This window comes from Pristis pectinata, chromosome X, assembly GCF_009764475.1.
Source record: "Pristis pectinata isolate sPriPec2 chromosome X, sPriPec2.1.pri, whole genome shotgun sequence".
NCBI lineage: Eukaryota > Metazoa > Chordata > Chondrichthyes > Rhinopristiformes > Pristidae > Pristis > Pristis pectinata.
The window spans coordinates 11,270,437-11,331,553 of NC_067450.1; the positions used below are offsets into that span (position 1 = coordinate 11,270,437).

The 61,117-nt window shown below is 42.4% G+C and overlaps 1 protein-coding gene across 2 annotated transcripts; it reads left to right on the forward strand.

The window, feature by feature from the left end:
* Positions 1-30,868: 30,868 nt before the first annotated feature.
* On the forward strand, positions 30,869-60,712 carry dazap2 (DAZ associated protein 2). Of its 2 annotated transcripts, XM_052009357.1 has the most exons (5): positions 30,874-31,006; positions 31,342-31,457; positions 36,925-37,046; positions 55,232-55,462; positions 59,271-60,712. In XM_052009357.1, exons 2-5 carry the CDS (start codon positions 31,409-31,411, stop codon positions 59,397-59,399), a joined length of 531 nt encoding a protein of 176 aa, XP_051865317.1. In that variant the 5' UTR covers positions 30,874-31,006; positions 31,342-31,408; the 3' UTR covers positions 59,400-60,712. The 2 variants fall into 2 exon arrangements, with proteins under 2 accessions (XP_051865318.1, XP_051865317.1); XM_052009358.1 differs by lacking the exon at positions 31,342-31,457 and having other exon boundaries at positions 30,869-31,006.
* The last annotated feature ends 405 nt before the right edge of the window (positions 60,713-61,117 follow it).

Below are 61,117 nucleotides of genomic sequence, written 5' to 3' on the forward strand. Positions count from 1 at the left end.
CTCTGTGTCAGCACTAAAAATACAGAATTTATACTTTCATTCGTTTTTCTTCAAGGTGCATATACAGACGACTGACTGATCCCATTTGTTTGTGGGATGAATTGGTTAATGGTGTTGTAACACTGATGAGAAATGCCAGAAGTGTAAACGTGCAGGTGTAAATGGGGTATCTGTTTTTGGGGTATAGGCAACACTGCTGGGGAAGTATTTTTTTGAGACGTGTCTTGAGGCATTTTAAGAAACAACTACGTAATGTGGGACTGGTGTTGCCCGCAGACCAAAACCAGTCAAGGTATCAGTTTTGTTCCCTGAAGGCAGTAGCAAACCAGTTAGATAATTTATTGCATCTGTTTTATTGTCACAAATGATCATTTTTAGTTAATTTAGTTTCATAACTTTGCATGGGAGGCGAATAAACTCAGCTGCTGAATTGCTAGTCCAGTACCATGACCACTCAAGTACTATTAGATCCCTAAGTCACCATGTAATTGGACAGGAATAGGATTTTTTTTGGAATGGATGAGCCACAGTATATTAACTAACTACCCTCATCTGGAACAATATTGCAAGATATTGGTGTATTGATTAGTGATTTGATATCTCTTAATCTGTTTCAGAAGCAAAGAGGCACTAATTGCAGGTTTAAATACATTTAAAGGGCAATACGAATAGTCAGGTTGAGAAATCTCTTTTTGGGTGAGAATGGACTGGAATACTTAAAGTTTAAATTGAAGGCTTAATCCAGAACCAAATACATGTATTGTTATAGCTAGTGTTGGATTTAGTTCTGTAACCCAATATTAGCTTTATGTTGTAAAATTATTAATTTTAAAGAAGTTTACCATATCCTGCTAAATACAATTGGTGCAGCCTCTGACAGCAATTTTATTGCTGCTCTTTCAAAAATGTGAAAATTAGGTTTTAAAGTGTTAATGTGATCATTTATTTTGTATTACTGTCAGTCTTTTCGTGTAACTTTCCATGACATTCAATAAGGTAAAAACCTATTTGACTACTTTTAGGGGATATAGTTCAACATTTCCTTAATACGAATTAAGAGTAGGTGTAGGCCACTTTGCCCCTCAAGCCCTGTTCTGCCATTTAGTAAAATCATAGCTCATCTGATTAAAACCTTATTGAAGGACCAAGTCCATTCCTTTCATTAGACATTTAAATTCTCTCTGAAATGTGAACACTGAAAAAAGCAGTAATAAGATTGCTTTCAGAGACTGCATCAATTGCATTTGGAAGGAAATGCTAATATTTTTTGAAAATAATGATTTTACAATTTAAAGCCAATATTGGATTACAGACCATGCAGCTGGAACCTTATCAGCCATTTCCTAAAGCTATGCATAAAGGATCACCAACAGTCCCCCATTTGATGGACTTTGCTCGTTATTTCTACATGGTTGTAGCAGTTCTGCACCAAGTTTAGTGAGAGGCACCTGGAGAGACTGGTGGACCGCATAATCTTCAGTACTGATGCCCTGTGTTCAAGGGAGCACAGGAGATCCTCTATGGTTAATTGCTGGTGATGCTGGCAGAAGGTTACCAGGGAGATGTCAGTTAGAAGCAACACTTGCTACAGTGCTGATCAGTGTAGCAAAATAAATACCATGTTCTCATTATATTAATCAAGGTGAATCCTCACAATTTAAGACATCTGCAGCTTCTGTCTTACCTGAATTCACACTCAGCTAACACCTCTCCTTACAACACAAACCTGACCCTCTGTGGCAAATCCTGCTCCTGGAACTCATTCCTGCTCACACTTGCACTCATAGCCTTTTCCTGTCTCCCTTCTGCCTGCTCTCCCTCTAGCACTGCCACACTCCCTTTCCATGTCCCTGCTGTTCTGCATTTTTCTCTCCCTCTCTCTCTATCCCTGCTGTTCTCCATGTGCCTCTGACCCTCCCTCCCTCCCTCTGGCTGCTTCGTGTGCCTTTCTGCCTTTGCCCCAGCCCCGCCTGTACCTTTTCTTCTCCAAATTTTTCTCCCACCTACTCAGTCTGTGCTCCTTTGCTTTCTTTGCTCTTGGATTTGCTGCTAAATCTCATGACCTGACCCTCACACAGCACTAGCGTTTCTTAAAGGTGGCAGTGATCAGCCAGGAGCAGGACTAAAAATAAGTTCTCATTCTCTTGCTTGCCTCCACCCCTTTCTCTAACGCATGCATGCTTGCACAGCTCACTTTATCCCTTGCTCCACTGATGTCTATAAGTCCTCACTCACTCCCACAATATCTTCTCTATTCAGTCATCTCTCGCAATTGTGCTCTATTGCAGGCAAAGGTCATCAGGAAGGAGTAGACCCAAGTGGGCCCAACACTAGGAAAAGTGGAACATGTCTGGATCTGCTGGGTGTGAATTAATTGCACCTTAGCACAAGCTAAGTATAGGTATCATAACCTAAAAGGAGTGCAAGATATGATCAAGAGGAAATATTTTCCAGCACTCTGAATGATTGGAGTTTACTGACATCAGCAGGACTTAATCTGTTCATTGGGCAGATGTAAATGATGGCCCATAGCACACGCCTGAGCTGCACCTGGCCAAATGCGTGCCCCAATAGGATCAAAGCTTTTTGCACTGTAGCATGTCCACATATCCATGCTTTATTATGTAGGCACACCATGTTAAAGGGGCAAGTTCAAGTTTATTGTTGTCATAGGCATTCACGCACAGGGTGTAAATGCCGTGAAAGTTAGCTTTTTTGCAGCAGCAGCACAGTACATTAAAAGATGAGGACAAACATAAGTTAACAGAAACTTAAATTAACCTAAATTATACATAACTTGCATAAGTAGCAGACTCCTGGGTCCTATATCAACACATATCTTCACATGCATATAATCTAAGGTAACCACATTTAATCAGACATCACCACTGCACATGCACTCAGATACCATTTGCAGATGAATATGACAGGGAAGCAAAAGCTGAAGGTGCTTGTGGCATGTCGTACAGAAATCAGGGAACATCACACTCTTACATTGTAAGAAGTCTTGCCACAACTGTATCACTGGTGCACGTTCAAAGCTGGTAATTGAACGTCCACTCAGTCTCAGGTGATACTGGAAACACTTGCAAACATGTCCAGTACTAGTAGCCAGACCTAGGTTCAGCTTGAGTTCATCACTCTGATTCAAATATCAATACTTGCAGAAAAGATGCAGGTTCCAGAACTCTGTAAATGTTCTCTTTGCAGCAATGAGGCATACTCAGTGATGAAACATAACACCTTCAGATCACCATAGCTGCAAGGGCACATAACATGTATTCCTTGTTCTTTTCAGGGTTACTGCAAAGGTAGTGAAGGGAGCCCCGAGCCACAGCCTGTCAGCCAAGAGTAGCTGCCATGGATGAGGTTGAGGCAGTGAGGAGAGGGAAACATGACCTTCAGGCTCCAGTTCTTCTTGCTGCTCTTCCTCTGACACTGCATGTAGATCAGGTCTGTAGAAGATGGTGGCACCGACTGCTGCAGTAGTAGAGCACCCCACTGCACCAGTGAGTATGTCCTCACAGAGCACTACCTCAGATACTAGCATCACAAGGGAAGGACATGGGCTACCCACTATTTCTCTGGCCTCTCAGATCAATGGGGCCACTATGGGTGTCCAACCATAGATGCTGGACACAGGTTCAATGAGAGTCATGCAAATACCAGGATAGTAGAGGAGAATACGATTGGCTTTCTGAAAATATGATTTTGTTACCTGCAGATGCAGAAACTTTGTCATTGTGTACTGTATGGTGCACAAACTTGCAAATTGCAAACTACATGCAGTGTCAGAGGAAGAGCAGCAAGAAGAACTGGAGCCTGAAGGTCATGTTTCCCTCTCCTTGCTGCCTCAACCTCATCCATGGCAGCCAAAATGTGTGTTGTTACTGTGTGACCTTTAAGCAATGAGACCCTTTTCTGAATGCTGCACAGAGTGTTGGAAGATGTATGAACTTAGTTGAAGTTTTGTAAGGAATTGTGTTGGTCTTGTTTTAATGCTTGTTTCCAGGTATAAACCACTTGAAAGCTATTTTAAACTGGATTTTGGCCAATTTCATGACTTTCTTGCAATGGACCCAATTGAGTATTAGTGCTAAATGTGCTTTCGTGCACCAAAATGGTAAACACAGAGGAGAAATATTAGTTAAAAATCCCACCCATCTCCTGCAGCTCAAGACATAGCCGGCTCTGCTGATCTCTAGGGGGACCTACTCTCTCCCTAGCAACTCTTTTACTCTTAATATATCTACAGAACCTCTTGGGATTTTCCTTAACTTTGCCTGCCAGATCCATCTCATACCCTCTCTTTGCCTCTTAAGTGTATTCTTGTTCTTTTTATACTCATCAAGGGACTCACTCGTCCCCGATCTCCTAAACCCAATGTATGCTTCCTTTTTTTTTGACAAGACCCTCAATATTTCTTGTTAGCCAGGATTCCCTAAACTTGCCAGGTTTATCCTTCACCCTAACAGAAACATGCTACCTCGGACTCTTGATATCACACTCGTAAAAGCCTCCCACTTGCCATTTGTTCCTTTCCATTCAAACAGGCTCCCCCAATCGACCTCTGCTAGATCTGACCTAATTTCCCCAAAATTCGCCCTGCTCCAGTTTAAGACCCTAACCTGTGGAACTGTCCTATCCTTTCCCATCACTATCTTAAAACTAATAGACTTATGGTCACTACAGCCAAAGTGCTCCCTGACTGCCACCTCAGTTACTTGCCCTACCTCATTCCCTAAGTGGAGGTCCAGTATTGCACCCTCCCGAGTAGGGTCCTCTGTATATTGACTCAGGAAACCTACCTGGACACATATCACACATTCCACCCTGTCCAAGCCCTTAACATTCTGCGTGGCCCAGTTAATACTGGGGAAATTAAAATCTCCCATTAATACAATCCTATTATTAAGAACATAGAACAGCACAGCACAGCACTGGACAAGCCATTGGGCCCATGATGTTGTGCCGATCTTGATGCCAATTTATACTAAATATCCTCCTGTGTATCATCCATATCCCTCCATTCCCTTCATATTCATGTGTCTATCTAAAAGCCTATTAAACTCCACCAAACTGTCTGCTTCCACTACTACCCCTGGTAACCCATTCCAGGCACCTACCACTCTCTGTGTAAAAAAATCTTGCCCCTCACTTTGCCTTTAAATTTCCCCCCTCTATTCTTAAAAGCATGTTCTCTGATATTTGACATTTCTACCCTGGGGAACAGATTCTGATTGTCTACCTTATCTATGCCTCTCATAATCTTAAAAACCTCTTTCAGGTCTCCCCTCAGCTTCCGACGCTGTAGGGAAAACAACCCAAGTTTGTCCAACCTCTCCTTACAACTCATACTGTCTAATCCAAGCAGCATCCTGGTGAACCTCTTCTGCACCCTTTCCACAGTCTCCACATCCTTCCTATAATAGGGTGACCAGAACTGCACACAATACTCCAAGTGTGGTCTGACTAAAGTTTTATATAGCTGCAGCGTGACTTCCTTACCCTTATACTCAACACCCCTACCAATGAAGGCAAGCATGCCATACATCTTCTTTACCACCTTATCCACTTATGCCACTTTCAGTGAACTATGGACTTGGACACACAAAAACTTCTGCAGATGCTGAAATCTGGAGCAATAAACAAAAAGTGCTGGAGGAACTCAGCAGGTCAGGCAGCATCCATGGAGGGAAATAAACAGTCGATGTTTTGGGCCGAGACTCTTCATCAAGACCTCAAGATCCCTCTGTACTTCAGTGCTATTAAGGGGCCTACCATTAATGGTATACTTTCTCCTTTCATTTGACCTCCGAAAGTGCAACACCTCATACTTGCCTGGATAAAACTCCATCTGTCACTTCTCTGCCCATATCTGTAACTGATCTATGCCCCGCTGTATTCTTTGATAGTCCTTTACACTGTCCACAACTCCACCAATCTTGGCGTCATCTGCAAACTTGGGCAAGCCAGTTCCGAATCCAAACTTGCATTCAGCCTAGATCCCATGCACCTTTATCTTCTAATTCAACCTACCATGAGGGACCTTATCAAATGCTTTACTAAAGTCCATGTAGATAACATCCACTGCCTTACCCTCATCAAGCACCTTTGTCACATCCTCAAAAAACTCAAATCAAGTTTGTAAGGCATGACCTGCCCTGCACAAAGCCATGCTGACCATCCCTAAGCAGGCCATGCCTTTCCAAATGCTCATAAATCCTATCCCTAAGTATCCTCTCCAATAGCTTCCTTACCACTGATGTGAGGCTCACTCACCTATAGTTACCTGGATTATCCATATTTCCCTTCTTGAACAAAGGCACAACATTTGCTACTCTCCAGTCCTCTGGAACCTCGCCTGTTGCTAGTGAGGACACAAAGATCCTTGTCAAAGCCCCAGCAATCTCTTCACTTGCTTCTTTCAATATTCTGGGATATATGCTATCAAGCCCTGAAGACTTATCCACCTTAATGCTTTTCAGAAGACCCAGCACTACCTCCTCCTTAATCTCAAAATGTCCCAGCACATTGGCGTGCCCCACTCTGTTTTCACTATCTGCCAAATCCTTCTCCTCAGTAAATACTGACACAAAGTACTCATTTGGTACCTCAGCCACTTGCTCTGACTCCAAGCACAAACTCCCTCCTTTATCCTTGAGTGGACCTACCCTCTCCTTAGTTATCATCCTTAGTTACGCTTACAACTATGAGTGATTTCTCTACACACCTGCTCCTCAAGTTCCCGCTGACTATTGGGGGGGTCTATAATACAGCCCCACTAGAGTGACCCTCCCCTTCTTGTTTCTAAGTTCTACCCATATGGCATCACTGGATGATCTCCCAAGAATGTCGCCACTAAGCACTGCTTTTACATCCTCCCTTGTCAAAAACCCTCTCCTCACTTACCTGTACATCTATCACGCCTGTAGCATCTGTATCCTGGAACAATCCTGCCAGTCCTGCCCTTCTCTCAGCCGTGTTTCTGTTATGGGTATAACGCCCCAGTCCTCAGGGCCAATCCACACTCTGAGTTTGTCCACCTTACCCGTTAAACCTCGTGCATTAAAATAAATGCAGTTTGACTGAGTATTCCTTTCCCTCCCTTTACTGTGCCCCTGGCTATGCTGATTACTAAACTTGCGCTCGCTGGCTACTTTTATATCCCTTGTCTTGCTCCTGTCAGTCCCACCCTCCTGCCAAGCTAGCCAATCTAGTGCTCCAGAAGTGCTCCAGTTTCTTATCACATCCCAAAGAGATGCAGGTTGATAGGCTAATTGGTTACTGTAAGTTGCCCCTAGTGTGTAGGTAGGTGGTAGGATCTAGGGGCAATTGATGGGAATGTGGGGAGAATAAAATGATATTAGTATAGGATTAGTGTAAATAGCTGCTTGATGCTCAAAACGGATTCTGTGGGCTGAAGGACCTGTTTCTGTGCTGTCCAACTCTATGACTCATTAGTTCTGAGTATAAACTCTTCTATACCTCCTGTGATGTGGTCTCTCTGAGTGTATATGGTGCATCCCCATGTCATCCATTACGGAGAGTATTTAGGTCTAGACAAACCTAAATGGTTAGTTAGGTCTAGTTAGTTTTGCTCACAGTAAAGCAGCTCAAGACGCAAGGAAGGTCCAGTTTTCTGGTGATGTTTTGACATCCTGTTGAAAGCATTTTCAATTGTTTCTAAATATACTATAAACAATTGAAATAGGTTTAAATTCAAAATTACTAAAAGAATTAAACATAATAAATTTGCTTAAGCGCACATTTAATGATGTAAATTAATTAAAATCATTCATATTAAATAATTTTTTTTAAATTTCAATCTTAGTCAGTGATCCTATTCAAATGAATGGGGTCGCACTACATAGGCCAGCCATGGATGATGTAAAAATGAGGGGCCATACGTAAAGTGTGTCTGGCCCCTCAGCTCAGCAGAACTGAACTCTGTCCCCAGTCTCCGTGCTGAGCCCAGTGGCAGAGTAGGGAGTCAAATGAAATGTGCAGACGTAGAAGTAATGCTGTTCACCAGCAGTTTTCTACAAAATCATTGGTTGCAGTTCACTATGATCCAGTCCAAAAATTTTCAATATTTTGGTATGTTTCTTCAATTAGCAGTTCTGTCATTTGATATAAAAATATAAGTTCACCTATTTTATGAATAACACCACACTAAGAATGTATTTGTTTATTTTCCCCTTCTGACTCAACAATTCTAACAGCAGTTCCCATAGGCAGAGTTCATATCATGTAATCCAGAACCTGTACCTTTCTCTACACTGTTCTCATAATCATCTGTGCCCTAGGGGACAGGTATGACTCCACTTAAAGCAAGTGATTAACTGAATTTAACATAATGGTGCACTACATTACCAAAATCACTTTGAAATGGCAGGTATTATCAAACAAATTTTACATGGCTTAAAGTAACTAATATTCTCATTTGTAGTCAGGCAATAGTGTGCACTACAATAATTTGGAAATAATAACAGTACAACATGCAAGAAAGTCCTCAATGTGCCAATTGACCTTTATCTTCTGATTAAGTTCAAAAGATATTGTTAATTCTAAGTCCTGTTTTTGAATGACATTCAGTCTTTTCCATCTTCTCATAAATCCTCTGTGCTAGCTTCTCCCTCATGTAGCTGGTGAAACTCTGCTCGTGCAGTACTATATAATTAGTTATTAATTCACTAGAGTAGTTAAAGCTGAAAGCAGTGTGGTCCAAATTCTGACCAGGCATTGGCCCACAGCACAAAATTGGTCATTACTGTGCACCATAGTGTCAAGAACTAAGGAAAAGATAGGTCTAAATCCTGGAACTCTCTAACCAACAGCACTGTGGGGATTCCTTCATCTAAATGAATGCAGCTATGCAAGAAGGCAACTCACCGCCACCTTCTCTAGGGCAATTAGGGATAAGTGATACTTCCATTTGTTAAGTGAATTATAAAAAAAGAGAAAATCAAAATGTTTTACTGATAAAATAGGCACTGTCCTATTAGGTTCTTCTGGAAATGCTTTGTGTAAACAGTGATTTATGTGGAAAAATGTTCCTTAACACTGCCTTCACTCAGAAATGCTTACTAAAAATATAAAGGAAATTTTAAAACAAAATCAAATTTCCATTTCAACCCTCCTACAATTTTGTTCAGAATCAGATTTATTATCACTGACTTATATGACATAAAATTAGTTGTTTTGCGGCAGCAGTACAGTGCGAAGACATAAAAATCTATAAATTACAAAAATAAATAAATAGTGCAAAAAAATGGAATAATGAGGTAGTGTTCATGGATCGTTCAGGAATCTGATGGCGGAGGGGAAGAAGATGTTCCTGAATCATTAAGTTTGGGTCTTCAGGCTCCTGTACCTCCTCTCTGATAGTAGTAACAAGAAGAGGGCATGTCCTGAATGGTGAGGGTCCTTAATGATGGATGCTGCCTTCTTGAGGTACTGCCTCTTGAAGATGTCCTCGATGGTGGGGAGGATTGTGCCATGGTGGAGCTGGCTGAGTCTCTGCAGCCTCTTGCGATCCTGTGTATTGGAGGCTCCATATCAGGCTGTGATGCAACCAGTCAGAATGCTCTCCACTGTACATCTATAGAAATTTGTAAGAGTCTTTGGTGACATACCAAATCTCCTCAAACTCCTAACAATGGTGTGCCTTCTTCGTGATTGCATCAATGTATTGGGCCCAGGATAGATCCTCTGAGATGTTGACACCCAGGAACTTGAAGCTGCTCCATGTTCGTGTTACAAATGTTACATGTTACATGGAACATGTTATATGTTCATGTTACAAATACAAACCTGAGCTCAATCAGTATCAAACTTGGGTTGTGTAGAACTCATGCATCCCTAATATTCTTGTGGATGTTGATTTAATCATATGTAGTTCTTCCGATATTGCCATTTTAAGCTTTAAATATTAAGAGACACAGTAACTTGTTCACATATCTGTAAAAAATAATTTCATTGTTCTGTTCAAGATCAGTTTAATCTGGATTAGAACAATTTGGCTTACATTTCTTGGTGTTTTAGCCCCATCAGAAAATTTGTTGCAACAAACACGAAGTGCTGGAGGAACTCAGCAGGTCAGGCAGCATCTATGGAGGGAAATGAACAGTTGATGTTTCAGGCTGAGACCCTTCATCAGGACTGGAAAGGAAGAGGGGCAGAAGCCAGAATAAAAGGGTAGGGGGGAGGGTGAAGAAGCATGAGATGGCAGGGTGAGTCCAGGTGAGAGGGGGGTGGTCAGTAGGTGGGAGGAGGGTAAAAGGGAATGAGGGGAGAAGCGGGGAGGTGATAGGTAAAAGAGGCAAAGGGCTGAAGAAGAAGGAATCTGATAGGAGAGGGCAGTAGACCATGGAATAAAGGGAAGGAGGTGGGCAGGTGGTGAGGGCAGGGGAGGGGACAGAGAAGGGGTGAGGGGGCCACGGGAATGAGGTAAAACAAAAGTGGGGGAGGAAAACAGAGGGAAGTGCTCACCGGAAGTTAGAGAAATCGATGTTGAGGCCATCGGGTTGGAGGGACCAAGACTGAATGTGAGGCGTTGTTCCTCCAACCTGCGTCAGGCCTCAATGTGGCAGTAGAGGAGGCCGTGGACAGACATGTCGATGTGGGAATGGGAAGTGGAATTGAAGTGGGCGGCCACCGCGAAGTCCTGCCTGTTGCGGCGGATGGAGTGAAGGTGCTAGACAAAGCGGTCCCCTGATCTGCGTCAGGTCTCACTGATGTAGAGGAGGCCGCACCGGGAGCACCGGATGCAATAAATGACACTGATAGATTCAGAGGTGAAGTGCTGCCTCACCTGGAAGGACTGTCTAGAGCCCTGAATGGTAGTGAGGGAGGAGGTGTAGGGACAGGTACGACACTTTGCACAGTTGCCAGGGATAAGTGCCTGGAGGGGGATCAGTGGGGAGGGAGGAGCAGACCAGGGAGTCACGGAGAGAGCGATCCCTGCGAAAAGCAGGGAGGGGAGGGGAAGATGTGCCTGGTGGTAGGATCCCGTTAGAGATGGCAGAAGTTGCAGAGAATGATGTGTTGGATGCAGAGGCTCATGGGGTGGTAGGTGAGGACAAGGGGAACCCTGTCCTTGTTATGTCAGGAGGGGGGGGAATGGGGTGAGGGCAGACATGCAGGAAATGGAGGAGGTGCAGGTGAGGGCTGCATTGATAATAGTGGAGGGGAAACCCCATTTTCTGAAAAAAGAGGCCATCTCAGACGTCCTGGAGTGGAAAGCCTCATCATGATGCCATGGAGGCAGAGGAACTGAGAGAAGGGGACGGCGTCCTTGCAAGTGATAGGGTGGGAAGAGGTGTAGTGAAGGTAACTGTGGGAGTCCATGGGCTTGTAAAAGATGTCGGTAGATAATCTGTCTCTGGGGAAGGAGTCAGTGAGATCAAGAAAGGGGAGAGAAGTGTCAGAGATGGACCAAGTGAATCTGAGGGCAGGGTGGAAGTTGGAGGCGAAGTTAATGAAATTGATGAACTCAATGCCAGTGCAGAAGAAAATTTGTTGGCTCATTTTTGGTGTGATTTTTGTTCTCTTAAGTACTGATCTGAAAAATTACAGTTCCTATTTACTTCCAGAACAACCATGAAACTATGCCATTGAAGGTGAAGAAAATGAGCCATCCTTATTCAATCTGACTTTGTGTGAACCCTAACCCACAACAAACTGGTTGATTCTTAATTGCTCTTGAACAATTAGGGATATGCACTTTTTTAAAACAAAAGCCCTTCAAATTACTAGCAAAAAAGTAACCAAGGTGTGGTGCGCAATGCTACATAATTGCTTGACCTTTGTGGGTAGCTTACTTTGAGGTCAGCAGTGAAAGCTATTGCTTTACTAATGACTGCAGAATCTGAGCCTGCAACACTGTTAATAGCTATATTCTCAGCAGAAGAGAATTATTATTATAACTATACATTACTATAAATAATGATATATTATAAATAGTAATATATTCATCAGAACACTGTGCATTCTTTCTAAAGCCAGGCATCTGTACCCAAAGTTTTGACAAGGTGCTCTAAGTTATAGAGTCATACAGCACGGAAACAGGCCCTCCATCCCAACTGGTCAACGCCGACCAAGATTCCCATCTAAGCCAGTCCCATTTGCCTGCGTTTGGCCCATATCCCTCCAAACCTTTCCTATCCATGTACCTGTCCAAATACCTTCTGAGAAACCTTTTGACAAGTTGTTGAGATTGTCGACATTGTCTTGCACTTTGAGGCTTCCATCCTGCACCAGACATTTTGTGGCATTTTACTCCTTAGGAAGCATTTGTTTTACAAGTCTGCATCCTGGGAATCTTGTCAACAAAGAACAGACATTTTACAGTTTTAAAGGTGATTGTCAGGTTCCAAAGACCAGTGATCCAGATTGATTTTTTCCTCAAATAAGGACAGAAAATGCTGGGAATACTCAGCACTTGTTAATATTTCAGGATTATGAACTTGCATCGGAAAGGGAAAAAGTTAGAGATAAAAAAGTGGGTGCGAGAGAGGAGGGAAAAACAAATTATCAAATGAACACAATTTACCAAGTCTTATGTTAGCTGCTTTCCTGAGGCAGCAGAACTGTAGACAGAGTCGACGGCAGGGAGGCTAGTTTGCGTGAGGCTAGGCAACGTTCACAACTCTCTGCTATTTCTTGCGGTCTTGGGCAGAGCAGTAAGGTATATGAACGTGGGAGTTCAGCTCCTTGGACTTGCTGCACCATTCCATTAGATCTAGTCCTCAACCCCATTGACTTGCCTTTGCTTCAAATTCCTTGAGACCCTTAACTTCACAAAAATCTTTCATTCTCAACCTTGGAAACTCCCAGAGTCCACAGCCCACAGGGTAGTGAAATCCAGATTTATACCGTCTCTTCTGTGTGAAACAGTCTTCTTGTTTCCTCCTGAATACCCTAGCTCTCCCCTTAAGGTCTTGCTCCTTTGTTTTAGACCTCTCTGACCCACCAGAGGAAATAGCTTTTTCTGTATTTACTCCTTAAACTCACCTTTTCACATTTTGAAAGAGAAAATGACTTAAAAGAAATCTAAAGGAGAGAACTGCTTCAATGAGTTGTAGTACTGTGCTTGATCACAGGCTCCACATGAGGAATTCCCCATGTGGGGAGCTCCCAATACCATCTGAACCTTCAGAGGGTGACACTGAGTAAAGGTTGGGTGATCCCAAAGTAGCATTGCCAGCGATATCACCAGAGGTTGCTGTCCTTGGAATACTGAACCATAGCACAGCCCCTGAGATTGAATAGGTTATGTACCTCATCTCTATGTTTTACTTAAGGTTCTTTTTTGTCTAAGTTAAGCACATCCATTGCCGCAGTTTGTCGGATAATGAAGTATTGAACTCAATTATGAAATTAAATATGGTCAAAGTGTGCAGTCAGTGGAAAGGCGACAGAATAGATAGCCCGAGGAAAGCTGCAACAAATTACAAGAAGACATTAATAAACTTGAAGGATGGGTATAAAATTAGCAAATTAGTTTTAATATCAGTAATGCACTTTGGTAAGAAAAATTACTTGGGAAATAAGAATCTAAATGTGGTGGAGGAGTAAAGGGATCTGAGAGTAAAATACTCAAGTGGTAAGGTGGTGACATGGGCCGTTGTCAGAACAAAAACAAAGCAAACAATTTCCGAAGGGATAGAATTGCAAAGTAGAGGGGTTCTGCTCAGCTTGTATCAAACTGTGTATAATTTGAGCTATGGAATGATTCAAAGGATGTTGAGGCGTGGAAGTGGGAGCAGAAAAGGGTTCCACGGTGATGCCAGAAGGTGACACCCACAAGGAAAGGATGAACATACTGGGTTTCATTTCTGTGGGAAGCAGGAGATCCAATGGAGACCTTTACAGTTATGCACGGTTTTGACAGGGGAGACACCAAGTGAGTGTTTCAACTTGTGGGCAAGAGCAAACTGGAAGCCATCAATATAAGATGGTCACCAAAAAGCCAATCATTTACCCAGAGATTGTTGAGAAAGTGCTACTCACCAGCACAAGGGGGTAGTTGAGGTGACGAGTATCAGTGCATTTCAGAAGTGCCTCAGGAAGCCAAAGAGGGAGGAGAGAATAGAGGATCAGAATCATAGAGCCATGTGGCGCAGAAACAAGACCGAATGACTAAGCACCCATTTACACTTAATTCTGTTTAATTCTCTCCACATTCCCATCAACTTGCCCCAGATTCTACCACTCACCTGCACATTAGGGACAATTTACAGTGGCCAATTAATGTACCAACCGAATGTGCTGAGATGAAGAATAAGAAAAGGCATGGTATGGACTGGTTGGACTGAATGGCCTCTTTCTGTGCTGTAATTTCTACATAATTCCGTGATATGATATTTGTTTTCTATTGTGCATCAATAAGCTATACAGTTAAAAAAAACATGGGTTTCAGAAAACTCCCACGATTGGTTATAGGGAAAGAGTATTTATTATCTAATTCATTTCCCACGTCAGCAAATGGAATAACACTTTAGTTAGCAATAGTTCTCTCCTGCTGAGAATACCAAGGTGTAGAGAGTGAATACAAATGTTTTTGATGTCTCTGTTGGAATTACCTGTGGTGAAGATGTCCTGTGTGTGATGTGCATGATAAAATGCACATACTCGTACTCATGACTGCATGGCCAGTTTCTGCTTGAACTCCATCTACAAGCTTGCAGATGATACCACCGTAGTGGGCCCTATCTCAAATAATGATGAGCTGGAGTACAGGAAGGAGATAGAGAGCTTAGTGGCATGCTGTCATTACAACAACCTTTCCCTCAAGGTCAGCAAAACAAAAGAGCTGGTCATTGACTTCAGGAAAGGGGGCAGTGTACATGCACCTGTCTACATCAATGGCGTTGAGGTCAAGAGGGTTGAGATCTTCAAGTTCCAAGGAGTGAACATCACCAATAGACTGTCCTGGTCCAACCACGTAGATGCCACGACCAAGAAAGCTCACCAGTGCCTCTACTTCCTCAGGAAGCTAAAGAAATTCGGTATGTCCCCTTTGACACTCACCAACTTTTATCAATGCACTATAGAAAGCATCCTATCTGGATGCATCACAGCTTGGTAGGGCAACTGCTTTGCCCAGGACCGCAAAAAAACTGCAGAGAGTTGTGGACACAGCCCAGCACATCATGGAAACCAGCTTCCCCTCCATGGACTCCATCTATACCTCTCGCTGCCTTAGTGAAGCAGCCAGCATAATCAAAGACCCCATCCACCCGGGGCATTCTCTCTCCTCCCCCCTCCCATCAGGCAGAAGATACAGGAGCCTGAGGGCACGTACCACCAGGCTCAAGGACAGCTTCTACCCCACTGTGATAAGACTATTGAACGGTTCCCTTATACGATGAGATGGACGCTTGACCTCACAATCTACCTTGTTATGACCTTGCACCTTATTGTCTGCCTGCACTGCACTTCCGTGTAGCTGTGACACTTTATTCTGTATTCTGTTATTGTTTTTACCCTGTACTACCTCAATGCACTGTGTAATGAATTGATCTGTACGAACGGTATGCAAGCAAGTTTTTCACTGTACCTCAGTATAAGTGACAATAATAAACCAATACCAATACCAAATATTTGATTGTTTTATCAAGAAAGGATTTACGATTTTGCACAAAGAAAATTTTTTTACATCTTAGTCAAGAAGAAAACAGACAAGTATTTAGTCAAGAAGAGAAAGGACAAGTATGTAGAGCTTCGGAAGTTAATATCAGACAGAAGCACATGAGGACTATAAAGAAACTGGAAATGAACTCAAGAAAGGAATTAGGAAGGCCAGGAGTGGCCATGAAATGTACTTAAAAGGTAGGATTAAGGAGAATCCAAAGGCATTCTATACCTACGTAAGGAATAAGAGGATAATGAGGGAAAGGGTAGGACCACTTAAGGATAAAGAAGGGAATCTATGTTTGGATGCAGAGGACATGGGTGAGGTTCTGAATGAGTATTTCTCTTCAGTATTTACCCAGGAAAGGGACATGCAGGACGCAGAAATTGGAACTGAGGGCATAAACATGCTAGGGCATTTAGAGGTCAAGGAGGAGGTAGTGTTAGGTCTCCTAAACAGTTTTAAGGTGGATAAGTCCCTGGGGCCTGATGGGATATACCCCAGGTTACTGAGGGAGGTGAGAGAGGAAATTGCTGGGGCCTTGACCAGTATCTTTGTGCCCTCTTTGACCACAGGTGAGGTCCCAGAGGACTGGTGAGTAGCTAATGTTGTTCCTCTATTTAAGAAAGGAACAAGGGAAAATCTGGGGAACTATAGATCGTTGAGTCTCACGTCAGTTTAGGGAAATTACTGGAGAAAATTCTTTGAGATAGGATATACAAGCATCTGGAATCCAATGGCTTGATTAGGGAAAGCCAGCATGGCTTTGTGCGGGGCAAGTTGTGTCTTACTAACCTGGATGAGTTTTTTGGCAAGGTGACGAGAGACACTGATGAAGGTAGAGCTGTGGATGTCATTGAAATGGACTTCAGTAAGGCATTTGACAAGGTCCCACATCATCGGTTAATCAAGAAAGTTCGGATGCATGGGGTCAGTGGAGAATTGGCTGTGTGGATCCAGAACTGGCTTGCCCGTAGAAGACAGAGGGTGGTGGTTGAAGGGACTCATTTGGGCTGGAGGCCTGTGAGTAGTGGTGTTCCGCAGGGATCTGCACTGGGACCTCTGCTGTTTGTGATGTACATAAATGACCTGGATGAGTATGTTGATGGATGGGTTAGTAAGTTTGCAGATGATACCAAAATTGGCGGAGTTGTGAATAGTGTAGAAGACTGGTGACAGATACAGCGTGATATAGATCAGCTGCAGATGTGGGCAGAGAAATGGCAGATGGAGCTTAACGGGGATAAATGTGAGGTGTTGCGCCTTGGTAGGACTAATGTCAAGAGGCAGCACACTCTTAAAGGCAAGACTCCTAACAGTGTTGAAGAGCAGAGAGACCTTGGGGTGCAAGTCCATGACTCATTGAAAGTGGCTACACAGGAAGACAGGGTGGTTAAGAAGGCTTATGGAATGCTTGCTTTCATTAATTGAGGTATTGAGTATAGGAGTCAAGAAGTTATGATGCATCTCTATAGAACTCTGGTTAGGCTGCATTTAGAGTACTGCGTGCAATTCTGGTCACCTCACTATAGGAAGGATGTCGAAGCTTTACAGAGGGTGCAGAGGAGGTTTACCGGGATGCTGCCTGGATTAGAGGGCATGTGCTATCAGGAGAGGCTGGAGAAACTTGGGCTCTTTTCTCTGGAGCGGCGGAGGCTGAGGGGTAATCTGTTGGAAGTGTATAAAATTATGAGGGGCATAGATAGGGTGGACAAGCAATATCTTTTTCCCATTATTGAGTGATCCAATACCAGAGGGCATGCATTTAAGGTGAGGGGGGGTAGGTTCAGAACAGACGTGAGGGGTACGTTTTTTACTCAGAGAGTGGTGGATGTCTGGAATGCGTTGCTTGATAGGGTGGTGGAGGTAAATTCATTGGGGGCTTTTAAGAGGGGCTTGGATGGGCACATGAATGAGAGGAAAATAGAGGGATATGGGCATTCTGTAGGTAGGAAGGATTAGCTATGTCGGCACAACATTGTGGGCCGAAGGGCCTGTAGTACTGTTCTATGTTCTATCTAGTCTGCATTCAATATTAACTCACGTCTTACTAATTTGATTGAGTTTTTTGAGGAGGTGACGAAGGTGATCGATGAAAGTAGAGCTGTGGATATTGTCTACATGGATTTTAGTAAGGCATTTGACAAGGTCCCTCGTGGTAGGCTGATGCAGAAGATTAAGATGCATGGGATCCACGGTGACTTGGCTGTTTGGATTCAGAATTGGCTTGCCCATAGAATAGGGTAGTTATTGATGCATCTTATTCTAGTTGGAGGTCCGTGACTAGTGGTGTTCAGCAGGGATCTGTATTGGGACCTCTGCTGTTTGTGATATATATAAATGACTTGGATGAAAATGTGGATGGAGGGGGTTAGTACATTTGCAGATGACAGAAAGATTGGTGGCATTGTGGATAGTGTAGAAGATTGCCAAACAATACAGCGGGATACAGATCAGATGCAGATATGGGTGGAGAAATAGCAGATGGAGTTTCTTGTGTGAGGTGACGCAAGTGTGAGGTGTTACACTGTGGGAGATCAAATGTAAAGTGAAAGTACACAGTTAATGGCAGGACCCTTAACAGTATTGATGTACAGAGGGATCTTGGGGTCTAGGTCCATAGCTTCCTGAATGTGGCTGCACAGGTTGATAGGGTGGTAAAGAAGGCGTATGGCATGCTTGCCTTTATTAGTTGAGGCATTGAGTTCAAGAGTTAGGAAGTTATGTTGCAGCTTTATAAAACTCTGGTGAGGCCGTATCTGGAGTATTGTATTCAATTCTGGTCACCCCATTACAGGAAGGATGTGGAGGCTTTGGAAAGGTTGCAGAAGAGGTTTGCCAGGATGCTGCCTGGATTAGAGAGTATATAAGGAGAGGTTGGACAAACTTGGGTTGTCTTCTCTGGAGCGTTGGAGGCTGAGGGGAGACCTGATAGAGGTTTATAAAATTATGAGAGGCATAGATAGAGTAGACAATCACTATCTCTTTCCCGGCGTTGAAATGTTTAATACTAGAGGGCATGCATTTAAGGTGAGAGGGGGAAAGTTCAAAGGAGATGTGCAGGGGCAAGTTTTATCACACAGAGAGTGGTTGGTGCCTGGTTTGTGTTTCCAGTGGTGGTGTTGGAAGTATATACAATAGAGGCATTTAAGAGGCTCTTATTCTGCTCTAGCTTCATCTACAAGTTTGCAGATGATACCACAGTAGTGGGCTGAATCTCAAATAATGATGAGTTGGAATACAGGAAGGAGATAGAGAGCCAAGTGACAGAGTGTCATGACAACAACCTTTCCCTCAATGACAGTAAAACAAAAGAGCTGGTCATTGCCTTCAGGAAGGGGGCGGTACACATGCTCCTGTTTACATCAATGGTGCTGAGGTCAAGAGGGCTGACAGCTTCAAGTTCCTAGGAGTGAACATCACCAATAGCCTGTCCTGGTCCAACCACATAGACGCTACGGCCAAGAAAGCTCACCAGTGCCTCTACTTCCTCAGGAGGCTAAAGAAATTTGGCATGTCCCTTTTGATTCTCACCAATTTTTATCAATGCACCATAGAAAGCATCCTATCTGGATGCATCACGACCTGCTCTGCCCGTGACCACAAGAAATTGCAGGGAGTTATGGACACAGCTCAGCACATCACAGAAACCAGCCTCCCCTCCATGGACTCTGTCTACACTTCTCGCTGCTTTGGTAAAGCAGCCAGCATAATCAAATACCCCATCCACCCTGGACATTCTCTCTTCTCCCCCCTCCCACTGGGCAGAGGATACAAAAGCCTGAAAGCATGTACCACCAGGCTCAATTCTATCCCGCCGTTAGAAGGCTATTGAATGGTCCCCTAGCACGATAAGATAGACTCTTGACCTCACAATGGACCTTGTCATGATCTTGCACCTTATTGTCTGCCTGCACTGCACTTTCTCTGTAACTGTGACACTACATTCTGCATTCTGTTATTGTTTTCCCTTGTACTACCTCAATGTACCGTTGTAATGAAATGATCCGTATGGATAGCATGCAAAACAAGTTTTTCACTGTACCTCAGTACATGTGACAATAATAAACCCATTTACCAATTTACATGAATATGCAGAGAATGAAGGGTATGGACCATGTGCAGGCAGAAGGGGTTTGTGTAATTAGGTGTCATTAGTTTAATTAGTTCGGCGCAACATCATGGGCCGAAGGGCCTGTTCCTGTCCTGTGCTGTTCTGTGTTCTTATATCTCCTTCAGGCAAAGCAGCTGATATAAAAACTTTGCTGAGTGGGTTAACCAGGAGAATACTTTCCTCCTTGAATTTTACAATAAAAACCCCAAGTTTTCATTCTACAAAGCTAAAATATCCATTCTTGATAACGTTCTATTTGCACAGGACAGAACTGATCCAGTCAATTACAACAACAATATTGATAAAACCAACTTCTATTTTTATATAGAAATGTATATCTGCAGAAATTGTGCTGTTGCAGATCTACATATCAGTTCTGTGTTTTTTCTAGAAGCACCACAATCATTCAATGAAACTTAAGGGTTAAAATGAGAACTGACGTAATTGCAAAAACAATTTTGTCATTTTATTACCTAGATTAGATTTTATAGCATTGTTCGTTTCAGTGCTATGAGATTGAAAACAAACAGATTTCAGAGTGAGATGCAATAGCAATTTCTGAGTATTTTGGCACCATTCTGGAAATTTGACTCTGCACTTCATGAAGTGAGTCAGAATTGTGTGTCTGATGCAATTCTCACCTCAGACGTTCATCAACTGATGCCATTCCTGATGCAACACTCCCCCCACCCCATCCCCCCCCAAACCCACTGATACTCCTGTGCTCCCCAGGGAAGGCCCTGCTCTCCACAACCCTTCCCCTTGAACAATGGGCTGCTCATCAGAGGCCCCTCAATCCTTGATCCTCCAATGACTACTCACCCCTTTCCTCATTCCCCACCATGCCAGGTCCCAATCTTCACCCCGCAAGGCCCAATCCACTGATGGCTGAAGGCCCAAGCCTTTCTCCCAAATACCTTTTGCCCCCATTGACCCCTTGGCCCTGTATGGCTTATTTTCTCGTGTAGCAAGAAGAGTAAAGCAGGTTGGATTTTGGACATGACTGAAATTTGTAGTGGTGGGTCCCCAACTGAAATGAAAAGGATATTGGAATGCTGTGCAACCACAAGGTAAAGCAATTTCTTAGCTTTTGTTCTTTGAGTAAATCTGTTATGGCCAGGGCACTGTGCAGGAATGCAGGTGGATGAAATTGCACAAATGCAGGAAGTTATCATAAGGTATTTCCCTTGTATTTGAATAAAGTGAAGTATCCCCGTTAAGGTAAGTGGATATCAATGTGGATCAAGCAAAGCATGGTACAGGTACTGACAAGAAACACAAATGGTCCAATCATGCAGGATGTTCAGCTGGCAGCCAATTCAATGTTGCTTGCTTCACACCATCATCACACCAACGATTCCCAATCAGAGTACTGTTTAAAATTTTATAACAACTTTATTTGTTCCTACTTCCTGTTACTTTTTTTTACTGTAAAAAAAGAAATAAAAAGTAAAACATTACAATTGTGTCACCCTGTAAATGAATTTATTTTGAAGAAAACTAGTTCTACGCATGTGAAAAGCTATAACTTAATATGTCATTATATCCAAAACATAATTCAGAAAATTCAGGAGAAATTATCAAGATGATTATTTCTTGTTCATTGGGTCTTTGTATTGAAGTATCATTTAATAGCATTGAAGATATTGGTAATCTGCAAGTTTTGAAGCAAGGTCACAAGAAGCAGATGCAGTGTTCCTGTGACCATGTGGTTTCCTTTCTCACAAAATGGACTTGAAAGAGTTGTTCTGGAGGAGTTTGCCCATAAAAGATAATGGACAGGGAAGTCAGGTTTAGAAGCAGAATAATGAGTTTAAGATATGAAGATTAAGGTTTGCTAGACCACCCGATTACTTGAATTCATTACATTTATTGTATCATTATTCACTTGAGTGATTATGGGATTTGCAAACATTGAAAATATTCACTCCAACTAAATGAATTCAATAACCAAATGACCAAAGGTTAGAGATATCAATTTAGTAACTAGTTGTGTCCAATTTAATTTACCTTGTTTATACATGCACAACTACATCATTCACCTTTGTAAAAGCAGAGAAGAAATAAACAATAGCAACTGAAAACTTTGTGTTTTGGCCAAAACCTGAATTAGGAAAGGAGGAGATTCAACGAGACCTGTGTGTCCTTGTACACCAGTCGATGAAAGTAAGCATGGAAGTCCAGCAGGTGGTTGAGAAGGAAAATGGTATGTTGGCCCTCATAGTGAGGGGATTTGAGTATGGGAGCAGGGATGTTTTACTGCAGTTGTATGGAACCTTGATGAGACCATATCTGAGTATTGTATGCAGTTTTGGTCACGTTATCTGAGGAAGTATATTCTTGCTCTGGTGGGAGTGCGGTGAAGATTCACCAGACTGATTCCAGGGATGGCAGGACTGACATATGAAAAGAGATTGGAACAATTGAGCTTATATTCATTAGAGTTCAGAAGAACAAGAGGGAACCTCATTAAAACGTATAAAATCATAACAAGATGGAATAGACTAGGTGCAGGAAGGATGGTCCTGATGGTGGGGAAGTCTAGAACCAGGGGATATAGCCTAAGGATACAGATTAAGTCATTTAGGGCTGAGATGAGCATAAATTTCTTCACCCAAAGAGTGGTGAACCTGTGGAATCCTCTAACACAGAAAGCAGTTGAGACCAAATCATTAACTATATTCAGGAAGAAGTTGTACGCAGTTCTAATGGCTAAAGAGATCAAGGGATATGGGCAGAAAACAGGAACAGCTACTAAATTAGATGATCAGCCATGACCTATTGAATGGCAGAGGGGCTCAAAGGGCCAAATGGCCTACTCCTATTCCTGCTATCAGTGATCCCACCTGAACAATCTCTCCTTTCCCTTTACAGTTGCATTTGGGCCTGCTGTATATTTACAATGTTTTCTGTTTTTATTTCAAATTTCTATCATTTGCAGTTTTGTTTAAAAACTTTTCTGTAATGAAAAGTAATTTCATAATCACTAATTTACAATCAACCTATAAAAATAGGTGGGGCTAATTTTAAATTTGAGTGATGGGGTAAAATGGGTAGCTGTCTCCTCATTATACAAAACACCCAATTTTTTCCTTTGGCACCTACTGAAAGTCAATGGCAGGGAAAATCAGCTGTTTAGCAGGCAGCTGATTCAATGTTGCCTGTTTTATGCTATGACCCAAAGTTAACATTACCTAAAGCGGTTAAAATTACCCCCATTATAAATACTGTTTAGAATATCATACCATCTTTCTCTATTATTTGTGCACAATGAATCACCAGATACAATCTGAGAATTATCCTTTCAATTTATTTAAAATTACTCTGTGGAGAATAAATCAACCCTATAAATAAGACAAGATGAAATTAGCTGCAACTGAGCCTGACCAAATAATTTGTAAATGACAAAACCACAAATTGGATTATGGAGCTTCACATTGGAGAAAAATAGGAAGAAGAAACAATGGCAATGATTTGACTGTGACACCAAATTATGGTAGAAAATAAGGGCTGTAATGAAACAGTCAATGACTGTAGAATATATAAAAATGGAGTGGAATGTTTATTTTATGTTTAATACCTTTGATAAACAAGTAAATGGGTATCCAATAAATAAAGGAATCATCTGGCATAGCCAACCATATTTCAGAAAGAAGGGGTTTTACTGTAGTATTAGAAATAAAAATCGATTTCAAAATGGCACAAACCAGTTTGTCCTTCCTTTGTACTCCACTTTGCTTACAATTTGACTCTTGATTGATAAATTCAACTTAATTATTTTTTTCCACTTGTGGAGGAGGGAAAGCTATAGATCAGCTTGTGACTAACAAATCCAATAAGGAATAAGAACTAGAAGCAAGAGTAGGCCACCTGGTCCTTCAGGCCTGCTCCGCCGTCCGTCAAGTCTGCAGTTAAATCTTCTGTCTTAGCACTGTTTTCCTGTACTATCCCCACAATCCTTGATTCCTTTAATATCTAGAAATCTATTGACCTCTGTTTTGAATGAACTCGATGACTAAGCCTTCACAGCCTTCCAGAATAGGGAATTCCAAAGATTCACCACTTCTGAGTGAAGAAATTTCCCCATATTTCAGTCCCAAATGGCCAGAATGTGAGTCTGACCCCTGGTTCTAGACTCCTGAGCCAGAGAGAACATCCTCCCTGCATCCATCCTGTTGAGCCCTGTAAAAATTCTGTGCATTTTAATGAGATCACCTCTCATTCTTCTGAACTATAGAGAGTAGGCCTAATCTACTATGTCTCCCCGTACGGCAAACCCACCATCCCTGGAACCAGTCTAGAGAATCTTCGCTGCACTCCCTCTAAGACAAGAACATCCATTTTTAGGTACAGAGACCAAAACTGTACACCATACTCCAGGTGCAATGTCACCAAGGTCCAATATAATCACAGAAAGATTCTTTCACTCTTGTACTCAAATCATCTCACAATAAAAGCCAATGTATAATTTGCTCTTCTAGCTGCATCTGCACATTGACTTTCAATGACATGTGTACAAGGCTACCCAGGTCCCTTTGAACATCAACACTACCCAACCTCTCACCATTTAAAAACCCACTTTGCTTTTCTGTTTGTGGGTGACCTCACATTTTTCCATTTAATATTCCATCTGCCATGTTTTCACCCACTCACTCTGCTTGCCTCTATCTCCCTAAAGTCTCTTTACGTTCCCCTTGCTATTCATAATCCTGCCTAGTTTAGTATCATCAGCCAATTTGGAAATATGACACTTTATGCCTTAGCTAGATCATTCATATAGATTGTGAATTCTAAAGAAAGTTCTTTATCCAGACTTTCGTTAGAATGTGGAACCCTCTGCAATATGGAGAAGCTGAGGTGAATAACATGGGTGTATTTAGGAGGTAGCAACATATGCACAAGAGAAATAAAGAATAAAAGGATTTGCTGATAGGGTCAGATGAAGCAGGGTAGGAAGAGGCTCATCTGGAGCAGAAACACTGACATAGAGCAGGATAGGCTGTATGGCCTTAAGGGTGGAGCTTTAAACTAAATAGTTGGAGGAGCAGTCAAGTGAGAGGTAGTTCAGAAAGTGAAAGAGAAAGTATAAGGTGTTGCAATATGGGCAACAGTAAGTAAAATGTGACAGGAAGGGACAAAGCTTATAACAATAAGACTACAGTAGCAAATCGGTCAAACTAGGGGAAATGGTTATAAAGTCAACATTAAAGGCTCTTTAAACAGCTAAAGTGTTGACAGAAATACATGATTTTGATGTAATAGGCATTACGGAGATGTGGTAGTAGAGTAGCCAAGGCTGGGAGCTGAATATTCCAGAGTACTTGACATTTCAGAAAGATAGGCAGAATGGAAAGGATGGGTGAGGTGGGGTGGAGGGTATGCCAGATATTAAAGGATGACATTAAGTTGGTGGTGAAAAAGGATTTTGGCTCAGAAGATCAGGAAGCAGAATCTGCAAGGGGGCCATAAGCAATAATAGGGGCCAGAAAACACTGGTAGGTGGAGAAAGTAAGCAATAGGAGCAGGAGTAGGCCATTGGGCCCCTTGAGCCTGCTCCGCCATTCATTAAGACTGTGGCTGATCTGCTACCTCAGCACCATTTACCAGCACTCTCCCCATACCCCTTGATGCTCAGAAATCCATCAATCACTGTTTTGAATGAACAAAATGTCACAGGCATTTGGGGTAGAGAATTCCAAAGGTTCACCACCAGCAAAGAAATATTTTCTTAAAAGTCTTAAAAGGCCTATGCCTTATTCTAAAACTGTTGCCCTTGGTCCTAGCCTCGTCAACTGGTGAAACATCCACCAGCCTGTCAAGCCCTTTAAGAATTTCATATGTTTTGATTCAAGCCCCTCTGATTCTTCTAAACTCTGGACAATACAGTCCCAGTCTACTCAGTCTCTCCTTACATGGCAAACCTGCCATGCCTGGAACGATCTTCACTGCACTCTCTCTACGGCAAGTACATCCTTTTTTTGGTAAGGAGACCAGAACTGTCCACAGCGCTCCATGTGTGGTCTCACCAAGCCCCTATACAACTGGAATAAGATTTCCCTTACTCCTGTATTGAAACTCTCTTGTAATAAAGGCCAACATATCATTTACCTTCTTAGTCACTTGCTACACCCGCATGTTGGCTTTCAGTGACCTGAGTACAAGCACACCCAGGTCTATTTGAACATCAACACTACCGATCTCTCACAATTTACCAAATCCTCCGCTTTTCTATTTTGTGCACCAAAGTGAATGATTGCACACTTTTCCACACTGTATTCCATCTGCCATGTTCTCGCCTACTCACTCAGCTTGTCCACATCCCTCTGAAGCCTCTTTATATCCTACTCACTAATCACAATCCCACTTAGTTTAGTATCATAAGCAAATCAGCCAAATTTGTTGATATAGATTGTAAAAAAGCTGAGGACCATGCACCAATCCTGTGGTTCCCTATAAGCCACAGACTGGCATCCTGAGAACAGTCTGTTTATTCCAGAGAAACAAAGGACTGAAGATGCTGGAATCCAGATGAAAAAACGACAAGATGCTGGAGGAACTCAGCGGGCCAGGCAGCATCCGTGGAGAAAAGCAGGCGGTCAACGTTTCGGGTCAGGACCCTTTCTCAGGACTGAAGATAGGAAAAGAGGAAGCCCAATATGTAGGGGTGAAAAACAGAGCAGTGATAGGTGGACAAAAGAGGGGAGGCGGGGTGGGCACAGGGTGGTGATAGGTAGATGCAGGTAAGAGATAGTGATAGGCAGGTGCGGGGGAGGAGGGGAGAGCAGACCCACCAGTATCTGCTGTTTATTCCCACTCTTTGTTTTCTGTCTGAAAACCAATTCTCAACCTGTGTCAGTATATTATCCCCAATTCTATGTGCTCTAATCTTGTTGAGCAACTTCCTGTGTTGGACCTTATTGAAAACCTTCTGAAAATCCAAATACACTAATTCCACTGGATCCCCCCTATCAAGCAGACTGTGCCTGTATTCTCTTCAGTTTAGAAGAATGAGAGGTGATCTCATTGAAATGAGTGTCATCTTAATTGGCTTAAAAGGGTAGATGCAATGTTTCCTCTGGCCTGGATGTCAGGAACCAAGGGTCACAGTCTCAAAATAAGCAGTGGGTCACTCGGGATAGAGATGAGAAGATTTTTTTTTTAATTCAGAGGGTGATGAATCTTTGGAATAAACTGGCCAAGAAGGCTGTGGAAGTTCAGTCGCTGAAAATGTTCAAGACAGAGTTAGATATATTTTTCGAGATTAAGGGATATGGGTTAGTGCAGGAAGGTGGTGCTGAGGTAAAAGATCATTCATGATCTTAAGGAATGGCTGGACTGTTATGAACTTTTCTGTTTCCTAAGTTCTTACGTTTTGTCTAACTTAGCCACACCTATGTAATCGCCTTCATTTAAGTTTAAGCCACTGGTTTCAGACTTAAATTTGTCACTCTCAAACTAAATTTGAATTCCATCACATGATATTCACTCTTCCCCAGGGGGTACTTTACTAATTATTTCTGTTCATATCTAAAACAGATTAAAGGCATTATTATCTGTCATTTTACAATCTGGCAAGCTTTAGTAATTGGCAGTTTAGCGAGTTATCCGGGCCATCAGAAGGACAGCCACAAGGGAAATGCCCAAGGCAATGGTGGGGCAGCAGTGAGGGAGTGCCTGGGCCAACCCTGATTATCTGCTACTTCTTAAGTCCAGCATGTGCCAGATAACAAAAGCTTTTACAGTAGTCTGTTCCCTGATTAGTCCACAACACATTGTTCAAGGAAATTGTCTCAAATGCACTTCATGAACCTGTTCTTAAGACTATATTTGGAAATTTGTCTTTCCCTGTTTACACTGAGAATCAAACTGCCCACGATTATTGCATTATTCTTTCCCTTTGATTTAATACCATTTTTAACTTATTTTGATGGCCATGAGTGGACCACTTTTCCTGATTTTGTTGCCTTAAAGAAAACCATACATAACCCGCAAACTATGTATTAATTCTTTAAAAGTTAGCCATTGCAGGGTTTCTGTCATATCTCTCTTTGTGGTTTCCTAGTTTTCAATAGCCAGCTCATGCCTCATTCCGTCAGATTGTTTTCTTCAGATTTAAAACACTGGTTTCAGATTGAAATAAATCACTTCTGGTTTTTATATAAAATTCTATCATATTCTGGTCACTTTCCACTGCCTTTACCCTACTCTTTAAAAACAGGATAGTCCACCTCCTTTTTCATTTTGTCCAACTCTTCTAAAAATTATAGAATATTTAATTTCCAACCTTGGTCACTTTGCAGCCATGCGTCTGTAATGACTGTATCCATTTATTTCTATTTGTTCTTAATTTACTTGTTATAAATGATACTTACATTTAGATAAAGAGCCTTCAGTTTTATCTTTGCACTTTTTATAGCTGCTGTCATTGTAGGAAGGATGTGGAAGCATTGGAAAGGGTGCAGAGGAGATTTACCAGGATGCTGCCTGGATTGGAGAGTATGGATTATGAGGAGAGGCTAAGGGAGCTAGGGCTTTACTCTTTGGAGAGAAGGAGGATGAGAGGAGACATGATAGAGGTGTACAAAGTTTTAAGAGGAATAGATACAGTGGACAGCCAGCACCTCTTTCCCAGGGCACCAATGCTCAATACAAGAGGGCATGGCTTTAAAGTAACAGGTGGGAAGTTCAAGTGAGATATCAGGGGGAGGTTTTTCACCCAGAGAGTGGTTGGTGCATGGAATGCGCTGCCTGGGGTGGTGGTGGAGGCAGTTACGTTGGTCAAGTTCAAGAGATTGTTAGATAAACATATGGAGGAATTTAAAATAGGGGGACATGTGGGAGGAAGGGGTTAGATAGTCTTAGGCGTGGTTTAAAGGTCGGCACAACATGGTGGGCCGAAGGGCCTGTATTGTTCTATGGTTTCTGACTCTAAATGAAGGAAAATTTTGTGTTTGTTTGCACTCATTGTCCCTTACTCACAGACTCAGGTTGTTATTTCCCATTTTGCTCCCCAGAACAATTGCTTTATTCTTTAATTTTTAAAAAAAATTTCTCCTCACTAGAACCCACACACACCCACCGTTTAATTTAAAGCCTTAATTGCAACACCAATTATTCAATGTGCTGGGATACAATCAGGATATTAGGTTAAAGGGTATGTTGGTAGTTAGCAGTGGTAAACATTTAAAGAAATATTTAGTATTTTTCAACAAATATACTTTCCATTGAGAAATAAGCTCATTGGGGAAAGTGATTTATCAATGGTTAGCCAAATAAGTTAAGAATGATATTAGATTGAAAGGACTTGTAAAGAATAGTATTATCTTGAGGATTGGGAGAACTTTATAAACCAACAAAGGATATCTAAAAAATAGAATCTGAGAATAAACTAGCAAGACATAAAAATGTATTATATGAACTCCTACTGGTATGAAAAGAGGGTAGCAAAAGTAAATGTTGGTCTCCTAGAAACTGAGGCAGGGCAATTAATAATGGGGAATAAGGAAATGGTAGAGACCTTAAATATTTTTTTAATCTGCCTTCACAGTGAAAGATACTGAAATAGTAGGTTATCAAGGGGTAAAACAGCGAGAAACAAAACAACTAATATCACCAGAGCAAAAGGACCAGACAAACTCATGGGATTAAAGGTTGAAAAATCCCCAGGATGAAGACCTGTGGGTGTGAATTCTGAAATAGGTGGCTGTGGAGATAGTGGATGCAGTGATTGCCATTTTCCAAAATACTCTTGCTTCAGGTAAGATCACAGCAGATTAGAAAGCAGCAAATGTAACTGAATTATTCAAGAAGGGAGTGAGACAGAACTGGGAACAATGGGCCAGTTAGCCTTACATAAATTGCTGGGTCAATGTGAAATCCATTATTGAGGAAATAATAGTGTAAATGCTGTACCTCCTGCCTGATGGTAGCTGCGAGAAGATGGCATGGCCCAGATGGTGGGGATCTTTGATGATGGATGTCGCCTTCTTGAGGCAGCACCTCCTGTAGATACTACTGATAGTGGGGAGGGAGGTGCCCGTGGTGTATTGGGCTGAGTCCACTACTCTCTGCAGCTTCTTACATTCCTGCACATTCGAATTGTCATACTAGACCGTGATACAACCAGTCAGGATACTTTCAACAGTAGAAGTTTGTTAGAGAGTTCGGTGACAAGCCAAACCTCCTGAACCTTCTAAGAAAGTAAAGACGCTGGTGTGCCTTACTTGTGATTGCATCTATGTGCTGGGCCCAGGACAGGTCATCCGATATGTTAACACCCAGGAATTTAAAGCTGCTGACTCTCTCCACCGCCGATCCCCCAATATAGACTGGCGCATATTCCCTGCAGGGTTATAGGAAGTGGGATTAACTACGTCCATTTTTAGGCCAGCCTGGATGCAGTGGACCAAATGGCCTTGGTCTGTTTTGTAAATATCTGTGGCTGCATTGAAACTCATGAGAAACTGAGGGGATTGACAGGGTAGATGCTGTGAGGAAGCGGGAGTCCAGACCTTGGGATCATACCCTCTGGACGAAGGATTGGCCACAAAGACAAAGATTTTGAGTAATTTCTTCTCTCAGAGGGCTGTGAATCTCAAATTCTTCACCCCAGAAGGCCTTGAATGCTGAGTAATTAACTATAGTCAAGGATGCTTTCCATTATCTCCAGGTTGGTGTTTGGGTACTACCAACTGTGCCAAGGCTAGTACTATCAACCAAGAGCTAATGGGTTATTTGACTGGGGTGTCCATAATTCTCAGCCAAATCTAACACGTGCTTTCTGCAGTTGGTACATGTGAGCAAAAGCACAAATCTTGTCTTTTTTTTCATCTCCCTAATGTGGATTAATTTTCTCTCTCTCATCGGAATTACAGTTGAATAATGTTTAATATCCAGCAGAATAAGTAGCTGAACGTATTCAATGTGTAGTATTGTCATGCCCTAACATCATGCAAGTTTACAAAGCTGTTTTAAAAGAACAGATCAACTTGGCAGCTTTCCGTCTGTCTAAATTGCATAAGAACGAATCCAGTGAACCATCAGTAAAGCTTTTTACTTTAATAGTTTAACACGATCAACCCCCCTTTAAGAGTCTGGGATTATTTCCATGCGTCAAACACAAAATTGTCACGTAATCTTAACAAGGAAGTAAGAGCAAAGCAGCGAACGAGTAAGCAACAAACTTCCTGACCTCGGCAATTTGCGAAACGGGCATTCATTAGCGTGTTTTTGCTGCATCATGAGTAAAAAAGGTAATGTTGGGTATTTATCTGGATTAATGTACGGCCTCATTACTGAGCAGGGGAGTGGAGATCATCGGGGTCTGTGAATCCGCAGTTCTACAGTTGCTGCGCAAACGTATGATTGATGGCTCGAAAGAGCCTTGTGCCGCCTAGCGTTGGGCGACTCCGTTCGTCCAGCTGAGACCCTCCTCGGTTAGTTTATGAAGTATGTTATAAATGGGATAAATAAACAGCTGGAGAGGAACATCCTTTGTTCGAATTATCTGCACAAACATTGTTTGTAAAATTTATCTTTGCAGTTGGTCGCTTGTTTGACATGAATGTTCGTGCAACTTTTTTTTTAGCTGATGAGGAAAATTGTTGTGCTTTTCCTCTTCTCCCCCGAGGACTCTGAAGGGGAAAAAACTGCAGATGCTGGAAATCCGAAATGAAAACAGAACATACTGGAACCACTCAGCAGGTTGGGTAGCAGAGAGAAACAGGGTCAAATTGGTATTGGTTTATCATTGTCACTTGTACCGAGGTACAGTGAAAAACTTGTCTTGCATACTACGAAGGGTCTCCGACCTCAGACAATGTTGATGACCCTCTGAGGGATTATGATTGAGAGGTGCCTCTGGGCATCTTGTCCTGTTATCAAGGGCAAGCAACTTTACCACAGGGAGGATCGTCATGGCTGACTGATTACTAAATGTACGTGTGCACTTGCAAGAAGGATGGGAATAGGAGCACTAATTGTTTTTTGGTACTTTTTTCCAGGATGCATACAGCTTTTTAAAAAAAAATACTTGTCAATGTATGCCAGTGTGTATGGGGGGGGGGAAAAAAGGTTATACTATAGACTAATAATGAGTGATAATAAAGAGTGTTCAAAGAAAGACATACATATTTTTAACACGTTTCATGACTTCCATGCATCCCGGAAGATGTTACAGCCACTTTACACTTTAGAAGTGCAATCAATATAGTAATGTAAGAAATGCCAATTTGTTCACAAGAAGGTCCCATAATTTCCATATCTTCATTTCACAATATGCGTGCCCTTGTGGTACAGCACTCTCCTGCCAGGTTCAATTCACATCCTGCTTTCTTTAACCAGTTGCTTTATTTTTCAAATTCTTACTAATCCTTGGAATGTGGGTATCATTGAAAATGACTTCATTTGTTGTTTGTCCTTGTGCCTTTTTAGAATATGGTGGTGGGCTTTTTTGAAATATTGCCATCCTTATGGTGAGGATACTCCCCCCTGTGGGGAATTCCAAGATTTTAACCCAGTGACAATGAAGTGATGATGATATTTGCCCAAATCAGGACATTATTTGAGAAAATGTGAATGGAACTGAATAATGTGCACTCATCAGTGAACATGGAAGGTTATTGATGAAGTAGCTCAAAAGAGTTGGGTCTAGTGCACTTGAGAATCTCCTCCAATATGCCCCAGTGCTGAGGTGATTTGGTCCCCAGTAACAACCACTGTCTTTTGTGCAAGGTGTGACTGGCTCTAGGAGTGCAGAGTTTCCACTCACCATTCCTACCCCTCCTTTTTTATCCTCATTGACCAGGTTATTAGGTCTCTTTAGTGCCCCCACTTGATCAAATGCTGTCTTGATGTCAAAGGCAGACGTTCTCACCTCATAGAGCCATACAGCATGGAAACAGGCCCCTCAGCCCAACCGGTCCATGCTGACCAAGATGCCCATCCAAGCTAGTCCCATCTGCCTGCGTTTGGCCCATATCCTTCTAACCCTTTCCTATCCATGTACCTGTCCAAGTGTCTTTTAATTGTTGTTATTTACCTGCCTCAACCACTTCCTCTGGCAGCTTGTTCCACATACTTACCACTCTCTGTGTGTTTTAAAGAAAAAAGTTGCCCCTCAGGTTCCTATTAAATCTCTCCCCTCTCACCCTAAATCTATGCCCTCTAGTTCTTGATTCCGCAACCCTGGGAAAAAGATTGAGTGCATTCACCCTATCTATACCCCTCATGATTTTATACACCTCTATAAGATCACCTCTCAGTCTCCTACACTCCAAGGAAAAAAAAGTCCTAGCCTGTCCAACCTCTCCCTATAACTCAGTCCCTCGAGTCCTGGCAACATCTTTGTAAATCATCTGGAATTCTGGCCTTTTGTCTGTGGACCAAGGCCCTAATGAGACCTGACCCAGACTGAGCTTTTGTCAGCTTATTTATGCTGCTGAAAGGTACTGCTTCATTCAAAGTAATGATTGGGAGCAGACTGATAGGGTAAAGATTAACATGGTTGGATTTGTCTTGCTTTTACTGCACAGGATATACCTGGCCAACTTTTCACATTGTACTCAATACGTTTTTGTGGTAGTTTTCAATTTGTTTACTTTATTATCTTACCTACTTTAATTCAAACCTACTTCTTTGGTGCAGTGATTTATTGCTTCAAGTTATGTCACTGAGCAGTGCAATTTAGTTTTATTGAGGTTCTTTAACTGCCAGCTTATATCATCCATATGGCTGTGAATTAGTCATTTCACTCCAGAGAGAAAAGGCCACTCTACTCTGTCTTGGCAGCATCCTCTTTCAGCAAGGTTTGCAACAAATCAATCTGCAGGGACTTGGGTATATCACAAGGAAACAAAAACAAAATGTCTTGTGGCACAACACCCATAGGGTTTACAGTGCTGAGGGAAATGATGACTTCAGAGCTTTCAGCTCCAAGAGTTGCAGTTGCAAGCGATGAGTCTTGATTTGAACACAGGGAGCACACAGGATGGAAAAAGTTATTCTTGAAAAGAAAAAGTAGAAGCAATAACCATTGTAGTATGAGCAAAGTACAAAATAAAATGCAGAAAGTTTCTCATGAATCAATTTTCAAATAGCAAGTTTCTTAATCAACCTTCTTTAATCAAGGAACCAGAGAGTCTGCTGGAATATGACTGCAGTATTTAGTTTTGAATAGACTGAACTTGGGCTTGGAAGGCGGTGAGGAGCAAAAAACTGTAGCATAAAGGGGAAATGTAACTTTTTGTCGGTGACTATAGTAAAGGAGCAGATGTGGGTGGATTGAATTCTTGCACTGTTTTAGATTTGTGGTCTTGGTTTCAATTCTGCCCAGATGGAAAAGTTAACAGTTTGCTCTCTTTGCTGGCCTTAAAGATTTCCACATGAAGGTGGGGTTTATGTCGACTCAGCCCAGAGTAAAACTTCCTCCACTCTGCTCCAACAGTGGGAGATTCATTTTGTACTGTATAACACAGGCAAACTCAGAATCAGAATCAGGTTTATTATCACTGTCTTATGATGTAAAGTTTGTTGTTTTGCGGCAGCAGTACAGTGCAAAGACGTAAAATTACTATAAATTACAAAATAAATGGTGCAAAAAAAAGGAATAAAGAAGTAGTGTTTATGGGTTCATGGATCATTCAGAAATATGATGGCAGAGAGGTAGAAGCTGTTCCTAAATCGTTGAGTGTGGGTCTTCAGGCTCCTGTACCTCCTCCCCAATGGTAGTAACGAGAAGAGGGTATGTCCCGGATGGTGAGGGTCCTCAGTGATAGATGCCACCTTCTTGAGTCACCGCCTCTTGAAGATGTCCTCAATAGTGGGGAGGGTTGTGCCCATGATGGAGCTGGCTGAGTCTACAACCCTCTGCAGCTTCTTACGATCCTGTGCATTGGAGCCTCTGTACCAGGCTGTGATGCAACCAGTCAGAATGCTCTCCACTGTACATCTATAGAAATTTGTAAGAGTCTTTGGTGACATACCAAATCTCCTTAACTCCTGACAAAGTAAAACTGTTAATAAAGATTCAGTTTATCATTAACCCTAATGTCACATTAGTACAGCAGGGAATCCTGCTTTGAGGTTGAGGCTGATTTTTCCAGGTGTGCCATGCAAAGCAAAATAGTGAACTGAATCTTTATAAACAGCACAAAATGAATCCCTTATTATTGGAGCAAAGTGCGGGAAGTTTTGGTCTGCACCTTGCAACATGCTCTACTTGATCTGGGAACACTGCATACTGTTTAAAAATGATTTTTTCCATTCACTGGTTATCCATTTTGTTTCTTTGCACAAAACTAATCGCATCGACTCCATCCAGTGGCGAGGCCTTATAGTTTCACTTTCTGTTGTTTCGACCTGACTGAATAGCAGTTTCCAGGAAATCAATTTTTTTTTAAACTCCGGATATCCAGAATGAAGAGTCAGGACCAATAGAACGGAACACACACATGATTGTATATTTGCCACAAATCAGTAAAATCTCAGTGCAGATTAGTGTAATATAAGGCTGTGTCAATGCCCCAACACTTCTTTCAATCCTTCTTGCTGCAGTGCTGCCTCTTGTCTCCAACAAGCTTCCGGCTGGACTGAAACTGATCTACAGGACAGATAGGAAACTGTCCAACTGACACCCCCTTCTCTCCAGAGCTAGTCGGCCCCAACTTAGTGGTTGATCTGCAGTATGCAGACGATGCTTGCGTAAGCATGCGTTCAGTGCTGAGCTCCAAGCCATCGTCGACTCGTTCATTGAAGTAGACAAAAGTACGGGCCTTGCACTCAACATCTGCAAAACAGGGATGCCTTACCAATGTGTCCCCACTGAATTAGGTCCTTTGTTGTGGACCTTCTGGCAATGTAGGTCCACAGTGAGACTCCTGGAAAATATGGACCACTTTTCATATCTCCGAGACACCTCTTGGCAAAGGCATACATTGATAATGAAATTCACCATCACCTTTGGTACACCAGCATAACCTTTGGCCTTCTGCAGAAAAGCGTGTTTGAATATGAAGACCTCGAACCTGACAGAATATGTATGGTCTACTGGGCAGCAGTGCTCCCTGTCCTCCTCTATGTTTATAGTCCTTGTCCTCTATGCTTTTGAGACTTGGACTACTCACAGGCATTGGAGAGATGCTATCAACAATGTCTCTGTGAAATCCTCAAAATTAACTGGCAGATAAGTGAACCAATGTCAAAAGTCCTCTCCCAGCACTGAGGTCTTAATAATACTCGGTCAGTTCTTGAGCAGGCCATATCCTTCATGTGCCCAACAACAGAGCTCTCAAAACTCGTAGAGGGCAGAAAGGTAGATCCTTTCAAGTCTCTTGCTCAACCTGAACTGGCAGCTAATAAGAAAGGAATGTGTCATATCTGTGATGATGTGTCAGAGATATTGTGAAACTGCAGCATCCTTTCTGTGATTTGCTCTTTCATGCAGAACATTGTTTTATTCTTAACAAATATAATATCTGTCGTAAAAGTACTGACCAAAGTGGGTGCTGGTGGGTGGGGTGTTGGCTGTAATGATAGCCTTAAATACTTTATTTTTAGAAAACCAAAGTTTTTGATGTTTCTCTGTAAAATTAAAATGCAAGTTCTGGCTCTTATAGTTTATTATGATAGTGCTATTAATTTATCAAATGACATATAGGTCACCTAAAATGTTTTAGTCAGTTCACACTCTGACATTTTCCTTTTGAAATACAATGACCTAGTTTTATAAAATGGGGCCCTATGGTGTTATTATTTTTATTTTCCTTGTATTATTCTCCCCTTGTCAGAATTTCAGCTGCCCTTGGATTTCTTTGTTTGGTTTGTTACAGCCATGATCTGTGATTTCCCATTTACCTGCTGTGGGGTTCACCCCCAGATACTGGAATGCTGTTAGTCAGGTCCATAGCTTGAAATACAGCTGATATTGTTCATTATAATATTTGCAATTTTTTTTCTGTGGGTGTGGGGAAATATCTGCCGGTTTCTCTCTCTTTCTCCACAGTATATGCTAATTTCACAGATGCATGTTTTCCCCCTTACCTACAAAAAAAAGAATGGGTGGAGCTTGAGAAGTTATCAGAATATTATTTTTCAAATGTAAAATCGTAATGTTCGCTGTTAAGTGTCTTCATGTTTTGAAATTTTTTTTTTCCCGTTCTCCATTTTCTTTTAGGTGCATATCCTCGGCAGTCAAGTTATCCTAGACAGCCAGCTGTGGTTCAGCCCCAGTGTGTGCCCACTGTTCAGTTTCCTCAACCACCACCCTATACTGAGCCACCTCCGTCTTATGCAGAGGTGAGTGACCAAGTTTGCATTAACTTTTCATGGGGATGACATGCAATTCTAGCTTATTTCACTCTCTATGGTGAGTGCCACCTTTAACCAATAGTGCAGTGAATCATAATATAGTTTAGGAAGTTAACTCCTTTACTCCTAACTAGGAGGAAATAGAGGCTAAGTTGAGGGCTACTTGACTGCAAAATAAAATTTGAGCCAGGAGTGGGTCTTGAGGAAACATTGGCCTGTGGCAATTGCAACCATGGGAGTGATAATATGTTAAAGCTCATGTAGTTGGTACAAATTGATTAAACCTGGAGTAAATTGATGGACTTTTAATGGATCAACTTTTGTGTATGTATATGTGTGTGTATATATCTCTGAGCCATTTCCACAACCATTTTTGAACGTATGCATCTATCCATATCTATATGTAGCCATTACTTTTCTTCGCTTGCCCCTCATTCCTGAGGCTTTCACCTCCCTTCTACCTGTACCTTCGTATCCAAGATTCTCTCTATACAAGTCGCATTCATTCTTCCGAGGCCTTAGAATACAACATCACCAATAGGTGCAGACCCTAATATATGCTCCCAGGTTCATCTGAAATTCCAGCATTTAGCACATATAAATTCTCCAAGATGCAGGAGAATGGGAGGTAAATTATGTGTCAAGTGACCTGGGAGGTGTAGCAGTTGACAAAGTCCTTTACAGCATTGGTAGGATTGTTAGATTGGTGCTGGTTTACTGCTATACCCTCCATATATGGGAAACATAAGTGCTGGGAGGGTCAGTGTGGAAATGTGCAGGGGCATCTTTGTTCAGCATAGACATTATAATCTAGTAGTTAGATCATGCTGTACATTGTTTTTGTACTCTACACAATTTGTTTGTATCACACTCACTAACTGATTAAGGTGCTTAAACTGGCGCTATTGATTACTAGGCATATGCGTTTTAGTGGCCACATTAGTCTGTCTGGTTGTTTCTGCACAAGCAAGGATATTCTTCCTAAGCTTTTGACCAATCCAGCTCTGGATGAAGATGGTGTGTTCTAAACTGAGGGATTGCAATGCTTCCTTTAGGGGAAAATTCATCTGCTTGTTTTCCCATGAATTGCTCTCGCTCTCACTCTCGCTCTCTATTTGATATTTGAAACCCCAAATATGGGGGAAAAAAAAGTATCAGTTATATTGAGGACATTTTGTATAGTACAGTACAGTCATGGCTTTTGGATTTGTTTATTGCACTGAGCCAGCCCTTCTGCCTACGAGAGGAGGTGTGCTCTTGGGCAAAAATGTTGGTAGTGAGCAATTTATTTCTTGATTGGTCCCTCCAGTCTGCAAGTTAATTCCCTGTTGAAATGTCAGGGTGTTTCCACAGAAGCAAATACATGTTATACCTCTCAAAGTAGCACACATTTGAGCAATTGCCCTTCTCTGACACTCATTGGCAGGGGGCACTGAGATGAAGTTAATCTTTTTCTGTATCAGATTGAGTCTTAATTTCACTCGGCTAGTGTCCAAGGACTAAATTCCAAGGTCTGTTTGGAAAATCTTGCACTCTTCATTCCTGAAGGGGGCCAAATTAGATGGGTATTTTCAACAATACTAAATGGAACAACAAAGGTAAATCCTGAGCACTATTTCAAGTTGAACCTCAAGTGCAGGACAAAGGGATACCAGTACAAACTGGTAAGAAACAGGTTCATGACTTGTGTCAGGAATGGTATTTTCCACAAAGGGTTTTCAATACTGAGCATGGTGTTTGGATTGGGGGATAGTGACAAAATTCTGCAGGTGTTCAAAGCTCAGATGCTACAGTAAAAAAAATAGTAGATTTCCAAGGATGGACTGAATAGCCTGGCTATTACACTTTGGGCAAGTACAAGTAACTTTTGTACCTATTAATGCTTCTGTGGTACCTTTTTAATGTTGTTGCAATACATTGGGTTCTTAGCTAACAATACATGAATGTTAGCAGCTTTAGTTGCATTGCACACCAGTTGTATTCTGTTACCGATGGGACAATGTCATATGCTACTGGGTTGGTCCACTGAGAGCTCAACTGCAATGGTTGGACCTCACTCTCTCATTATTCCCCATTGTAGCATGATGATGCAGCAATGTTTTTGAGACAAAACATTGTTTATTTCTGAGTGTGGTTTGTCTCAAATGGATGATGCTTAGTTTGCTTGAGGTGAGATGGGTATTCTCTGCATGTTGTGATAATGTCATTGTGTTGGAAGGAAGACTTGGCAGTTTGGATGGTATTTAAAAATACGTTGTAGAGCCTTTAGTCAAGGTTTCAAGTTTGTTGTAGGACAGCTTTATATCTTCAATGACTTGGATCCAGGTGCTGTGTGAATGTTCAGAATCAGGTTTATTATCACTGTTTTATATGAAATTAGTGACATGAAATTAGTTGTTTTGTGGCAGCAGTACAGTGGAAAGACTAAAATTACGATAAATTACAAAATAAATAGTGCAAAAAAAAAGGAATAACGTAGTGTTTATGGATCATTCAGAAATCTGATGGTGGAGGGGAAGAAGCTGTTCCTACATCGTTGAGTGTGGGTCTTCAGGCTTCTGTACCTCCTCCCCAATGGTAGTAACAAGAAGAGGGCATGTCCCAGGTGGTGACAGTCCTTAGTGATGGATGCCGCCTTCTTGAAGCGCCGCCTTCTTGAGGCACCGCCTCCTGAAGATGTCCTCAATGGTGGGGAGGGTTGTGCCCATGATGGAGCTGGCTGAGTCTACAAGCCTCTGCAGCCTCTTACGATCCTGTGCATCGGAGCCTCCATACTAGGTTGTGATGCAACCAGTCAGAATGCTCTCCACCATACATCTGGAGAAATTTGCTATAGAAATTCAGATTTGCTCAGATTTGCCATAGAAATTTATATTTTCAATATTTGCTATAGAAATACCTTTTTAGTGGCTCTGCAGAATGGTTGATGAAAATGAGATGCAACAGTATTAAGCATGTTCTTTCTTGATGTGGGCAAAGCTTCTTTTGATGGAAGCTTTGAGTAAAAGTGCATTGGGGCAGCCTGAAATGGTGAAAATGTTGCGTGTGCTATTGAGATCCAGCAGAACACAGAACGTTCTGGGTAGCAAGATTTTCCAAGGAACAATGAAAAATAATCATGTTTGTACCTGGCCAGTTAAGTTTGTTTACTTTTCACAGCTGTCTCCTAGTTTCTAATAGGCCCTTGAGCATTTGTTCTAATAGGCTTCTGTCAGGTGCACTGAGATGAATCTCCAGTTTATGTAAATGAACTACAGCCTGGGGTCATGTACTTGCTGGGAATTGTGGATATTTTCATCAGGGATAAATAGGTTTGCTGACTGGGTTTGGAGTGGTGCTGATAGTGAGATAGGGGACAGGTAATAAGTAGCTGGGATTGCTGGAAACGGCAAACAGGAGTAGCCCACAGCTGTTCTATGGTCCAGTAAAAAATCTGTGTTCCTCTCTGTCTGAATATTATTGGCATTCATTTTTGAAGTCACAGGCTATTTTACCAGCAAATCTTTTATCACAATTTGGTTCTGGTGCCAGTCTTTCAAATAGTGTTTTGTGCTGGCCCGAGAGTTCATTTTTTTCTCCAGGTATATTGAGAGAATGGGGAATGATTCTTGAGCTATTATTTTCCACTTGAGCATATGTTCTTTACACCATGTTTCTTCACTGCCCCCCCCCACTCCCCAGCTTTTTGATTTTAAAAAAATGTGCTTAAAATTCAATATAACAAATTGCTGCAAACACTCAGCAGGTCAGATAGCATCTGTGGAGACGGAGCTGACGTTTCACAGTCAAAGTCGAGTTTATTATCACATGCACAGATACATGTGTACACAGGTGCAATGAAAAGCTTCACTTGCAGCAGCATCACAGGCACAGAGCATCAGATAAGCAGCATTCACAAGAAAAACATAAATTATACACAAGTTTTACAAGAAAGAATATGATTAGAAAAAAATACTCCATTTTAGTGCAAAGTGGTCATAGTGTTGCTAACCTGTAGTGATTAGGGTTGTGCCAGTTAGTTCAAGAACAGAATGGTTGAAGGGAAGTAGCTGTTCCTGAACCTGGTGGTGTGGGACTTCAGGCTTCTGTACTTCCTGCCCGATGGGAGCTGCGAGAAGATGGCATGGCCCAGATGGTGGGGATCTTTGATTATGGATGTTACCTTCTTGAGGCAGCGCCTCCTGTATATACTACCGATGGTGGGGAGGGATGTGTCCATGATGTACTGGGCAGAGTCCATGACCCTCTGCAGCTTCTTGTGTTCCTGCGCATTCGAATTGTCATACCAGACCATGATGCAACCAGGCCAAATACCTTCAACAGCACATCTGTAGAAGTTTGTTAGAGAGTTCGGTGACAAGCCGAACCTCCTTAATCTCCGAAGAAAGTCAAGGCGCTGGCGCGCTTTCCTTGTGATTGCATCTATGTGCTGGGCCCAGGACAGGTCGTCCAATATGTTAATGCCCCGGAATTTAAAGCTGCTGACTCTCTCCACTGATCAATGATCTGGTGAAAGGTGAATCATTAACTCTGTTTCTCCCCTCCACAGCTGCTGCTTGACCTGTTGAGTGTCTCCAGCATTTTCTGTTTATGTTTTGGATTTCACACAACTGCAGTTTTTTGTCTTTGAGATTAGTCTTGAATTCCAGTGTGCAACATTGAAATAAATAGGTGCTCTAACATTTTTTTACAACTTAGACTCAAATTAATATCTTCAGTTGTAATTACAAGTCCTTTTGTCTATTCTATTTCAGAGTTCCAGCATCTGTGGCATTTTGCTTCTGAAATAATAATGGCTGATTTTAAGATATCTTTATTAGTCACATGTACATCGAAACACACAGTGAAATGCAGCTTTTGTGTAGAGTGTTCTGGGGGCAGCCCACAAGTGTCGCCACGCTTCCGGCGCCAACACAGCACGCCCACAACTTCCTAACCTGTATGTCTTTGGAATGTGGGAGGAAACTGGAGCACCCGGAGGAAACCCACGCAAACACGGGGAGAATGTACAAACTCCTTACAGACAGTGGCTGGATTTGAACCTGGGTCACTGGCGCTGTAAAGCGTTACGCTAACTGCTACACTGCCGTGATTTTGCAAAGTTAGTCATTAAAAATAATTTTGACAAAATTTTGTAGAAATAACGATACATCATCTCCATGAGTATATATTGATGTTTAACTTTTATGTGAGCAGTAGTCTTTAATTCCATCAAAAAAAAACAAACTGCTGGAGGAACTCAGCGGGTCAGGCAGTATCTGTGGAGGGAAATGGACAGTTGACATTTTGGGTTGAAACCCTTCATCTGGACATTTGCCCAATACAGAGGAAGGGTCTTAACCCAGAATGTCGACTGTCTATTTCTCTCTACAGATGCTGCCTGACCCACTGGGTTCCTCCAGCAGTCTGTTTTTTTTACTCCAGATTCCAGCATCTGCAGTCTCCTGTGTCTCCTCTTTAAATCCATGTTCATGTTTCCCTTTTATTTTCCCTTCTGCAACACCAGCCCACACTGTCTTCTTCAATCACCTGTCAAATCTATAAAATGTTGTCATCGTCTCTTTCAGTCATTAACTCCTGTATTCCACTACAGTGTTTCCAGACCATTTTCTTTGAAAAAGTGTATTTGTAAAGCCTTTTATAGAAAGAGTTGGAGACAAAAGGGCAAAGAAGTGCCAGTCAAAAGTGACAGAAGGTTAATACAGTATTGTGACGTGAAAGTAACCTCGAGGAAGAGTCAATGTCCGATCTCCCACCTCACAACCAGGTTTATTATAACTGACATGCTGTGAAATTTGTTGTTTTGCGGCAGCAGTACAGTGCAAGACATAACGGCATTAAAAATGACTATAAATTACAAAATAAATAAGTAGTGCAATAGAGGAATAATGAGGTTGTGTTCATGGACCGTTCAGAAATCTGATGGCAGATGTGACATACCAAATCTCCTCAGACTCCTCTTGAAGTAGAGCAGCTGGCATGCCTTCTTTGTGATTGGGCCCAAGATGGATGCTCTGAGATGTTGACGCCCAGGAACTTGGAGCTGCTGACCCCTAAATGAAGACTTTGATAATAACATGAAGTGGGTGCAAGGAAGCTTTGTCCTGTTTAACTTTCCTTTTCAACCTTGTGAAAGCAGTGCACCATGTCTGCCAGGTGATGGTGCCCAGATTTTGCCCAGTGTGCACTTTTTCATTGCTCCAAAGTCCTTTTTATAAAAAATTCCTACCAGTGGCTTAACTAATGTTTTCAAGACTTTGGTGATCATATTTATTGAGAGTTGCTGTTCTTTGGATTGTGTTCATTCCTTGTTGAAGATGTGATAGTTTATTAAAATTGCATTTTGCTTACACCACTGTTGCCAGTAGACTGGAGGGTAGTGAATGTTGTGCCTTTATTTAAGAAGAGTGGCAAAGAAAATCCTGGGACCTATAGGCCAGTAAGTCTAACATCTGTGGTGGGTAAGTTACGGGAGGGGATTCTGAGTGTAAGGTTTATGTACATCCAGAAAGACGGGTTGATTAGGGGTGTCAGCATGGCTTTGTGCATGGAAGATCATGTCTTATGAACTTGACTGAGATTTTTGATGAGGTGACCAAGAAAGTTGATGAGGGCAGGGCGGTATTGGTTTATTATTGTCACTTGTACCGAGGTACAGTGAAAAACTTGTCTTGCATACCGATCGTACAGGTCAATTCATTACACAGTGCAGTTACATTGGGTTAGTACAGAGTGCATTGATGTAGTACAGGTAAAAACAATAACAGTACAGAGTAAAGTGTCACAGCTACAGAGAAAGTGCAGTGCAATAAGGTGCAAGGTCACAACAAGGTAGATTGTGAAGTCATAGTCCATCTCATTGTATAAGGGAACTGTTCAATAGTCTTATCACAGTGGGGTAGAAGCTGTCCTTAAGTCTGGTGGAACATGCCCTCAGGCTCTTGCCTCTTCTACCCGATGGAAGAGGAGAGAAGAGAGAATGTCCTGGGTGGTTGGGGTCTTTGATTATGCTGGCTGCTTCGCCAAGACAATGAGAGGTAAAGCCAGAGTCCAAGGAGGGGAGGCTGGTGTCCGTGATGGACTGGGTTGTGTCCACAACTCTCTGCAGTTTCTTGCGATCCTGGGCAGAGCAGTTGCCATACCAAGCTGTGATACATCCAGATAGAATGCTTTCTATGGTGCATCGGTAAAAGTTGGTGAGAGTCAAAGGGGACAAACCAAATTTCTTTAGCCTCCTGAGGAAGTAGAGGCGCTGGTGAGCTTTCTTGGCCATGGCATCTACGTGATTTGACCAGGACAGTCTGTTGGTGATGTTCACTCCCAGGAACTTGAAGCTCTCAACCCTCTTGACCTCAGCAACATTGACGTAGACAGGTGCATGTACGCTGCCCCCTTTCCTGAAGTCAATGACCAGCTCTTTTGTTTTGTTGACATTGAGGGAAAGGTTGTTGTCATGACACCATTCCACTAAGCTCTCTATCTCCTTCCTGTACCTCCGACTCATCACTGTTTGAGATACGGCCTACAACGGTGGTATCGTCTGCAAACTTGTAGATGGAGTTAGAGCAGAATCTGGCCATGCAGTAGAGGGCTGAGAACGCAGATTTGTGGGGTACCAGTGTTGAGAATAATCGTGCTGGAGGTGTTGCTGCCTATCCTCACTGATTGCGGTCTGTTGGTCAGAAAGTCAAGGATCCAGTTGCATAGGGAGGTAGATGTGGCTTACATGGACTTTGATAAGGTTCCACATGGTAGGCTGCTCTGGAAGGTTAGATCGCATGGAATCCAGGGAGAGCTGGCTAACTGGATACACTACTGGCTTGATGGTAGAAAGCAGAGGGTGACGGTGGAAGGTTGTTTCTCGGACTGGAGGCCGTGACTAGTGGTGTGCCTCGGGTCAGTGCTGGGCCCATTGTTGTTTGTCATCTATATCAATGATTTGGACGAGAATGTACAAGGCATGCTGAGTAAGTTTGCAGATGACACTAAAATAGGTGGTATAGTGCAGAGGTTTTCAACCTGTGGTCCGCAGATCGCCAGGGGGTCCGCGAGCAAGCCAAGAAAAAAATGGAAAAGCGACCTGTTACAAAGACGTAGCTTGCTTGCTCCAGTTTTCTACTATTCAGAAAATTGGCCATATCTATTCTATCTGTTATAGGCGACAATCCTAGAGACTTAGACGGTGTTCCCTTCTGGTAAGCTGCCGCTTAATATTCGATTTGTGTAGTCAGTAGTGTTCACTACTCACTACTATTCTGTTGTGCACTGTAGTGTTAGTGAGACTGAGTGACGTTGTTGGTGTGCCTTAATAATATTGCTTACTTACCGTGCATTTACGCCACAGTGACGTCACTGTTAAACAAAAAGAGCACAAGTGTGTAAATTTGAGATTAGTTTTGATAATTTTGTTTATCAGTAATAGTAATTAAACTGTCCAGCGTGTATTGCTGAGTGTGGAGAAATTTCTGAAGAGAAAAGCTGACTAGAAACCGGAAGATTCTGATGACGAAGGGGATAAGGGTGACTGAAAGAGAAAACAATGCAAGTACGATCCAGAATACATTTCATATGGCTTCATCGCAGTGGGGACAAATGCGGACCAACCTCTCTGTGTTGTGTGTTTGCAAACACTGTCCAACGATGCAATGAAACCAGCAAAATTGAAGCGCCATTGAACAACGGTGCATCCAGATATCGCCAGTAAGCCGAAGGAATATTTTGAGTGGTAAAAGGAGCTGTACCTCAAGCAGAAAGGCAAAATGACAGCCTGCGCCACTGTAAATGAGAAGGCTCTTAGCGCATCATATTTGGTAGCATTACAAATAGCACGTTCCAGAAAACCTCACACAATTGGAGAAGAGCTTATACTGCCTGCAGCAGTAGATATGTGCGAAGTTGTACTGGGAAATGAATCCTGTCAAAAACTGAAAGCCATTCCACTGTCTGATAACACAGTAAGCAGAAGAATTGGCGATATGGCGGAAGATATACAGAGCCAGCTGATAGCACGTCTTCTTCAGCAAGTCAGATTTGCAATTCAGCTCGATGAAAGTACTGATGTTGCCAGTGCTGCGCAGTTGTTGGTTTATGTTCGATATTGCTGGGAAGGAGAGGCTTTGGAAGACTTTTTGTTTTGCAAGGCACTCCCAGGGCATACAACCGGTGAAGAACTTTTCCGTGTGCTTGACACTTTTTTTTTGTACAATTGGCATTGGCGTGGACACAGTGTATTGGAGTATGCACAGATGGTGCTGCCGCAGTGATGGGACGGAAGTCGGGTCTAGTCGCACGAGTGAAAGAAGTAGCTCCACATGTAGCAGCAACTCACTGCATGATTCACCGTGAGGCTTTGGCTGCAAAGGATATGGATGAAAATCTTGCGGATGTGTTTTCCATGTGCATTAAAATCATTAACTTTATCAAAGCCAGGCCGCTCAATCATCATTTGTTTGAAAACGTATGCTGTGAAATGGAAGCATTTGTTGCTACATACAGAAGTCAGATGGCTGTCACGAGGCCGCGTCGTGCAGCATGTATATGAATTGCAAGATGAACTGCTTATTTATCTAAATGAGCATAACATATCATTGGCACAGTTCTTGACAGATGAGACGTGGGTTGCCAGATTAGCCTATCTTGCAGATATTTTCAACATTTTGAACAGCTTAAATCTATCATTGCAAGGACCTGGCTCAAATGTTCTGAAAACGCATGACAAAATCAATGCCTTCCAGAAGAAACTCCGTATCTGGAAGGGAAGATGCGAGCAAGGCGTCTATGATATGTTTCCGTTGCTGGCTGACTTTCTGACAGTGAATGAGACGAAGACAGAGGCCATTGCGAGCACTGTTTTGAACCATATTCAACAGCTGTCACATTATTTCCATGAGTATTTTGGCGACGATGACACGAGCATGTTTGATTGGATTCGAAATCCGTTTGAATGCATGCTTACTGATTTAACTGGACGTGAACAAGAAGAATTGGCTGAACTGTCATCTAACAGGACTTTGCACTTGCAGTTCAACCGAATGTCACTATTGTCGTTCTGGATAGCATGTTCCCAGGAGTATCCACTGCTGTCCGGCAAAGCCGTCAATGTTCTGCTACCATTTGCAACCACTTGTGCGAAATAGCATTTTCTGCAGTCACTGCCATGAAAACCAAATACAGATCAATACTGAATATTGAGGATGACATACGCATATGTTTGTCGCACATACCACCACATTTGGACAAACTCTGCAGTGCAAAACAGGCACAACCTTCACATTGAACTGAACACTGAAAGACACCGCTGGTAATTATCAGTGATTGAAATAATCACTATTTCAATAGGGCCAGTGTGCAGTAATTTAAGTGTTGTATGCATGAATTATCGATTATTTGATTTTGTGGGCTTTGGGGGTCTGCCATCTAACAAGGATGTGTTCTGGGGGGCTGCAGCATGAAAAAGGTTGAAAACCACTGGTATAGTGGACATGAAGAAGGTTATCAAAAATTACAGGGGGATCTTGATCAGCTGAGTAAGTGGGCCGAGGAATGGCAAATGGAGTTTAATTCAGATAAGTGTGAGGTGTTGCATTTTAGAAAGTCAAATCCAGGTAGGACTTTCACAGTGAACAGCAGGGCCTTGGGGAGCATTGTAGGGACTTTGGAATACAAGTACATGGTTCACTGAAAGTGGAGTCACAGGTAGACAGGGTGGTGAAGAAGGCTTTTGGCACACTGGCCTTCATCAGTCAGGGCACTGAGTATAGAAGTTGGGAGGTCATGGTGTGGTTATACAGGATGTTGGTGAGGCCACACTTGGAGTATTGTGTTCAGTTCTGGTCACCTGGTATAGGAACGATGTTATTAAACTGGAAAGAGTGCAGAAAAGATTTACGAGGATGCTGCCAGGACTTGAGGGACTGAGTTATATGGAGAAGTTGGACAGGCTAGGACTTTATTCCTTAGAGTGTAGGAGACTGAGGGGTGATCTTATAGAGGTGTATAAAATCATGAGGGCCATAGATAGGGTGAATGTACTCAGTCTTTTTACCAGGGTTGGGGAATCAAGAACTAGAGGACACAGGTTTAAAGTGAGAGGGGAGAGATTTAAGAGGAACCTGAGGGGCAACTTTTTTACACAGCGGGTGGTATCTATGTGGAATCAGCTGCTAGAGGAAGTGGTCAAGGCAGGTACAATAACAACATTTAGAAGACAGTTGCATGGATTGGAAAGGTTTAGAAGGTACAGGCCAAATGCTGGCAAATGGGACTAGCTTGGATGGGCATCTTGGTCAGTGTGAACCAGTTGGGTTGAAGGGCCTGCTTCCATGCTGTATGACTCTGACACTGCAATGCAAATAAAGGGGAAAAAAAATCTAATTCCTTCCATACCTGGTCAACGTTGTACCTGGGTTGTGTAGTTTGATCCAGTCGTAAGGATTCTGACACTCTGGGGTTCTGACTGAGCTGTAACAATGGACCCATTGTTTGCCAGATTTTTTTGCCCAGCAGTAGCAGCTTCAATGTGTGCCAATGCACACAGCTCAGCAAAGCACCTTTGGCACCCTTTCTCCCTTCAGTGATGGTCCTGCTCATACTGATAACACGAGAGTTAAAGGTGTACACACACCAAAAACCTGTTTTTCAACTTGACAGGAATGTGTCTCAGCTGAACTTCCTTTACCAGTAAGGAAGGTGAAAAATGGGTGCTTGATGGTCTTCATGGACTCAGAACTCCCACTGTGAGGTCTACTATTGCACGTTTAATGAGCACGGCAAAATGTTTTAGAACCTACAATATGAATCTTAATGCGTAGAATGCTGTTCCACAGTATTCAACCCAGTGACTTGTTTTGATCATATCCTTATGCCTCAGCTGTAATCAACTCCTTAAGGAGGTTGGAATATAATTTTGCTATAGTGAAGTTTTCAGTGGTGGCTCCTGTTAATAACACTAATCAGGAGTTGATGGTTTTCTTTTTACTCCAGAACGTGCCAAATACGGTATATTTCTGTGCACGTTGCTACTAGATCTGCAGATTTAAAATCCTTGGAGAATATTAAATGTTACAAACAAATACACGCCATGAGTATTAGGCAGTGAGGAGGATATGGGGCACTGTCTTTCCGTTGTGTGAGTGGTGAATATTGCTAAGGGCTGTGTTGGCAGTGGGGATGGAGAAGCTTTGGGCAAACTACAAAACACTGGAGGAACTTGGAAGATCAGGCAGCATCTATGGAGGGAAATGGACAGTGGACGTTTCAGGTCGAGACCCTTCATCAGGACTGAGTCCCATCGACTGTCCATTTCCCTCCATAGATACTGCCCGACCTGCTGAGTTCCAACAGCATTTTGTGAGTTGCTCCAGATTCCAGCATCTGCAGTCTCCTGCGTCTCCAAGCTTTGGGCACAGATTGGTACCTACCTTCGTTAAGAGTCATCAGCTTACAGCTCCAGATCAGTAATCTAACTGAAAATAAGTCTTTTCAGCCCCTTCTTGGTTAAATAAATAATCAAGTTCTTAGTCATAGAGAGACGCAGTACTGTCCACTGAGTCCGTGATGGCCATTAAGCACCCATTTTTACCCTAATCCTACCCTAACCCATTATATTCTCCCCAAATTCCCACCAATTGTTGATCTAAAGAAGTTATTTTGCATCCATTGTTATCAATAAATATCAAGGTTCTTGAACTGTAGCTGCTTCTGCACTGCCACTTCACATCCCTCCCTGTCCCACATGGAGAGGAGACAGAGACCCTGTTCATTCCTAAAGTCTCTCTCGGCCATAGCCCTCGCAACACTGACCCTCCATTGTCTGCCTCACTGTTGCTCCCAAATGATCTGACCGACTCCAACTAGCTCTCGGATCCCCTCTCTGAATCCTGCATAATTCCTTTCCCACCCTCTCTCTCCACCCCACTGTAAATATAACATTTCTTCCCTTTTAAGGTATGCGACTAATGGCATAATGCTCACGTTATGTAGAGAATATGCATCATGCGTCATTATTTTAGTACTTGCCCTGATCTTCTGAGTGGACGTGTTTAATCATCATGTTCAATTTTATCTCCACTTAAAAAAGAAAAATGACACGGTCTGACTTTATTTGCTGCATTGGGTGAAACAGTAAAGAAGCCTATTACCAAACCAAAGTGGTCAAAATGTTAAGTGGACCAGAGCCGAATTCTTTTTCTGTCCACCAGCTTCACCCACTGGCAAGGTGCTAAACACATACTGAGATCCTTAGGAGGGTAATTACTTTTGTTTCAGAGAATTTAATCTCCAGTTTAGAGCCAACATGAAAGTTATCCTCCCTATTCCTTGGGAACTTGAAGAAAGCAGCTGGAAACATCTGGTTTCTTTTTATCTTTCAAGATATGACATTTATTGCTAGGTTTTGTGCTTATGTAAATTAAGATACCTGGCATTGTAATTTAGTTTCCAACTACACAAACCTTCCCCACCCCACATTTCCGTAATAATTATGACAGGGCATCAACACAAAATGTCAGGAATTATTGTCAGTTATTACAAGGTGCAAAATAAACAGTGTTTTGCAAGGTTTCCTCAAAATGATGCCTGCAGATCATCATAAAGGAGGCCAGATCTTTGCTAATGGGTCACCTCCTCTCCTTCCTGGATGTTGATCCTGATCTGGACAGTCTCCCTCCCACAACAGACAGGGAGAACACACACAGGGCAAGGAGGAGCAGAAGGCAAGGCTTACTTTATTCACAATTGCCTTCCCGCCCATCCCTGGTGTGTGCAGCCCCTCTGTTGAATTGCTGATCTCTGTCACAGGAACTATAAGGTAAAATATTAAAATTAAATTCAGTTCCCCCAAACCCCCGCCCCTTCTTCTGAGTGTCCAGATTCGGCCAGAAACTCCACTCCTTCTCCAGATCTCACTTGGTCTGCGGCCTACCTCAACTTAGCAGCCCAACTGTGTTGCAAAATCTCAGCAATGCCCGGAGGTCACTCACGGATGCAAAAGCCAGTGGTTCCTTGTTCCCAGCAGTGCGGTGAGGAATGATTAACGGGAGAGGGACCAGTGAATAAGCAGTCAGAAAGTCACTGCCTTTGTGAGCAGTGTGCTCTTCACCAGTCTGACCACATTCCTATTTGGTGAGTCCGATGTTCCGGCCCCCTTTGTTCTACAACCAAAGGTGATGATGAGTGATGTTTGTTGCAAAGAAGTCAGCACTCTGCTTATACAAGCACAGGTGGCTACTAAAATATATATCTTGTCCACTGACTAGAACAGGACAGCATGGTTTCCTGCTCCACTTCATGTGGAGCGAGCTCAATGAAATGTAGTAAACTTACTACAATAGTTATTAATCGATATGGGCACACTTCTGCATTGGGAGAATATCTGAGGCAGTATCTGTGGCGAGGTGGACATATTCTCTGACTTTGCCCATTCCAAGCACAATTGTACAGATATTCTTAAGATAGCAACAATGACAATTTGCATTTATATATCCTTTTGTGTCGTATGCCAAGTCAATTGCTGGAGTGAAATTATCCAAAAATGGCTTCTATTGCCAGAGGAGGAAATATTGGAATGCATATCTGAAAACCCTGTTTATGCGGTAGCTTTTATTAAACAGTTTGGAAAGAGTAGAGAGCTACTTTCCGGTTTATGGCTAAGCAGACAATCGGTGTTTTACAATGACTAGTCCTTTCTCAGGCCAGGCTAATGACCGTGCTTGGCCAAACTAGCAAGCCACTATGAATAGAAATATCTATAGATGCTGGTTCTGACGAAGGGTCTTCAACGTGCAATGTTAATTCTGTTTTTCTCTTTCCACAGATGCTGCCTGACCAGCTGAGTATTTCCAGCATTTTTTGTTTTTATATAGCAAACCACTTTATAGTTACTCCCAGGAAGGTGATGGTGGGGGACTTGGCAATCTCACTGAATGTCAAGGGGAGGTGGTTAGACATTCTCTTATGGGATATAGTTGTTAGCTGATACTTTTGTGGTGTGGATGTTACTTGGAACCTGTGGACCAAGTTGTTTAGGTCTTGCAGCATGCAGACGTGCACTAGTTCATTACCTGAACATAGTGCAATCGTCAATAAACATCCCCACTTCTGACTTTTATGATGGAAGGTCATTGATGAAACAGCTGAAGATGGTTGGGTCCAGGGCACTGCCCTGAGGAACTCCTGCAGTGATGTCCTGAGGCTGGGATGATTGACCTCCAACAACCACAACCCCCTTCCTTTGTGTAAGCTAAGACTCCATTGACTTCACTTTTACCAGACTCCTTAATGCCACACTGGGTCAAATGCTGCCTTGATGTTAAGGACAGCCACTCTCGCCTCACCTCTGGAATTCAGCTCTTTGGCCATTGGTCTACTTGCTAGCACTGTCAATGATATTTCCATCACTTTCCTGATGACTACTAATAAACTGATTTGGTGATAAGTAGGTCGGCTTGGGTTTGTCTGACAGTATTGGACAGGACATATCTGGGCAATTTGCCACATTGTTGGTTTGATGCTAGTTCTGCAGTTGTAGTGGAGCAGCTTAGCTGGAAGCACAGCTGGTTTTGGAGCACAGGTCTACTGCTGTGGACAGCTGGAAGTGAGGACTAATATTTTACGAAAGGCAGAAAAACTACAGATGCTATAAATCTGAAATAAAAATAGAAAATGCTGGTCAGACAGAAAAGAAAGATTAATATTTCTGATCTTTCATCAGAAACAGGAAAAGTTAGGAAAACATTTTAAATTGTAGAGAAGGGGGAGAGGGTGGTGGGAAATATCTACGATAGGGTGGAGACCAAGAGAGACTGAATATTACGCGGTGGCGGTGGTGAAGGCTCATTAATCATAGCTGATCTGTCAGCATCTGTGCAGAGAGAGAAGAATTGAGCTAACATTACACCTTGATGATCTTTCGTCAAAACTGTCTGGTTCTGATTCAAACTGAAAAGACTGGTTCTCTGCAATTGTTGAATACAGTGTTGAGTCCCAGGGGATCTAACATGCCTAGTCAGATGTTCTTCATCGGGTTTAAGTTGGGCCATGTCAAAGACACAGTGATGTGTGTTGGATGGAAAATTAACATGACAACTAGAGTCTCAGTGAATGTGGAGGTTGCTGGGGTGGAAGATAAGGGGAAGAGTCATAGAGTGGTACAAGCAAAGAAACTGGCCCTTCGGCCCATCCTGACCATGCCAACCGTTTTTCTTCCTATTTACACTAATCCCATTTGCCCGCATTAGGTCTGCATCATTCTATGCTTGGCCTATTCAAGTGCCTGTCTAAATGCCTCCTAAATGTAGTGATTGTGTCTGATTCCACCCCCTCCTCTGGTAGTTCGTTCCAGATATCAACCACTTGTAAGTTTTTAAAAAAACAAGTTTCTCCTTCGATTTCCCCCTTAAAACTCTTTCCTCTCTCCTTAATATACCCCCTTGGTTTTATTACCTCTACCATGGGAAAAAGAATCTGACTACCCTATCTATGCCTCTTATAATTTTCCTCTGTCAGGTCATCCCTCAGCCTCCTTCACTCCAGGGAAAACAAGCTCAGACCTATCCATAACTAAAGTCCAACAATCCAGGCAACACCCTGGTGAATCTCCTCTGCACCCTCTCCAGTGCAGTCACATCCTTGCTGTAGTGTGGTGACCAGAACTGCACACAGTGCTCCAGCTGAGGTCTGAGACCAGTGTTTTGTAAAGTTGCAAGGTAACGTCCTAACTTTTATATTCTATGTCCTGACCAAGACATGCCATGTGCCACCTTCACTGCCCTATCAACCTGTGTTGCCACTTTCAATGCTCTGCCCAACTTTCTCTCTGATCTGTATCCTGCTGTAGCCTTAGACAACCTGCCTCACTATCCACACCGCCAATTTTCACATCATCTGTAAACTTATGAATCATACCTCCTATCTTCACATCCAAGTCATTAACATATTATCATAAACAACAGTCCCAGCACTGATCCCTGTGGTTCACCACTAGTCACAGACTTCCAATCAGAAAAACGCCCCTTCACCACTACCCTCTGCCTCCTATCACCAAGCCAATTTTGGATCCAATTAGTCATTTCACTTTGGATCACATCTGCCTTAACCTTCCGGACCAGCCTACCATATGGGACCTCGTCAAAAGCTTTAATAAAGTCCACATAGACAATGTCTACTGACCCACCTTCATCAATCATCTTAGTTGCCTCCTCAAAAAAAACTCACTCAAATTAGTGGAACAGGACTCTTCCCTCCCCACCTCCACCCCCCGCACCCCCCCCCCCCCCAACCTCTCACCCATTCTGACTATCCCTGATCAGCCCTTGCCTTTCCAACTATACATAAATCCTGTCCCTTAGCATTGTCGCCTGACATAGGGCTCCCTGGCCTGGTTGCCCTTCTTAAATAAAGGAACGGTAGCTATCATCCAGTCTTCTGGTACTTCCCTGTGGCTAATGGAGATGCAAAAATCTCTGTCGGGGCCCTGGCAATCTCCACCCTTGCCTCCCATAGTATTCCTATAGATCTCATCCAGCCGTGGCGATTTATCCACCCTTGTGCGTTCCAAGACATCCATCGCCGCCTCCTTCTTAATACTGACATGCCCGAGACTATCAACGTACTCCTCCCTGAATTCACCATCTTCCCCATCCTTCTCCTTGGTGAATACAGATGAGAAGTATTCATTTAAGACCTCATCCGCATCCCCTGGCTCCTCGCGTGTTATGATCCCTCTTCTCAAAAGGCTCCTTTACTACAGTTATCAGCCCTGTTTTACTGTGCAGTGCTCAATCTAAGATATTTGTTTCTCTAGTCTATAATTGCAGTTAAGTTACTGCCTCCAGTTTTATTGATGATTCTGTATGAGAAGTGCACAGAGGAACTAAAGGTCTAAAACAGGATTTTTAGAGAAAGAGCAGAGGGCAGAATACAAATGTTGGAAATTGGGACCAAACATAGAGTGGGCAGATCAATCTGAATGTCCTCCCTCCTTTCAAGTTATTGTCTATGTCGTGGACCCTCCATAAGAACATGATACATGAACAAGTTGTTTCTCTTTACAAATATTGGTGGGCCTATTGTGCGTTTCCAGAATTGTTTTGCCTTTTATATTTTAGATGACTGCATTGTAATATCAAGATTTTAGCTTTACTATAAAACGATAATTGAATTTGTTTGCATCTCAGCTCCAACAACAGCCAGGATATGTCCAGGTTCCACCTCGCATGAGTGCTAGCTATCCAGGTGATTTTCATGTGCCAGTCTCAGCGCAAATGCAAGTCAATCCAGCAGGGGCGGGCACACCCATAAGGTACTATGTGGTACCACAAGTCTTCCCTCCACAATCTACCGTGCTCATGGAAGGAGGATATGATGCAGGTGCCAGGTTTGGGACAGGAGCTACTGCTAATCTCCCAGTAAGTATTTTGGACGGCTGGCATTGTGACAGTACCTAATATGCTATCTGGTTTTAGCCTGAAGGTATTTCTGTTTGTGTGTTATGACATAGAACCGGCTACAAATATAAAGCAGCGACAATCTCACAAATAATGATGACCAATAATCCTAATCTGCTGTAATGAATATAATTGGAAAAACCCTGTGCACCTGTCCTGCATTGCCTGATATTCTTTGTGTTTTTAATTTTTTTAAAACCATTTTACTATTGTTTTCTGTTTAACATAGAAAGAAATTTGAAGGGTAATCCGGCTGAGGAACACTGAGCTGATCCATCTTAAGGAGCAATTTTGTACCATACCCTAACCATCTCTCTAGTTGTATTAATTTCCAGGGAGGCAGAAAAACCTGTGGCAAAACTTTGAGAAATTTCTCCCTGATTTCATAAGGCTATGAATCATGTTCCAGACTCATCATTGGATATCTAACCTCTCCTTGCAACTCCACGCATCATTCTCTGCCTGTAGTTACAGAGAGCTACACAAGTCCTCTTCATTTCTACTTTTTTAGTGGTAATTATTCATCACCCTCTTTAAAAATGTAAAACATCATCCATTTCTGTCTCCCTGGGTAGGTTATTCTATGTTGACCATCCTGTGAAGATGTTTTGACTTGACTGCGTGCTTACCTCCTACTGGCCCAGAGCTTTATTAACTTGGTTTCTAGGATACTGTGGAATGATTATCTGTTCCCTTGAAGATCTTGAATAGCTTATTCTGATGTAAAGTCCTCATAGCAATCTATTCTCATTGCTTAAATGCGCAGATCCACTGATCTTGTTGTTTCTAAGGTCACAATGTCCCCTGTAGTGTGGCACCGTGCCAAAGTGCACACTGTACTCAAACTAAGCATGGACGAGTGTTTTGTATGAGCCAGCTGTCATATCTGGGGATTCGTGCTTTTTCCCTTGAGCAACGTTTGCCTTTTCCATGACTTCTGCATGTTGTGCTATGGAAGCCAGATTTCCCCCACCTCTATCAATTCATACGGAATATCACTTGCTTGTTGTCATCTGTTTCTTTTCCCAATTACTTCTGGTGCCAAAATACAGGATGACTGCTGACATGAATAAACTAGTTTGCAATCTGCAGCACAATGTTTTTGGTTACTCATCTATAGGATGACTATGTCACTGGCAAGACCTTATTGCCCATTCCTAATTGCCCTTGAGAAAGTGGCGGTGAGCTACCTTCTTGGATTGCTGCAGTCCTGGTGAAATTTCCTCCAGAGTGTTCTTGAGTAGGGAGTTCCAGGATTTGGACCCTGCGATCACAGAGGAAAGACAATATATTTCCAAGATGAGAAGGTGTGCAATTTGGAGAGGAACCTGCAGATTGTCTCAACCTGAGACGTCGACTGTCCATTTCCCTCCACAGATGCTGCCTGACCTGCTGACTTCCTCCAGCCTCTCATTTGTTGTTCCAGATTCAAGCATCTGCTGTCTCTTGTGTCTCCAGCCTGCAAATTGTGCTGCCCTTCTTCTTTGTAGTGGCCGCAGGTTTGGGAGGTGCTGTGAAAGTAGTCTTATTTTGTAGGTGGTACTGTTATGTACCAGCAACAATAGAAACACACCGAGTCATGTATGAGTGTTAGAAACTATTTTATTAATAACTAGCTGTGATAATAAGAAAAGTAAAAATGTTAGATATTAAACATAATCCCCAAAACTAATAAACTCAAAGTGTGTGTGTGGCAAATTCCCAAACCCCAAGTCTAGGAATAGTTCTCAAAGTTCAGTTCAGCAAGTCATAGGTGAAACGTGAGCAAAGGCTTTTGCAAAACCACAGTTGACTGAAGAGAAAATGTAGAGAGAAATTACGAAATCCACATGTTCCACGATGGAACCCATACGACACCTCAATCTCCACTGCTTTGTTCCGAAGTATCTGTCACACCGAGGGCATTCGATATGTGGCTGCCCACAGAAATACTTGTTTTCCACTACAGGTTAACGACAAAGTGGACTCCACTTTATTGCTCTAAAAATCCATACATGGATTGTAGTGACAGACACAGCTATTGTTCTTCATCCATTGATACAGAGACCAGCAGTCAGTGTCTTGCCCTCTCGCTCTCCACGACGCTCTGTGCAAAACAGCCAACACGCTGTTACAGTTTTGCTGTCTTGGAGGTAACACCACACACACACTACTACTCTACTGTCCAGGTGCCTTAATGGACATTCACCAAATAGCAACCTGACTCGTAACAGTACCCACTGCAACCACTACACTGGTGGTGGATGTGGTACCATTTGTGAGGCAGGCTCCAGGGATGGTGGGTTTCCCATGCGAGGAGAGAGTGAATAGATTGGGGCTGTGTTCTCGAGAGTTTAGATGAGGGGTGTTCTCATTAAAACTTCCAAAATGATTAAAAGGCTTCACTAGCTGGATGTTTCCCTGGCTGAGCAGTCTAGGAGCAGCAACATTATTTGACAATAAGGAGTCAGCTGTTTGAGAGAGGAGAAAAAAATTTCACTCTCAAGGTGGTGAATATTTGGAATTTTCTACCCTGTGGCGGTGGAAGCTCAATCTTCGAGTTGATCTAAAACAGAAATCCGATATATCAAGGGACATGGGGATAGTGCTGGAAAATGGTGCGGAGGCAGAAGATTTGGATGAATAGCAGAGCAGTCTCAAAGGGCCAAATAGCCTCCTCCTGCTCCTCTGTCTTATGTTCAGTCAAGAGGACTGCTTGGTCATTGTGTGTGATTGGAACTGCTCTCATCCAGGCAGGTGGAGAGTATTCTGTTACACTTGTGATTTGTGCCTTGCAGAGAACGGGAAAGACTGAGGTGTACGACCAGTCAAACCCTCTCTGTTGTGTGAACTTTCCATTCTGCACTGTCATTCTATGCGATCACCCCTTCAACCATCAAGTTCATACTACGGCAGACTGGGTCCCCCATGTGTTCTCGTGTTTATTGGTGCAGCAGCTCTCAGTATAAACAGGTTTCAAACCTAAATCAGCCAATTTGGTGCACATCTTACTGACGACTGGGTGGTTTTGAAATCCAGATATTGTGACATTAGAGCATGTGATGAGCTAACAACATGCTGAAGTTGATGCTGCCATACTTTGATCTGGTCAGTAATACTTCTTATCCAGCAGTACAGCAGACTTGAAAGCTCTCAGCTTTGCATCTTTCAGATTTCACTCTTTCTTGGGATCATGACTGGGCCAACTTGTTATTCTTTGACTAGTAGCTCCCTTAGCATGACAGTCGGATCAACATGGACTTTGCTTTAGATGAGCTGTAAGGAAGACTCATTTTAACTATATCTTTTCAACTTCCTTGCTGCCGCCAGCATTTCTTGGGCAAGTAAAGTGTCATCACCACAAATAACAAGTCTCTTAAATGACTTGAGGCACAAAATTATGATGACCTCCCTGAACAATGACACTGGCCCAAGTGTTACTTCATTGCATTTGTGCAACATTAGGACCCTTGAGGAAGACAGTTTTGTAGAGTACAGCCAGAATGCAGTAAATAGCTCAAATCAGGTTTGCTTGTTACCCCACTATAAAGTGCCTTCTCAGCAGTTTGCTTCCCCAACCAGTTGACTTGGTTTCCATTTGCCAGTGAAAATAAGGGACTTGCCTGGGTGGAAATGTTCTGCAAGGAGAAACTGGAAGAGAAACGCAAAATAGAAATTCGAAAGTGCACAAGCTAAGTTAGGCTGTCTGCTTTTTAATCACAGGATTTGGTTTTACCAAGCAATGTTGGTTAAATTTAAGAGCACATTTTATTTTTCTTTCTTGATTTAGCCACCTCCACCCGGTTGTCCTCCTAATGCAGCTCAGATCGCAGCCATGCAGGGTGGCAATGTCATCGTAACCCAGAAAAAGGGCAGCTGGCTCTCCGGAGGGTCTGATGGCGGTTACACTATCTGGTAATTAGATGAAGGCTCGAACGAGAACCTGCAGTGGAAGAAGCAATGGACCTTACCAATTATTTAGACAAATAATAGATTCTTCTTGATAGCTTAGCATCCGTTCGCCTTTTAAAAGCACTTTCTTCGAGAAAAATTGTAGTATACCTGTGTGACCAGAAAAACTGCTAGCAGGACAAAATGGATTGAATTGAAACAACAACAAAACCCAAAATAACTGTTTTGGTTTGTGCCTTTTTTAAGTTTTAGAATTAAAACCAAAAAAAAACCAAATCAATCAATAAATAGCATCTATAAGATGATTAAATGTCAACATTTATCAGCCAGTAGTACTTCAAGATCACAGGCTGCTGTGTCTCTGATCCTTTTTCAGTACCGATTTGGTTATCATACAAATGTGTGCATATAACCTCTGCATAGTGATTTTATGTATATTGCTGTTTAACATGAAAATTAACAAAGTGATAAGATGCCTTTCATTTTAATAAATGCAATTTTGATGGATATTAATGCCATGCTCAAAGGATTTAATTGCGCTAATTCCTGAGGTCTGTGGAAACCTGAGCTTTTTTAAAAACTTGTTAAGTGCATCTGAAATCTCTTGTTCTTGCGCAAATAATTATTTGAAGGAGAGGCACTTGTTTCTCTTCTGCTGTGCTCACTTTCTGAAGGATCCCATTATCCTATTTTGCTATCTAATTTGCCCAGACTGTCAAATTCACAAATATAAAAAGAAAAATTTCTAGTCCACTGATTTGTTAATGTTTACGACCCAGTGCACTTGACTGCAAACTCAAATCTCTGGAAGAGCACCTCAATTATTTTGTTTTGAGACTTATTGTTGCAGGGTGAGGGTAGTCTTCTGCCTATCTCTTGGCTCTTTCTGCATCACAGATTTTCATACGTGCTTCGAACCCAAAGGGAGCAGTGTTGGTCAATAATTTCTCAGCTTCTGAAGTGCATTACTGATTTGAATCTTCTGTTACAAAGTCGGAACAAAAGTTCTGAAAATCAGAACTTTTAAAGCTGGGAATTGGCAACCTCAGCAAAAGGCCCATGAGATCTGTGATGGAGTTGTTATCATGTTGAGTACCATTACAATCTTCCTTGTGTTAGTCTGCATAATGTTTCCTGTATTCCAGATAGATCAAATATTTTCTTTTCACCACTGTTGCAAGAGGCTGGCAGCTTTGTATAGACGAACATTGGAAATTCAAGTTTATTGTGTTACAGAGGTGTAACCTTGGGTGCCCACTGACTGATCTACCATGCTTAAACTGTGTTGGATAAATGTATTAAAAAAAATGTACAACTTTAACAGAACCTAGACTCATGGTATTTAATATCCTTGACTTGAATAAGGCTCTTTGCTTTTAAATGGTTATTGGCCCAAACAGAAATTGTAGTTCAATTTATTCACACCTAATGTGGAGTGTATGATTGCTTGGCTTCCTGTTGCAAATTTAGTTCAATGTTCCAAATAGTCCATGGGGTTGGAGATAAACAGCATAGAAATGGGCTCTGCGGCCCATCATGGCTGGGCCGACCATCAGAACTATCGATACCAGTGTGACATTTGGTCCATAGCAATTCAGGCCTCGGTGATTCAAGTGCTGATCCAGACACTTCTTAAACGCTGTGAGAGTCTCTGTCTCCACCACCCCCTCAGGCAGTGCATTCCAGATTCCAACCCCCCTCTGGGGGGATAAATTCTTCTTCAGA

Excerpts from the sequence above, each read along its gene's own strand:
- dazap2 (XM_052009357.1), top strand. The coding sequence starts at position 31,409 with ATGCTGGAAATCCGAAATGAAAACAGAACATACTGGAACCACTCAGCA. Across the intron at positions 37,047-55,231 it reads CACCTCCGTCTTATGCAGAG|CTCCAACAACAGCCAGGATA; the intron begins GTGAGTGACCAA and ends TTTGCATCTCAG. Across the intron at positions 55,463-59,270 it reads GAGCTACTGCTAATCTCCCA|CCACCTCCACCCGGTTGTCC; the intron begins GTAAGTATTTTG and ends TTCTTGATTTAG.